The 70025-nt window shown below is 44.5% G+C and overlaps 2 protein-coding genes across 6 annotated transcripts; both read left to right on the top strand.

The window, feature by feature from the left end:
* The first annotated feature begins 12093 nt into the window (after positions 1-12093).
* LOC309382145 (sacsin-like) lies at positions 12094-48056 on the top strand. Of its 2 annotated transcripts, XM_081933656.1 has the most exons (8): positions 12094-12213; positions 13121-13150; positions 15759-15846; positions 21428-21539; positions 30127-30273; positions 31810-33265; positions 33919-34007; positions 37028-48056. In XM_081933656.1, the coding sequence occupies exons 2-8, from the start codon at positions 13128-13130 to the stop codon at positions 47788-47790; spliced, it is 12678 nt and encodes a 4225-aa protein (XP_081789782.1). In that variant the 5' UTR covers positions 12094-12213; positions 13121-13127; the 3' UTR covers positions 47791-48056. The 2 variants fall into 2 exon arrangements, with proteins under 2 accessions (XP_081789782.1, XP_081789781.1); XM_081933655.1 differs by lacking the exons at positions 12094-12213; positions 13121-13150 and having other exon boundaries at positions 15711-15846.
* A 7669-nt stretch (positions 48057-55725) lies between these two features.
* Positions 55726-60053, top strand: FIZ1 (FLT3 interacting zinc finger 1). Of its 4 annotated transcripts, XM_081932434.1 has the most exons (3): positions 55726-55888; positions 57256-57276; positions 58376-60053. In XM_081932434.1, the coding sequence occupies exon 3, from the start codon at positions 58391-58393 to the stop codon at positions 59849-59851; it is 1461 nt and encodes a 486-aa protein (XP_081788560.1). In that variant the 5' UTR covers positions 55726-55888; positions 57256-57276; positions 58376-58390; the 3' UTR covers positions 59852-60053. The 4 variants fall into 4 exon arrangements, with proteins under 4 accessions (XP_081788560.1, XP_081788559.1, XP_081788558.1 ...); XM_081932433.1 differs by lacking the exon at positions 57256-57276; XM_081932432.1 differs by lacking the exon at positions 55726-55888 and having other exon boundaries at positions 56456-57276.
* Positions 60054-70025: the final 9972 nt, after the last annotated feature.

The following is a 70025-nucleotide window of genomic DNA, read 5'->3' as shown; positions in this document are numbered from 1 at the left end:
AGGGAAGCTCCTGAAGCCTCTGGAGGGAGAAAAATGGCCTCAAAAGAAGGCCGAAGTCAGCTGGCCAGGGCAAGCATGCGTGCTGGCCAGCTGACAGGGCAAGCCTCACGTGCCCTGACAAATGGCTCCGTGTGCCACCTGTGGCATGCATGCCTTAGGTTCGCCATCACGGGACTAGCCAAACCCAAATCCTGCAGCGATTCGTCATATGTTTTAGTCTCCAGGCCTTTGATAATCTTAGATGCATTTCCCTAAACATTTTCCAAGGTCTCAACATCTTTTTTGTACTATGGTGACCAAAATTGGTTGCAGTATTCCGGGTGTGGTCTTATTAAGGTTTTATAAAGCGATACTAATACTTCACATGATCTTGTTCCTGAAATCAACACACTGGATTTTCTGGGCCAATAGTCAATAGAATAGGAATGGGAATGGGAATGGGAATTGGAATAGGGTAGGGTAAAGTAGAGTAGAGTAGAGTAGAGTAGAGTAGAGTAGAATAGAAAAAAAACAGAAAAATAGAATAGGGTAGGGTAGGGATAGGGATAGGAAAACGAAAGAATGGGAATAGAAATACAATTAGAATCAGAATTCTTTATTGGTCAAGTGTGATTGGACACACAAGTAATTTGTCTTCAGTGCATAAAATTGTACATGAAAGCTAATATAATATAACTAAAACATGATGGATGGGACAAGAATTTCGAATCTTATACTTAAGGTCATCCGCAATTGCTCTCTTAGATGGTAGATCTGTCTTGCACAGTACACCAATGGTTGTAACATTTCTGATCCTTACTCTGCAAGATACTAGTCCTGTGAGGCAGACATGATCTCCCTTTAACCTCATCTCGTTTTCTCCCATTTGTGTTGTTTCACAGGTATTCATCAACATAATGACCCTAATGGAGCCTGCCTATTATGGTTGTAAGTCATAATGGTCATAAAGCAGATTAACACATGATCGGACCCACCTTTACAACCTTTTCTGCCGTAGTTTTCAAATGATTGTGGTGGTTGTAAAGTGAACACTACAGCAGTTAAACAAACCAATTGAAGTAAATGTCAAAAACATAAAACTCAGTCGCACAATTGCAAGATGCTGCAAATGCCCATAATGAGGGATGCTTGCTAAGTACCCCAAAATAACAGTCATGTGACCACAAAGGAGCACCTGTTGGAACTTCAGAGACAGGTTACACGATAAGTAGCTTTGGGGAGAGGGGAAATCTGTCATAAGTCAAGGACTACCTATATTCTTCTTTCAATCATTTTCTTGCACTGTACTATCAGCAGCTCTTCCACATTCCCAACCAATTCTTGGCTCTATTCTGGCTCATACAGGTAGTCCTTGACTTACAACCACAATTGAGCTCAAAATTTATGTTGCTAAGCAAGGCAATTAATTGAGTTTTGCCCCACTTTGGGACATTTTTTGTCAGTTATTAAGCAAATCACTACAGTTGTTAAGTGAATCAGACATTAAGTAAACCCAGCTTCCCCCATTGACTTTGCTTGTTGGAAGCCAGCTGGGAAGGATTCATAGTGATCACATGACCCTAGGAAGCTGCCACTGTCCTAGATACATGTCAGTTGCCTTAATTTTGATCATGTGATCATGGGGATGCTAAAATGGTCTTAAGTGTGAAAACTGTTCAGAAGTCACTTTTTTTTCAGGGCTGTTGTAACTTTGAATAGTCACTAAATAAATGGTTACTAGTCATGGGCTACCAGTGTACAATGTACTGTTTGATGTTATGATGGGCCCTGAAAAAGCAACTTACAACCCAGATTCAAAGCTCCAGGCTCATCCAGGAGAGAGTAATGAAAAACAAAGCATGAAAGGTTCTTGGTCATATAGGGGGAAGTGAAATTTAAAAAAAACACCAATTAGTGAGAGACGACATTACGCACTAAGAAGTTATGAGCTTTAATTGGGAAGCGCTGCAAGGAGATCTAGTCCACAGGTGTCAAACCTGCCACATCAGATTGCTGTAGTGCGACGTTTTCCCCCTTTGCAGAACTGGGGTGTGCGTGGTGGCCTGCGTTTGCCTGTTTGACATCCCTGATCTAGTCACTTCACCATCATCCCCCCCCCCCACTGCATCTGACCCTATCTCTGAATAGACCAGCCATGGATGATGGTGAGAGATACTTATTTTCAGGTGGATATTTAGAGAACTCTTATGAGATTTTTCTTTCCCCCAATTTCCCATTCTTCTTCTTTCTTTCCTATGCCCTTTTCTGTTCTCTCCCTTCTATAGGCAAGCTAGAGGATAACAAGTTGCAACAATGGCCGAGTTGGTGTAAACCTTTTGAGGTTTTATAGTTAAAAAAGAAAAAAAAGCTTGATTGTGGAAAAGGTTTTGCTCAATGATGTTAAGCTGATTTTGGTTTCTATTTCCTAAGTGCGGTGCAAAGAAACAAAACTAAAGATTCTGAATCACTGAATCAGCAGAGGAAGTCACATGAGAAGTTGAGCAAGTGGTGGTTTTTTTTACTTTTTCTTACTGGAAGACATTTGGGAGAAGACTGTACTGAAATATAACGTTACAGTTAAAAGATACATATCGGTCGCGGGGAGGGGGGGATGCGAGGACAAAAGAAGATTAAAAGGTCGGTTGGGAGACCGTGGCTGTTGGCTACGCCCGGTCGTTTGTACCAACCCCCGCAACCTAGGTGGCCAGGTACTACAGAGCCCGGGCCTACGGCTGATGCTTTGCAATGCAAGGTCCGTAACCAACAAGGCCCCCCTCATTAATGAGCTGATCTCTGAGGGGGAGCTGGACCTTGCAGGGATAACGGAGACCTGGTTGGGCCACGAGGGTGGTTTACCCCTCGTGGAAATGTGTCCACCAGGTTTCCGCGCATTCCATCAGCCTCGGGCCCTGGGTAAGGGTGGTGGGGTGGCGGTAGTTATACGGGAAGGTCTAGAGCCGAGGGAGTTCACTGTTCCTCAGATATCCGGGTGTGAGTCCCTTGGTGTGAAATGGGGCCTAGGGAGGCAGTTGGGCTTGCTGATTGTATACTTGGCTCCTCGCTATACATCAGCGGCCCTGCCCGAGCTCCTCGAGCTGATCTCGGAGACGGCGGTTGAGATCCCCAGGCTTGTGGTTATGGGGGATTTCAACCTGCCGTCGACGGGAACAGCGTCTGAGGTGGCTCGGGAGTTCATGGCTTCCATGACAGCCATGGGCCTGACCCAGTTAATTCAGGGCCCCACACACGAAGGTGGCCACACATTGGACCTTGTTTTTGTATCTGAGCAGTGGATGAGTGATCTGGGTATAGGGGACTTTGTTGTTACACCCGTCATGGTCAGATCACTCATGTCTCCGGCTGGACTTCCCTGGCGCTACCCCCCACCGCGAGGAGGTGGGACCAGATGGTCCAAGCTGGTACCGCCCCAAGCACCTGATGGAGCCGGATAAGTTCCAGAGGGAGCTTGGGCCATTACCTGTAGCCCTGACCCGCGCTCGGTCGGAGGACCTAGCGGCCGCCTGGAATACGGCGGCAGCTGGGGCCTTGGACCGGGTTGCGCCTTTGCGACCTCTCCTGCGGCAGCGACCCACCCGGGCGTATACCGAGGAGCTGAGGGTGATGAAGCGCCAGAGGAGACGTCTAGAGAGCAGGTGGAGGTCCTCATGCTCCGAATCTGATCGAACACAGGTAAGAGCCTACTTACGGACCTACCTTGTGGCATTAAGGGCGGCCAAACGTAGATATTGCGCTGCTCTTATTGCGTCCGAGGATAACCGCCCTGCCGCCCTGTTTAGGGTGACCCGTTCCCTCTTGTCACAGAGGACGCAGGGGACACCCTTGCAGGGCAGAGCAGAGGAGTTTGGGGAATATCTGCAGGATAAAGTCGCTCAGATCTGGAGCGGATGGGCCCCCCTCAGTGGACCGGACGGGCCGCCAACAGCGAGTCTTGTGAGTCCATCCTGGGAGGAGTTTGATTCTGTTGCCCCCGAGGATTTGGATAGGTTGCGTGGACGGCTGCGACCCACCACATGTTTAATGGACCCGTGTCCCTCCTGGTTGGTACTGGCATCTTGGGAGGTGACCCGAGGCTGGCTTCTGGGCCTGGTGAATGCCTCATTGGGTGAGGGATCCTTACCAACCGCCTTGAAGGAGGCGGTGGTGAGGCCCTTACTTAAGAGGCCTTCACTCGACCCAATGGAGCTAGCTAACTATCGTCCAGTCTCCAACCTTCCGTTTCTAGCGAAGGTTGTTGAGAATGTGGTGGCGCAGCAGTTTCCACGACACCTTGACGAATCCGAGTATCTAGACTCACGCCAGTCCGGCTTCCGACCCGGGCACAGCACAGAGACAGCCTTGGTCGTGTTGGTTGATGATCTCTGGAGGGCCAGAGATAGAGGTTGTTCCTCTATCCTGGTCCTATTAGACCTCTCGGCGGCTTTTGATACCATCGACCATGGTATCCTATTGCGCCGGTTGGAGGGGATAGGAGTCAGAGGTACCGTTTTGCGGTGGTTCGGCTCCTACCTCTCCGACCGGAGGCAATGTGTGTTGACAGGGGGACAGAGGTCGACCCCGAGGCCACTCACTTGCGGAGTGCCACAGGGGTCGGTCCTCTCGCCTCTCCTGTTCAACACATATGTGAAGCCGCTGGGTGAGATCATCCGTGGTTTTGGAGTTGAGTATCACCTCTACATTGATGATACTCAGCTGTATATTTCAATCCCAAACCACCCCAATGAGGCTGTCGAAGTGATGTCCCGGTGCTTGGAAGCCGTCGGGGTCTGGATGGGGGACAACAGACTTAAACTCAACCCCTCCAAGACTGAATGGCTGTGGCTACCGGCACCTCGGTTCAGCCAGCTGATTCCATCGCTGGCCATAGGGGGCGAACAATTGCCCCCTGTGGAACGGGCGCGCAATTTGGGCGTCCTCCTTGATGCCCGGCTGTCAATGGATGACCATGTGGCAGCCGTGGCGAGGGGGGCGTTCCACCAGGTTCGCCTGGTGCGCCAATTGCGCCCCCTACTGGACCGGGATGCCCTACGCACGGTCACTCATGCGCTGGTGACGTCCCGCCTGGATTACTGCAACGCTCTCTACATGGGGCTGCCCTTGGGACGCGCCTGGAGACTGCAGTTAGTTCAGAACGCAGCCGCGCGGGCTGTGATGGGGAGTACGAGGTACTCCCACGTAACACCTCTCCTGCGCGAGCTGCACTGGCTGCCTGTGGTTTTTCAGGTGCGTTTCAAGGTGCTGATTACCATCTTTAAAGCGCTCCATGGCACGGGACCTAGTTACTTGCGGGATCGCATCCTCCCACATACATCCCTGCGGCCAATTCGCTCACACAGGGAGGGACTTCTCCTGGTGCCGTCCACCAGGCAATGCCAACGGGCGACACCAAGGAGTAGGGCCTTCTCTGTGATGGGCCCAACCCTCTGGAATGACCTCCCCCCCGACATTAGAACCACTTCTGACCTCCACTCCTTCCGGCAAAAATTGAAGACTCACCTGTTCCGATTAGCAGGCCTGGCATAATTACAACTGTCCCTCCTGGCAAATGTATTATTATCTGGTTATCATAGGGGTTTTTAATTTGTTGTGTCTGTTTTAGGGATTTAAAATTTGTATTTATATAGCTTTGTACAGTTCTTTTAATTGCATTTTAACCTCCTCCAAACTGTACATATTTAACTTTTTTATTGTATTTTCTGATATTTCTATGGACTGTACACCGCCCCGGGTCCCTTTCGGGAGAGGGGGCGGTCTAGAAGCACCAAATATAAATAAATATAAATAAATATGAATGAATCTATGTACGTATGTTTACACAGATTATCCTTGACTTGCAATAGTTCATTCAGTGACTGTTTGAAGTTGCAACAGCAGTAAAAAAAGTGACTAATGATTAAATCCATGACAAAAATTGCACAATAGGAAATCCAGGCCAGAATTTAGGAGGCCCAGGGGGGAAAAAAAGTAGGTAAGGCCACTTTATAACTAAATTTTATACCATTAAAAATTAAACAGGATTAAAATCTGTGGTTTATAATTTACCCAGTTGTGCCATGCCGTCTGTCCCACTCCTTTCGCCGGCATTAGCCTGCTGCACCAAGGGGGCACGTAAGAGGGAGGAAAAAAACCAGGAGGAGATACGCACGCAGCAACCTCGGTGCCTAAGCGGGCAAGTCCACAGCATGCATGCCCGCCTTCCCGCTCGTCCGAGACAGGGCATAAAAAGGGAAGGAAAGACAGGGAGGAGATGACTGGACCCAGCCCCATTTGGGGCGCCAGCTTGCACGCAAACAAGTACCCGGCGCAGGATGGGGAAAGGCTTTGTTGACAGGTCTGAAGCGCGGAGAATCAAGAGGTGCCACCCACATGCAGCCGCATAATAAATCGCACCAATTCCACCCAAACTTTTTTTTAAAATGTTGTCAAGACTCCTGTTTAGCTGGAGAGGGTTTCGTTCGCGATTCCGCGGCTGTTCTGCAGAGTGCAGAGACTGCAGTTTGTGTCCGGCAAATGACACTGCATGGCAGTGGGAAACTGCTGTGCAGCATTTACTTGCCATGTGCACAGCCGCGCAGCCGCGCACCTTAGAGGGAACATAGCAGGCATATATACATATATCTTTAAATAGCAATATTCTTGGTACAGTTCATGTTGTTCCTGGAATTTGAGTTGATTTCACATGGCAGGATTTGTAAGAAAACCAAGAGAAGTGGATTGGGAAAGAATTTGGAACACAAATTATAAACTAACACGATCAGCACCACTTAAAGAAAATATGTCCAAAATGTTTTATCGTTGGCATTTACCACCAACAAGATTGGTTAAAATGTACCCAAACATGAATCCGAACTGCTGGAAGTGTAAAAAAGTACAAGGGACTTTTTAATCACATATGGTGAACCTGCCCGGAAACTCAAAAATATTGTACCAAAATTTGGAAATGGGTGCAAGAAATTACAGGAGAACAGATAAAATACAAAAATGAAATATTTCTGCTGGGAATAATCAAAGGGAAATATACAAAGAAAATTAAGTAAATATTAACACATCTGCTAACCACAGCTAGAATAGCATTTGGCCAATGCGGGAAACAAAATAATACCCCCTCGGATGAATTAGTGATACAAAAAACTTTGGATTGTGCAGAGATGGACAAATTAACACTGAAATTAAAAGATAAAGAAGAGTCAGAATATTATGAAATTTGGAGCAATAGGTACAAATAGTTGCAAAAGAAGAATAAAATTAATTAAGCCAAAAAACAATATATATAAATATATATAGAACTATGTATAAATGTGTGTAAATATAGAAGCGAAATATTATATACATGTACAGGTATGATGATATAATAATGTTGATATAATGACTGTAAGGTGTTGTAGAAGGGAGATAATAATTGAAAAAAATCTGCTAAAAAAATCAATAAACTAAGGATTTGGAGGAGCCTATGTCGCTACAAAATGGTCACCCGATCTTGATGCACCGAGATCGCCACCAATACTTTTATCGCTGGGTGGTCCAATCGGACCTAAACCGTCCCATAAAAACGGTGAACAGGAAGACTACGTTCTGCTGATCACAGGGACATCAATCAGTCCCTGATTGATCCAGGAAAAGGTCTTTTAGAGGGCGTTAAGAGCTCAGCCCCTAGGCTGACGAAGTAGGGACGGCTCCAAAATGGAAGGAAACGAAAGAGAAAGTGTTTGCAGCTGGTGAGGAATTTTTATTCGTTTTAAAAGAGACTGCCTATAACAGTGATGGCGAACCTTTTTTGGCTTGCATGCCATAAGTGGGGGGAGCACAGGGGGGTCGTGTGCAGGCATGCTGCACCCATAATGCAATGCGCGACCCCCCAGCGCGCATGCACCCACTACAGGTGCGATCCCCCACATTTTTGCATGCTTTTATCGCTCTCCCCAGGCTCCAGAGGCTTTAAAGGAGATGGGGAGGGCAAAAACAGCTTCCCCTGCCCCCCGGGAAGCCCTCCAGAGGCTTCAGGGACCTTCAGGAGGCTTCCCTGAAGCCTCCGAAGCAGTCAAAACGACCCTCTGAGCAAACCGGAAGTGTGTTCATGAATTTCCGGTTTGCCCGTAGGGCCGTTTTTTTGCACTCTGGAGGCTTCAGGGAAGCTCATGAAGCCTCCGGAGGGCCTCCGGGGGGGCGAGGGGCTCTTTTTACTCTCCCCAGGCTCCTATAAAGCCTCTGGAGCCTGGGGAGGGTGAAAAATGGCTTTAAAAAAGGATGAACCCTGACAAATGGCTCCGCGTGCAACCTGTGGCCCGCGTGCCATAGGTTCGCCATCACTGGCCTATAAAAAACTTAAAGCTAATTTAAATCTAAGAATAAAAGAAATAAGTGGCAGAATTAAGCTTTGGATGGTTTTGGTCATGTGTGTTATCTTAATTTTTAAATGCTATTTTCATGGATGGAATTTATGCAAACCGTTTGAAATGAATGGATCAAGTTTTCTTCTTCTATAATTTTTACTATTATTTTCACAACCTATGGACTAAACTTCTCCTTATTCATCACTACATGTGTCTTTTACTCTTTCTTCTCTATTTCATGTAAGAATTTGACTTTTTTAAACTTGGAATATTAAAAGATACAAAAAAAAAAACAAAGAGAATTGCAACAATTGTAATAACAAAGGGAGAGAACACTGCTACTCGAAGACTGGAAACTTGTGTATTGAAAACAAAATACTTACTTTCACTACTGATTATCCTGCTCTGGAACTTTAAAGACTCAGAGTTTGTTTATAGAAAGTGATAAGAAGTAAAGGACCATTTGTTTATACAAATGTTCCTTTGAAGTATATCCTTAACCAGAGATCTCATGGTGAACCTAGATGTAACCTTGTAAAAATCTTCCAAGTCAGAGCAGCAGTGTTTTAACAGCTGGAAACAATGGCTTATTTCCAACAACAGAGAGAAACTGTCAGCTTGCAAGAGATGTTTGCAATACAGAAACTATTAAATACATTTGATTAAATGTTTGAAAAATTAGAGCACCTAACAGAAAAATATGATGAAAAGGATGGAGACGCTTATCAAATGGGAAAAATAGAGGGCAGAGTCTCAAGCAATAAAGAGAAAAATGACTACAAAGAAATCAAATCTGCTGACATCTATGGTGAATGGTTTCTGTCTGGAAATGGAAAAAGGGGAATATGGAAAGGGGAACTAGATAGATGGGAACCCTACCCTAGATGGCAAGACACAGAAGAAGAAGAAATAAAAGAACTTATGGACTTAAAGGGAGAAATTTTATTAGTAATACCATTGATAACAACACTGACAATTAAAGACAATCTGATTAAGGAAAAAGAAGAAGGGCATCGAAATTACATGAGAGAATCAATAAACAATGAGTTGCAAAGAAGAGTCCATACAAACTTGATTAAGGAGGGGATTAGAGAACTGATGTCACAAATGGCAGAAGACATGAGACTGTTTCGCTATTGAAAAGATACAGGCTGATAGATGAAAGTGTTTAATCTAAAATTAGTTGGACTTAGTAAAATTTAGTGACAATAGATATGGTTAAATAAACAAGCAAACATAATTTGCTTGTGGGAGTTTTAAAGCAACTTTCAGCAAGTTCTAGATCGGGGATTTCTAAACTTTTTGCCATCACATCTCCCTTTACTGTAATCGTAATGTATATACCTTCCCTACAAATCTACACAGCAAAATGGACGTCACAATAAAAACATGGAGTTCTTGGCGCTCTGTGAGCTTGGTTACTTTTTTGTAGATGAAGGTGTTACTTGGTTAGATATTGAAATATCTGCAACAAAACAACCATCCTCAGACAACTCCAAGGACCTCACAGTTCCACTCTGAGCTGCAGATACTCTAAAGAAAACAATACTATGAAACTTTGGAAAAGATGGATTGATGTAATTGAAAGTTTCTTCATACCTCCCCTGGACTCTCTGCATCTCTTAAAAAAGAGGTAGACCTCACTGTTTAGAAAACCCTGTTCTAAATGTTCGAATATCAAATTTCAATACAAGGTCCTCAACTTACAATCACAATTGAGACCAGAATTTCTGTTGCTAAGTGAGGAGATAGAATCGTGCCCAGTTTTACAATATTTTTCGCCATGGTTGTTAAATGAATCACTGCAGTTGTTAAATGAATTGTACAATCATGAAGTGAATGCTGCTTCCCCTTTGATTTCACTTGTTAGAAGCAGACTGGGAAGGTCACATATTGATGATCGCAAGACCCCCCAGGATGCTACAACCATCATAAATACATGCTGGCTGTCTAGCACCCACATTTTGATCATGTGACAGTGGGAAAGCTGCGATGGTTGTAAGTGCGAGGACTGGTTTTAAGTCACTTTTTTCAGTGCTCTTTTTAACTTTGAACGATTGCTAAATGGATAGTTGTAGTTCGAGGACTATTGGATTGGATTGGATTGGATTTATTGGATTTATATGCTGCCCTTCTCCCAAGGACTATTCTATCCTGTAGTTCCAAAGTGTGTGGGAAGACATTACTTTAACTTAGGACAAGAAGTGAAGAGTTCTGTCTAACCCTGCCCTCACTCCCTTCTAGAAGAGAGGAAGTTCTGATACAATTCCAAGAATCCCCTCCATTGGCCATGCTGCTGGAGCTGCTAGGACCGTAGTTCTGGAACCCTTCAATGTCCCATTCCTGCAATCCAATCAGCCTTATGAATCCTAGCAATAGCACTTAGACTTATATACCACTTCATAGTGTTTTACAAGCCCTCTAAGCAGTTTGCATATTGTCAGCATATTCCCATATCCACCTTTTTAAAAAAAACCAAACTTGAAAGGATGAGTCAGCCTTGAGCCAGCAATGTGATTCATGTTTTCTAAAAGCTTTACTTTAGCAAGCAGGGTGAATGCAATGTGTATTATCTCCCAGGGCCATTCCCAACCCAATGTCCATGGATCAAGGTGTTCCAGCGATAGACAAATCTGGCTTTTGGACCGGGAGGCCTTGCGCACAGTCACTCACGCGCTGGTGACGTCCCGCCTGGACTACTGTAACGCTCTCTACATGGGGCTCCCCTTGAGGTGCGCCCGGAGACTGCAGTTGGTCCAGAATGCAGCCGCGCGGGTTATTATGGGGAGATCGAGATTCTCCCATATAACACCTATCCTGCGCGAGCTGCACTGGCTTCCTGTGGCCTACCGGGTGCGCTTCAAGGTACTGGTTACCATCTTCAAAGCGCTCCATGGCACAGGGCCTAGTTACCTGCGGGATCGCGTCCTGCCCCATACATCCCTGCGACCCACTCGCTCACACAGGGAGGGGCTACTCCGGGTGCCGTCCTCTAGAGAGTGCCTGGGGACGGTGCCCAGGAGTAGGGCCTTCTCTGTGGTGGGCCCTACCCTTTGGAATGACCTCCCCCCAGACATCCGGACAACAACCGATCTTCGCTCCTTCCGTATGAAGCTGGAGACCTACCTGTTTTGTCAAGCCGGCCTGGCATAACGTTACTATCTTGCCACCCCAGGTCATTTTACAATGGGAAATTTTGTTTTTAATATTTTTGGGGTTTTAAACTTTGTAAGTATGCTTATTTATGGACTTATTTTTACCTCCTCTGCACGATTTTATGGTGCTATCTTGATTATTGCTCTGTACGTCGCCCCGAGTCCCTGTGGGGAGAGGGGGCGACTAATAAGTTCAATAAAATAATAATAAATAAATAAATAAACCTGAACACTTGTTATTTTATGACGCTTCTGTATGGGTGGTGTTTTCCCAGCAGAAATCCCGGTTCTGAATAGGATCGCACTTTGAGGCTTGCAATGCTTTACATATACCGGAACTTACTTACTTAGGAATAACTCCCACTAAACGTCTCTGAAGCTTACATTTTGAGTAAAGCAACTGTAGGTATGCTGAATGCTAAAGCAGCATTTCAGTCTCCCTCACTTTCCTCCTCAATAAAACAAAAGACTTCGACCCCTGATTTTACAGCTCTGGGCGGCCGTCTCACTCGTATTTCTGTTTCCATTCTCCGCCGCCGCCAGAAGAACTTTCGGTTTCCATTTCTCCAGTAGGAAAGGCTGAAAGTTATTTAATTGCGCGCAGACGTTTCCGCTGCCCGCACTCTGCTGACTGAGCGGAGAAGCGTCGGGGAGCCGCTTAGACCTTTTCGTCTTCAGAAGTGACGGAGCATCGCTGAATTAATCGCTTGAGGACCGGGAGTGGCGTGCAGGTAATGATGGGGAGCAGCAGCGTGCCTAAACAGTAAACACCAACAGAGTTGGAAGGGATCTTGGCGGTCATCTAGTCCAACTCCCTGCTCATGCAGGAGACCTGTACTAGGGATTTCCGACCGCCGACCTTTCTGATCAACAAACTCACAGGTTTTGGGGGAGAAGTAAAGAGAAAAGGGACTAGAACGGTTCAAGAGAGCGGGACAGGATCTGAGCCAGTGCATCTCCCGTGCATATTAGTTCCATCTCTGGATCGCGCGATAGTTTTAAGCATCGCTTCGGGCGGAAACTTGGCACAGATCTTTATAGGTCCTTTTAATTTTTACAAGGTAATAACTAAAAAAAAAAGGAAATTAGAAAAAAAATACTCCACATTAAATAGCCTTGCTACAGCGAGGCTAAAAGGATCTGTATGGAAGTAATTTTTATGCCTCCGTTCGAAGTTTTGGCAGCGTAGGGATCCCATTTGCCGGATTTGAAAAAATGCAATTTGTGTGAGGCAGGGATTGTCTTGGACAGGATCTACTGTAATGAATCAGACAGATTCTCGCCTGCTGAATCTGTGCCTAATCACGAATGACTTGATTCAAGGTGGGGTATCTAAGTTTGTTTTTAATCAATAAATGTCATGATGTTATTGATCAAAACATCATTAAATGTTTTGAAAGTCCAGCTTTGATTTGAGATAGAAATAGGAGATATATTCAATGTGGAAATGGATTTCTCCTCTCAAATCGTTTCCAGCTTTCCTAAAAATTGACTTGTTCCAGATTAGCCAGGTGGCGAAAGATCAGTTCTGTGGATTCAGTCTATAATTAATTTGCACTGTTCAAATTAATTGGTGTGATTATGTTATACATATGTTAGGTATTTCATTTTGTATATTTTCCTCTTTTGTTCCTGCAGGTTGAAGATGTCTCAAAAGGAGAGAAAAAAGTAAGGAAGTATATGTATGGTGTGTTTCTGTGTGTGTGTGTGTGTGTGTGTGTGTGAATTGTGAAAATGGAAATCCCACATACATGGGACCGGATGTAATGGTTGAAACATTGAACTACAGTAGAGCATATGCTTACATGTATGCACAGGTTGTGTTTGTGTATAGAGTTGTGTATCATTTTTCAAGAGAAACATGAATGTGACATTATATTCCCATATAGAAGATTTTGTGTGATGCACTTGGACCTCATTAGGAAGGCTAGGGGGAGGGAGATTCAGGTCCCAGCCTACCCTCAGCACAAGAACTAACCTGGGATAATGAAATAGTTGGACTAGGAGCAAGAAGAGAGAGCTGGGTTCTAATCTTCCCTCAGTTCATTAGGTAAATTTGGGGCAAGGTGTCTCTTAGCTCAGCCCAGAAAAAAATTAGGCGTTATGTGTGGATGAACCTCTTTGGTATAGTAGTTAAGGTACCAGGCTAGAAACTGGGTTACACTGAATTCTAGTCTTGCCTTACGCACAAAAGCCAGTTGGGAGACTTTGGGCCAGTTTCTCCCTCTCTGACATAGCAAGGAAAAGGCAAGGGCAGATCACTTCTGAAAAACCTTGCTAAGAGAACTGCTGCTGATATATATTTTATTAATGTTCCTAGCCTACTTTTCACTAACAGCAATTTTAGATGAGGCTTTGAACAGAGTTAATACCATTCTTCCTAGTGAATTTAAGAGAGCTATTTCAGATCTAGTGGTTAAGACACTAGGCAAGCAGGAGACTTTGAGTTCAAGTCCTGCCTTTGCCATGACTTTGGGTCAGTTTCTCCCTAAGCTCAACCCACCTCACTGGGTTGTTGTTGTGAGGAAAGTAGGAGAAGGGAGACGTGTTGGATATTTTTGACACCTCAAAATATTTGCAAAAATAATAAAGGTGGGTTACAAATAAATAAAATGTGGTAAAACAATTTTGGATCTCAGAGAGATACAGCACCTTTGTTGCTATTCCTTAAAGCAGCCTACATCTGTGAGCCTAAAAAATGGGATCTGTTGCTTTAAGGAACCCACTTGAGTTGATATTTAAAGTGAAAAACTTTTTTGTTCTGATTGTTTTAAAGAAGAGAACCAGAAGTATTCAAAGTACTTTCCTCCCCAGAATTTGTCCAGCTATAAGAGCTAATTTTATCTCCTTCCATCCAATTAAATATCATAATTTGGCAATATTTTAAGAGGGCCACTGGAAGTCACGCCAAAGGCTTGTGGGGGGATCAGACTGAGTTCTCCCACTGATCATAGTTCTATTTTATCAATTTATCCAATTTAGAGATGGGCCATCTCACTGTTCTAACCTTAGAATCACCTTGTGAGGATAGCCTGGAAGGAATGGTGATGAGTTAAATGTAGCCAGAATATGATTTGTGAATGGCTTAATGTGTTGCATGAATGCAACCAAATAAAACAGAGCTGACTATTAAATATTCGTGGTAAACCCTGCCTGCCATGCAATGAAGCAAATTGTTTATTGATGGAGCCAATAATTCAAAATTTAAATCTATGGTTATTCCTTGTCTGGTTTTAATCATGAATTATCTTCGCTTGCTCATATAATTTTATGGGGCATTGTATTTGCACAGGTAGTTTTCAACTTAACGACTACAATTGGGACCAGAATTTTTTATTACTGAGGAAGGCAGTTGTTAAATGAATCATACCCCCTTTTTTTGCCACAGCTCTTAATCGACCATGCCGTCATTAAGCAAATCTGCCTTCCCCCATTGACTTTGTTGGAAGCTGGTTGGTAAACAGCAAACAGCAATCCCGTGACACTGAGATGCTGCAACCTTTGTAAAAACATGTTTGTTGCAAGCACCTGAAATTTTATTTTGTGACCCTGGGAATCCTGCAACATTTGTGAGTGCAAGGATGGGTCATAAGTCCCTTTTTACACTACTGTTGTAACTTTGGAAGATTGCTACTAAATGAATGGCTGTATGTGAAGAACTACCTGTGTCGTTCTGTCTTCCCATACTTCTGCTTTTTTTTAAGGCAGGACCCCTCCCCTTCCTCCTCCTCCCCCAATACTTTATTTTAAAAAATGATTGAAAACCTGACATCCTCAAGATGTTACTAAACTGCAGGTCCCAGCATTTCCAGACAGAATCAACAGCAATAAAAGATTTTTAGAATTTATGTTGTTCCGTAATAACTGCTGCAGGGCCAAAAACTCCTATGCTGACTTGAGATAGATGGAGTAGCTACACATTGTATTTGAATAGGCATTGATAGAAGTTGGCTCATACCAGGGGTGAAATTCAGCAGGTTCTGGAGAACCTGTAGCAGAAATTCTGAGTAGTTTGGAGAATTGGCAAATACCACCACAGACTGTCCCCAGAGTGAGGAGAGAATGGAGATTTTGCAGTATCCTTCCCCTGGAGTGGGGAGTTTGCAGAATACTTCTGCTGGAGTGGGGAGGGAATGGGAATTTTGCAGTATCCTTCCACTGCCATGCCCACCAAGCCACGCCCACAGAACTGGTAATAAAAAAAGTTGACTTTCACCTCTGGCTCATACGCCATGGACCTTCCAAAGGCTGTATCTGAAGTTTGTGTCTCTTTCAGGAAGGGCTTTCGGCAGAAACCACCACCTATCCTCAAGTATTTGCAGGGTATCCTTCGCAAATACCCAGATGGAGGGCAGATATTAAAGGTGGGTTTGTGAGAATTAAGCACTGGATATTTTTGTCTTTGGAAATATTGACAGAGAAGTAGACTCCAGCTGTTTTGTTTCTCCATTCATTGATTCATTCATTCCATCACATTTATATAACTTATCATCTCGTAAATGTAACTCAATGTATCTGCGAACTATTTTCGGTTTGTTTTGGTTAATTAGATGGTTAAATGCACCTATATGCATATAAAGATAAGTGCAATATTCCATTTTTTTTAAACAATTTTTTTTATTATTTTTACAAAAAATTCCAGGAAAGGGGATAATGGGTGAAGTTACAAATTTTGACAGCTACATTATGCAGGAAATGGCACTCCCCCCAATTCTCATAACTTTCACTTATTAATACATTAGATCAGAGGTTCCCAATCTTTTTCGGTTTGCGGCTCCCATAACACTTCGGATTTTTTCCGCGGCTCCCTTAATAGGTACATCCGATTTTTTTAAATTTTTGACTTTTTAAGGATTTGGAAATCTACTTTTTAGTTCGTTAAGGTTAGGTTAATTGAAAAATAAATTAAACACGAGCTTTAAATTCACAATTTATTGAACATCGTTTAATGATTTAAAATTATTAATGGGATGGATGGGCTTGTTGTTCGCTGCACAACTTCTCAAATCTTGGATCAGAAAAATAGCTTTTGAAAAGTGACTTAACCACCACACTAGCCCAGTGGTGGGCAACCTTTTTTTTTCAACTGAGCCAAATCTCGCCAAAACCACGATTGAAATTTATTTGGAGAGCCGCTCTTGCTTAGCAACCAAAATTTTGGGCTCAATTGTGGTCATATGTTGTTTTTCTTTCTTTCTTTCATCTCTCTCTCCCACTTTCTTTCTTTTTTTCTTTTTCTTTCTCTCTCTCTCTCTGGCTCTTTGTCTCTCTCTCCCTCCCTCCCTCTCTGTCTCCCTCTGTCATTTTCTCTGGGTGTCTATCTGTCTCTCTCTCTCTCTCTGTATCTCTGTCTCTCTCTCCTCCTTCCCCCATCTCTGTCACTCTGTGTGTGTGGGTGTGTCTGTCTCTCACTCATTCACTTAATCACTCACTCTCTGTGTGTCTCTCTGTCTATCTTTCTCTCCCTCCCTCCCCCTCTCTGTCTCTCTCTCTCTCTCTGTGTGTGTGTGTGTGTGTCTCCCTCTGTCTCTCTCCCCTCCCTTCCTCTCTCTCTGTCACTCTGTGTATGTGGGTGTGTCTGTCTCTCACTCATTCACTTAATCACTCACTCTGTGTGTGTCTCTCTCTCTGTCTGTCTATCTTTCTCTCCCTCCCTCCCCCTCTGTGTGTGTGTGTGTGTGTGTCTGTCAGTCTCTCTGATTCCCTCCCTCACTCCCTCTCTCTGTTCCTCTCTCTGTCTGTCTGTCTCACTCACACACACACACACTGTGGTCACCACAGTGTGTGTGTGTGTGTGTGAGTGAGACAGACAGACAGAGAGAGGAACAGAGAGAGGGAGTGAGAGAGGGAATCAGAGAGAGACTGACAGAGACGAATCAGAGACGTACGTTTAGCTACCTGGCAGCGGCGTTTTGCCTTGGGGGGCTCCTCAGAACTTCCCAAGACTTCGGAGGGAAGTTTACAGCCCTCCCTCGGAACGCTTCGGAGGGAAGCTTCTGCCAAGGCGAGTGGCAACAAGTCTCCCAGGCTTTAATTTGCCGAGCTGTGCGTACGCGCCTGTTTTCCACGGCGTGGAGCAGCGGCGAGATTCTGCGCGGCGAGCGATGATTCCAGGGGCCATCCGGGAAGATGAGGAACGCGAGGGGGACCCTGCCCCCCCACTGATGCCCCCCGGAATCATCGCTCGCCGCCCAGAATCTCGCCGCTGCTCCACACCGTGGAAAACAGGCGCGCGCGTACAGCTCGGCAAATTTCAGCCTGGGAGACTTGTCATGCCCGGGCTTTTGCAGAAGCTTCCCTCCAAAGCCCGAGAGGAGGGAGGGAAGCGGGTGCCCGGCTTCGCGGCGCCCTTATGATGATAGCGCGGCTCCCCCAGGGAGCCGCGGCACACACTTTGGGAATCACTGCATTAGATAATTACTACTTAGCAATATTTTGACAGCATATTTTTATCTTATATCTTCAAGTAATTTCAATCTATTTTATATCAAACAGAAAAAATTCCCTGTATTAGCAATTACATTATTTTTCTAATGCAATATTCCATTTTGATGCAAGGAACATGATTCCTAATTTTAGAATATTGCACAATTTATTTGTCAATAAAGAATTGTTGGAAGAAATGTCCTTCTGGGTTCGGCTCGAAGTGGGGAAAATGTCACTGGAGACATGGAGGCTGCTTGGAAAGATGGTTTTAATGGTGGACAGGACCACATGGCTTGAGTCATGAACAGAAAAGGTGATCACATGCTTCAATGTTGGTGGAGAAGAAGAGAAGGGAAAAAAGGGGCAGCTGAGATGCTGAGTCCCTGGTTTTATGCCCTCTCTGGCCTTTGATCTTGATCTTGTATTCTGATTGGTTGTCAGACTCCCATGGGGCCATGCAGGGGCAACTCTACGCTGCGTTTTGAATCCAGGTTTGGTTGAGTTCTCAGATGCCATGTGGGAAGTTGGGTAAAGGGCCAATATTATCATGCCTTAAGCCCATCCCCCTGGAGCTGAAGGGAGAACTCTTTATTATGTAAAGTGGACTAGCTTGGCCTTCTTAATGGCCCATTGACAAAGTGGGTGGAGGCAGGAAGCTACAGGGAGCTATTCTCTCTTTATAAAACATGTTTCTTCCTTTTCACATCCAAAGAAATATTCTGCCTTTTCAATATTTCCTAGGATATTTCATTTTTCTGGGAGAGGGCTGGGTTTTAACTTCCCACAGAACAATTTTGTTTTCCACATGAAAGAAAAGTAAGGAAAATTTTTGTTTATATGTATAATTTATTTAACAATATTGCTGAAAAATTCAAGCTATGGTAAGCCTCTCTGGGTAATTTGAGACACTGCTAAGTAAATATAATTATCATTGTTAATCTATGTATTATTTCAACTTACTTTATAAAATTGGAAAGTATTGAAGAAATGACTAGAATTAAAGTACACATGAAGGAGGGGCATAATTATACATTCAGTTTACAATGGGAATTTTTGGATTTTAAAACTGTTATGTTTTCCCTGCTAAGGCTGGGAAACCTTGGCCTACATGCGGCTGCAGTTCCCACCCGCATGTAGGCCAACAGGTTATGGAAGTCATGATGTTTTGGGGATGGAAACCATTGAGGTTAGGTATATTTTCGTATACCTATACAATACAATACAATAGTAGAGTTGGAAGGGACCTTGGAGGTCTTCTAGTCCAACCCCCTGCCTAGGCAGGAAACCCTATACCGTTTCAGCAAATAGCTATCCAACATCTTCTTAAAGACTTCCAGTGTTGGGGCATTCACAACTTCTGGAGGCAAGCTGTTCCACTGATTAATTGTTCTAACTGTCAGGAAATTTCTCCTCAGTTCTAAGTTGCTTCTCTCCTTGATTAGTTTCCACCCATTGCTTCTTGTTCTACCCTCTTCATTTAGTCATATAATAATGAACAGGTAGATCCCGCCTACTGACTTCCTCATTCCTTAGAAGTGGAAAATAACTTTACAACCAGTGACAACTTTTACAATCTTGCAGCAGTTTCATTTACATGATTGCCTTTATAGAAGGATGCATTATGCTGTGCCTTACCTGGTTTTCTTTCTCCTCCTTGGGGATTGGAGAGGAAGGGATTACAAGAGAATAAGCAGACACATGAAGAGTATATGGAGCTATTTGTGTAGCCCTGAGTACACAGGTTCTGATCAGTTCTGGAGAATTGGTAATGGAAATTTTGAGTAGTTCGGAGAACTGGTAAATACCACCTCTGATTAGCCATAGCCACATCTATTCTCTGCCTCCCTCGTCCCCTCTAATTAGGAGGAAATGGGGATTTTGCAGTAAACTCCCCCTGGAGTGGGGAAGGAATGGAGATTTTACAGTATCATTCCCCTGCCACGCCCACCAAGCCACGCCACAGAACTGGTAGTAAAAAAAATTTAAATCCCACCACTGCCTGAGTGCCATCATATTGCTTTGAGTGCATATTCACTATTGTGTACTTGTTTACTCTCTTCTAATCCCTTCCTATCCCATGAATGTAAATACAAATATTAATTCTCTGGTTGCTACTCATCCCAGCATCAGGTGAGCATTCCAAAGACCAGGGAGTGAGGAAAGGGAAAGTATAGTGTCATAAAAATATCCCAATAATGAGGACACAGACAAACCACAAGCAATGAATCTTACTTTATGATTAGAGGTTTATTTCATGAGCAATTTGAAACATAGCCTGGGGTGGTACTTATAAATGTTAGCAACCAGATTCTCTGCCCGGTTGCTGTGTGGGCGTAGCCTACTCAGCCTCCTGCACCCACCACAGGCTCCGGAAGCTTTTCTTGAGCTTCCAGGAGGGTGAAAATGGCATCTCCTGTGCTCTGGAGGCTGGAAACATGCCCATTTTCGGACTTCCGGTACTTACAGTAGGCCCATTTTTTGCCCTCCCCAAGCTCCGGAAGCTTTCCTTGAGTGTCCAGGAGGGTGAAAATGGCCTCTCCTGGGTTCTGGAGGCCCGTTTTTTGCCCCCTCAGAGCCTCCATGCGGGCCCTGCACTTACCTTGCATGATGAATGGGCTGCATGGAGACTCCTAGGAGGGGATGGGTAGGCGGGGCCATCCTGTCCTTGCAACATCCGGTTCCTCCGAACCGGCGCGAACTGGCTAAATTCCACAGCCGATCATAGCAGTACTTACATCAATAACCTATTGCAATGAGGTCCACTGACATAACTGAGTCCAGCAAGGATTAGCTACGGCCAGTGGCCCTCAACTCATCCCAAGACATTCTTTTTATACTTTTCTGCACACTTTTCACAACTTACTTCCTTGTTCTGTCTTACTGACAGACAGTCCCCACATACACCCATGTACATTTCAAACCTCTATCCATCGGTGACTTTCAGTTCCCTATTTCTCACGGTTTCAACGTTCTGATTCCAGGTATATCTCAAAACTACATACTTGGCAAAATCACATTTCAAAGCAACAGCTCATCAAGATTACAAATAGTTCTGATACTCTTTGAAATCTTTTAATTTAAAACTTTGGTTCATGTAGTTTTTTAGGGCCTACTATCCTTCTAAAACCTATATAATCAAACCCCAGTTTTCCTCTTCTCACAATAGTATAGTCACATGACCTAGTGATGACTTCTCTTAACCGCAAAGCTGCTGGTCCCAATTATATTTACTAAATAAAGACTATCTGTACACAAATAAATACACTTACATTTCACCTGCACGTTTAGTATCTTGTGTTTATCACAGTGGGGAATCCTTATAGATTATAATCGGAGAAGATGGAGAGATGAAGGCTAAAACCTTGGAAATGCCCTTTGGGAGAGAGTCAGGCAGGGATAAGTAGCATTTCATCTCAGATGAGTTTTATAGGATGGCGTATTCGTAAAGGCACAACTTAATATTTACCGGCTTTGGTTTCTACCTGAATCTGTTCTCTGCTTCTCTGCTTCTTCTCAAAGGAGCTGATCCAGAATGCAGACGATGCCAATGCTGAAGAGGTGATTTTACTCTACGATGAACGGAGTTTTGGAACACAAAGCCTTTTCTCTGATGGACTGGCAAGCACCCAAGGTATTGAGCAGACCATATGGAGAGGACTAAAAGCTGTTCACCTTAACCCTGAAATAATTCCAGCTGTCAATTGGGGTGGTGGGCGGGCTGTGTGTGTCCTGATGCTGGAGATCTATATTATGTGGTTTGGGATGCAAACTCCCTTCCACAAAGACCTGTGATCCATATTTAACTGATAGAAGGAGGATATATTACAGAACAAGGAGATTGTACAGGTAGTCCTCAACCTACGACCTTAATTGAGCCCAAAGTTTATGTCACTGAGACATTTGTTAAGTGAGTTTTGTCCCATTTTAGAACATTTCTTGCCACGGTTGTTGAGTGAATCATTGCAGTTTTTACGTTAATAATCCAGTTCAGCGAATCTGGCGTCCCCACTGACTTCGCTTGACAGAAGGTCACAAAAGGGGATTTTATGATTATCTGGAGACTGTCATAAATATGAGTCAGTTGCCAAGTGGCCAAATCTTGGGTCACAAGGATGCTGCAATGGTCAGAGTTGTGAAAAATGGTAATCAGTCACTTTTTTCAGTGATCTGACTTTGAACAGTCACTAAATGAACTGTTATTAAGGGATTTAAGGAATGGTTTTCCATTTCTTTCAGATGTACATTAGACAGCAGGGCCCGTTGCCCCATTTAATTTGATGCTAATCAATTAAGTTTTAAAAGCCTTATATTTTAGAGATAGGCCTCGATGTATGACCACAACTGAGCCTGAAAATTTTGTTGCTAAGCGAGACATTAAATAGTTTTGCCCCATTTTACCCCCTTTCTTGTCACATATGTTAAGCAAATCACTGCCGTTGTTAAGTTAATAAGATGGTTTTGAAGTGAATCTGACTTCCCCAATGACTTTGCTTGTCAGAAAATCACAAAAGTAGATAATATGACTCCGTGACACTGTGACCGTCATACATATGAACCACTTGCCAAGCGTCTGAATTTTGACCATGAGACCATGGGGGATGCTGCAACGATTATAGGTGAAAAATGGTTATGAGTCTCTTTTTTCAATGCTGTTCTAATTTTGAATAGTTACATGTAAGAAAATGAAATTCAGTGGTGAAAAAAGTAAGCTTCTACATTTAGGCAAGGAAAACGAAATGCACAGGTACAATATAGGTGATACCTTGCTCAATAGTAGTAACTGTGAAAGGGATCTTGGAGTCCTAGTGGACAACCATTTAAATACGAGCCTTCAGTGTGCAGCAGCTGCCAAAAAAGCCAACACAGTTCTAGGCTGCATCAACAGAGGGATAGAATCAAGATCACGTAAAGTGTTAATACCACTTTACAATGCCTTGGTAAGGCCACACTTGGAATACTGCATTCAGTTCTGGTCACCATGATGTAGAGAAGATGTGAAGACTCTAGAGAGAGTGCAGAGAAGAGCAACAAAGATGATTAGAGGACTCGAGAATAAAATATGAAGAATGGTTTGCTGGAACTGGGTATGTGTAGTCTGATGGAGTAGGGGAGAGATGATAGCAGTGTTCCAATATCTCAAGGGTTGCCACAAAGAAGAGGGGGTCAAGCTATTCTCCAAAGCACCTGAGGGTAGAACAAGAAGCCATGGGTAGAAACTAATCAAGGGGAGAAACAACTTAAAACTGAGGAGAAATTTCCTGTGTTATGCCTGACTGCCTCTATTTTCTTGCCACTTGTATGATTCATGCACATGGTATGGCACTCACTATTAAATGCTTGGTTTTGCTTGGCAGCAGGAGTGATAATCTTACCCGCACAAACATCTATGTTATATGCACTGATAACTCTATGAATTTTAGATTGCTGGGGACAAAAATGTTCTGTATCAATTAATTCTCTGTCCCTGCTGTTCAGTTTAAATGTTTATCCAGAAAATCTGTGAATTTAATGCCAAGTAACTCAGTCCCTTTCTTGGATGGGTGCAAACCATCTCTTTTGTACAGTTTTTCATTGGACCAGCTGCAGACATTATGACTAATAAAACCAAAACCTTCCCTTTTACACCACTCCTTTAGCCACACATTAAACTCTGCTATGGCATCTCCATAGAGTGGAATGGCCGAATTGGGCACCTATATGAAAGGTTATAAGTCAAGGACTATCTGTATGAGTTCTTACAAGAGAATGCTGAAAATAAGCTGAATTTGGGGGGTTATTTCTAGCAGGTTCCTCATGGACATAAGATTTGATTTGAACTGCCAGACTAAAGGCAGCCAGCAGTCAGCAGAAATAGCCTGCAGTACTGCATTCCAACCACTGCACCATCATAGCTCTTAAGATCAAACCATACATTCAGCTTGTAAAATTGAGATAGCATTTTACCAACATTTGTTTACCAATGGCTGTTTTCTTTTAGCTGGCTGATAGGCATTTATTATTGCTTTGTGCCCCTCCACTTGCGGCCTTGGTGACAATCAAGATGTTTCCATGTTGCTTTGGGCAGACAAAGAAGTGTTTTTTTCCTTTTCCAAAGGCTGAAACATTAATTCTGTGATTTGCATCGGAGCATCTCAAGGGAGTTTGGGGCTTAGGTTATTTTTTCCATTAGCCGAACTCCTTCCTCACCATCTCCTCTTAAGGCAGCTTCTTAAGTAGCCTTGCCAGTAAATCTTTTTAGAACACAGCCTCGTGGCAGCAAGGAAAGAGCCTTTGCCCAGTGCAGGAGCTGGCAGAAAACAATACCTCATGTAAAGTGATGATGACATTTCCAACCCGTATTCTGCCTACGCAGTGAAGTCAAATAGGGCTTTTCTCCTCAAACGCAGAAAGGGGGAGGGAGGGGAGCAGTGGTGGGTTCCGGATCCCGTTGCAAGCGGTATGCTGCAGTGGGGCCAGGTGTCCACCACATGAACGTACGCAACACGCGCATGAGTAGTTACTGCTTACGTTGCCTCCGCGACACTCCAGCTGCTTGGCGGAGCATCATGCAGGCGCCGTACGCTCCATGCACGGAAGCCCCAAACAGCTCAAATACCGGTAAGAAGAGCGGGCGGGTGGGCCCTCCGGAACGGTACCTGGTGCTCCCAGCAGGCACCAGTAGGCACATACTGGAGCTTACCGCCTGCAACCCACCACTGGAGGGGAGTTACAGATAGTCCTTGACCTATGACCATAATTGAGCCCAAAATTTCTATTGCTAAGTGAAACATTTGTTAGGTGAGTTTGTCCTGTTTTTACGACCTCTCTTGCCCCAGTTGTTAAGTGAACCACTGCAGTTATTCAATTAGTCAAACTGTTGTTAAGTGAACCTGGCTTCCCCATTAACGTTGCTTGTCACAAGGTCTCAAAAGGGGATCATGTGACGCCGGGACACTGCAACCGTCATAAATATGAGTCAATTGCCAAGTGTCTGAATTTTGATCCCATGACCGTGGGGAATGCTACAACGGTCGCAAGAATGAAAACTGGCCATAAGCTACTTTTTTCAGGGCTGTTGTAACTTTGAGCAGTCACTAAATGAATAGTTGTAAATCAGGGATTATTTGTACCTCATTTAGTGTCAGTTCCACAGAAGACTGGATCTTCTGTTAGTTTTCTGATTCCAGAAAGTTGGTGAGACTAGAGATCTACCAGAATGGAATCATTTTTGGCTTACTTCTCATGCCGCTTATGGTCAGTTTCCCATTCCCGCAATGCCATAGCTCCCTGGGATCAGTGAAATGGCCACAAAAGAGGCATTCTTCCTTCTGGGGAGGAAAAAAAGGAGAAGCAAAGAGGGCCTGGTGCCAGTTCTTTCAGCACCAAAAAGACCACCTCCCCACCTCCAGTATAGAGATTGATGTAATGGAATGAATGGGTGACCTTGGGGAAGAGAAGGAGAGAGGATGCCTAGGAAACCATCAGATGAGGGACAGGAGCCTCCAGTGGCTTAAGGGTTGCAGAAAGAAACTGAGGAAGGGTCTGACTTAATGGATCAAGCAGTTAAAAACGGCAGACAGGAAGATTGTGCTTTGAGATTTCCAAGAGTCTGTTAGTGTGGCCTTACACTTAGCGTATTTTTCAGAGTATAAGATGCACCGGAGTATAAGACACAGCAAGGTTTTGAAGAGGCATTTTTTTTAAAGTAGGTAGGTAGATAGAGGGATAGACAGGGAGAGAAAGGGAGAGAAATACAACAGGTAGGGAGAGAGAGAGAGAATAGGTAGGTAGGTAGATAAAGGGATATATCTACCTACCTATATGATAGATAGATAGATGATAGATGATAGATAGATAGATAGATAGATAGATAGATAGATAGATAGATGATAGATAGATGATAGATAGATAGATAGATAGATAGATGATAGATAGATAGATAGATAGATAGATAGATAGATAGATGATAGATAGATAGATAGATAGATAGATGATAGATAGATAGATAGATAGATAGATAGAACGAAATACAGTTGGTAAGTAGGAGAGAGTGTGTGTAGGTAGGTAGGTAGAGGGATAGAGAGAAATACAATAGATAGGTAGGGGGGGAGAGAGTAGTTAGGTAGGTAGGTAGATAAAGATAGAAAGAGAGACAGAAATAGAGATAGAGAGAGAGTGTGTGTGTAGGTAGGTAGGTAGAGGGATAGAGAGAGAAAGAGAGAAAGAGAGAAAGAGAGAGTGATACAGTAAATATGTAGGGAGAAAGAGTAAGTAGGTTGGTAGGTAGATTAAGGGATAGAGAGAGAGAAATAGAGAAAGAGAGAGAAATACAGTAGATAGGTAAGGAGAGAGAGAGTAGGTAGGTTGGTAGGTAGATAAAGGGAGAGAGAGAGAGAGAGAGAGAGAGAAATAGAGAAATACAGTAGGTAGATAGGGGGAGAGAGAGTGGGTAGGTAGGTAGAGGGATAGAGAGCGAAATGGAGGGGGAGAGAGAAATACAATAGATAGGTAGGGAGAAAGAGTAGTTAGGTAGATATGTAGTTAGATAAAGGGATATATATAGAGAGAAATAGAGAAAGATAGAAATGCAGTAGGTAGGTAAGGAGAGAAAGAGTGTGTGTAGGTAGGTAGGTAGGTAGGTAGGTAGGTAGGTAGGTAGGTAGGTAGAGGGCTAGAGAGAGAAAGAGAGAGAGAGAAATACTGTAGATAGGTAGGTGTTTCTGCTGGCACAGCACTTGATCAATGTAATTCTCATCAATCAGTTAAAGAGCTTTCCAAAAAGGGAAAAAAAGTTTTTCCCAAACCTCCCAAAAATGGCCCATTTACCACGAAAATGGGCCAGGTTTTTCCCCCAAAAAAGGCATGAATAGCCTTGGGGGGGCTTGCAGAGTGCTCCTGGAGGGGGGGCAAAACGAGCAAAAATGGCCCCTTTTTTCGCAAAAATGGGCCCGTTTTTTGTCAAACAAATTACATGCATAGCCTTATGGAGGCTTTTAGAGTGCTGTTGGGGGCTGCGGGGGCCAAAAGTGGCCTATTTGCGCTCATTTCTGCCCTCCCCAGCCCCCAGGAGCTCTCTGAAAGCCTCCATAAGGCTATGTACGGTCATTTTGGTGAAGGGGCGGGGCTTCGGGAGGCAAAAAATGCTGTATTTGATTTATAAGACACACCCAGATTTTCAGCCTCTTTTTTGAGGAAAAAAGGTGCATCTTATACTCCGAAAAATACGGTAGTCCATCTAGTCCTGATCCCTGTCTGGTTTTACCTGGGAAGCCCTGGCAGGAGCTGAAGAGCTTCTGCTTCCTTTCCAGCAGATTGCAGGTCTGCAGTAGATAGCCCCGCAAAAATTGCTGCCCACAGCTTTAGCAGCAGGACTGAAGAACTAATGGTATATGAGAATGACCTTGGGAGCCGGAAAGAAGAGATGTTGCCTGGGGAATGGTCAGATAAGACAGCGTATGGTCCATTGCTGGGTAATGGGTGGAGAAAGAAACTCAGAAAGGCATCTCCCCTAAGGCTGCAAGGGAGACAGCAGAAGACTTGCACTTTCGAACTACCAAGACTCTGTTAATGTAGCCTTACAATAAAGTACAATTAGCTCATCTGGGCATGTTTCCTATCTGGCCCACTTGGGAAGGCTGGCAAGAATGGCGTTTTTGGAGACTAACTGTAACTCTGAGTTAATTAGTTGGGTCTACAAATCCAGTTTTGAGGCAAATATTTCCTCAAAAATAAGACACATCCCGAAAATAAGCTTCATTCTTTTACAGCTATGACCAATATAAGCCGTACTCCCAAAATTAAGCCCCGTTTAAGACCCCGCCCACTCCATTGCACCTGGTGGCATGAAATGGGGTGAGACGTACAGGTAAAAATCAAGCTTGGGTGGGGATAGAAGGGTGCCCCACACCCACTTACCTTAGGATAGTTGCAGCCAGGCCTCCCACACCACGACACCTGCCTTGCTTTGCTGACCCATTTCTTCTACGGCCATTTGCCCCCACTTGCGCGCATTGCCTCTGGCCTTCATTGTCAGAGGCCTTCAGGAAAGGCCTCTGCAGCCAAGAAATGAGCTCCAGATTGACGCACTGCGCTCCTGGCCCCCTTTTCACCATCAGGCCTTTCAGAAGCTGTTCTGTAGGGAGAACGAGGCAGACAGGAACTGAGGCAAGGCAGGTTGAAGCTAACACAACCTTTATTTACACAGTGACAAACAGCTCAGAAGTACGGCAAATCTCAGATAGGCAAACAGCAAGCAAATGACAGCTGACAGTTCTTTTATAGTCGAGCTGTCAGGCAATAGTCCAATCAGGTGGCTGGATTCTCCCGCCGGCTGGCTGGTGCGTCTTGGCCAATCAGGAGAGGCCAATGCAAGTCTATGGCAGGAGAAGTTAGCAGGCAAGTCTATGGCAGGAGAGCTTAATACACAACAGAAGCCACACAGGCTCCTCCAGGGTAGGGCTGTTGATGTCGCCGCCATGAGGTGACACAGTGAAAGTCATTGTCCGAAAATAAGACTTAATGTCCCTTGTAGACCGGGTCTTATTTTGGGGGAAACAGGCTAGTCTTCATTTAATGTCCACTCATTCAGCAACTGTTCAAACTTAAATGCTGAACGAGTGGTATTTAATGACCGGGAAAGATTGCAAGCCTTGAGAAAAGGGGGAATGTGAAAAAGAAAATCAAAATAACCATGCCTTGATGTTTATTATAAGATAGGGCAGAGAGAAGCTTGCATAAACTTTCAAGAGTTAAACTCAAGTTTACTTTACTACAATTATTTATTCCTAAAATCCCAGCCCTGTTGTTTTTTTATTCTCCTGCCTGAAGGCCTGACTGGATGCTACTGGGCTACAGAATTGGGTCCTTTCATTATCTCAATTATGAGTGGGAATTTATAGACGGGATGATGGACGGATGGATGGATGGATGGATGGATGGATGGATGGATAGGATAGGATAGGATTTAAACTTCTAGGCTGCCGTTGTCTCCTAGAAGCAACTCCGGGTGGCTTGCAATCATAGAAATGATAAAACATGAAAACAATAAATATTTATACTCAAATTAATTCAAATTAATTTAAAATTAATAAGATGGGGAGGAAGGGAGCAAGATGTGTATGGGGAAGAGGTGGAGTTATCTTAGTTCATTAACTATCCCCAGAATCACTCTCCCCCCCCCCCATTGGGACCCCAAGCCAGTTGGCAGAGCCAGGTCTTCAGGCCCTTCAGAAAGCTGAAAGAGTGGGGTAGATTTCACCTTGGGGGCATAGTATTCCATAGAAGCCATGGCAGAAAAGACTCTTATTCTGGACCCCATTGGCTGGAATTCCTTAACCAACAGGATCTGCAGCATGTTACTGCAGTTGGGGTGGGTGGGTGGGCAAATCCCATTGGGGTGAACACAGTTCCTCAGATAGCCTGGACCCATTCCATGCAGGCTTTACAGGTAAGAATCAACACCTTGAATTGGACCTGGAAGTAAATTGGCAACCAGTGCAGCATAAGGAACAGTGGTATCACATGGGCCACTTTAGGGACCTCATATAGTATCTGCTATGCCAGCTATAGCTTTCAAATACTCCTCGAGGGTAGCCCCATGTAGAACACATTTCAATAGTCAATGTTTAGTTGGCAGCTAGGAACCACAACTTTTGCAAAATGATTGAACATAGCATAGCCTGGGAGCATGGGTGTGTGAAGCAGTAGCAAAAGCACTTGGACTTATATACTGTGCTTTACAGTCCTCTCTAAGCGGTTTACAGATTCAACCATCTGGGTGCTCATTTTACTCATCTCGGAAGGATGGAAGGCTGAGTCAACCTTGAGCCTGGTGACAATTGAATTATTGGAGTGCAGCCAGCCGGCAGGCAGCAGAAGTTGCCTGCAGTGCTGCATTCTAACCACTGTGCCACCACAGCTCTTAAGAAGGAGTTTTGTTACCCCAGGAGCTGATGTAATTTGGGGTGGGGGGTGGTGGAGCCTTGACTGAATGTCAGTTTATGTTCTGTGATTGGTTGGAGGGAACATTGACTGGCCTATTGGAATCCCCTGCAGACGTGAAGCATTCAGAGGTTGGCGGAAATGAAGAGGAGTGCATGGGGTAGAGGGGCCGGAAAATGGCAAAAGTGGGCTGGGAAAATGACTTTTGGAGGTGGAATGCTACAAAAAATGAAGTCCCTTTTATGACCCTGCAATCTCTTACAAAGGAGTATGTTTAAGTTCACGTTTCTCTCTCTTAGGACCTGCACTTCTGGCTTACAATAATGGCATTTTCACTGAGGATGACTGGGAGGGGATCAAAAGTCCTGGCATCAGTCATAAGGAAGATGATCCGTCTACTGTTGGTAGATTCGGCTTAGGCTTCAATTCTGTCTACCATATTACTGGTGAGTAGCTCTGCATGGCTTGATTTAGGACAGAGCAAATTTCAAAATCAACAGACATTTTTGAAAATAATTCCTTGTGCATAGTTTGACCGCCACTGCCGAAATTCTGAAGTGTTTTGACAAAATGGAGTTCTGTGCTTGCTTTGTGCATATGAAATCCAGCAAGACACATTCCCAGTATTTTAGACAAGGGAGGAAGAGTTGTTTTTTGTCAAAAGTATCCTCTAATGTTTAGCTTCGCACATTGCCTTAACCATAGGTTAAAACCAAACAAATCACACTGTGCTGCCTGATTTATCAATTATGGCTTATCATTTATTGATTTGTGCAAATTCAGCCAATTGTAGCTTACTGTGAATGTAATACGTCTGTTTTAGCACAATACGGTTTGTATAGGGAACTACCGTATTTTTGGACTATAAGACGCACCAGAATATAAGATGCACCATGATTTTGAAGAGGTAAAATTTTTTTTGCACTTTGCAGGCATCCCAAACCCTCTGCACGCCTCATTTTTTGCAAAAAAAGGGGGGGCATGCAGATCTTTAGGAGGCTTGTAAAGTGCTCCTGGGGGCTGGGGGACGGGGAAGGAACGAGCAAAAAAACGGGCCATTTCTCGCAAAAAAATAAGGGTGTGCAGAGGCTTTGGCAGGCTTGTAGAGTGCTCCTGGGGGTTGCGGGGGGGGGGGCAAAAATGGCCCGTTTTTTTGCTCTTTTAAGCAATGTTCTGTCTAATTTTTTATCAGTGTGTGCGGAAAAGTATAGTATTTGAGCGGCACATTTTCATGCCTGAGCACCTGAATTTTTTTTAGCCATAATTGCCATCAGAGCAGATGTTGGGGAGGGGGGCAAGGAGGAAAAGGGTCGCCTCCCTCTCCCTCAGACCCCCAGGAAGGAAAGAAGGGAAGGAAGGGGGAGGGAAAGGAAAGGAAATGGGAAAGAAGGAAAGGAAAAGAGAAAGGAAAGGAAAAGAAAAGGAGAAGGGAAAGGAAAAAGGAAAGGAAATGGGAAAGAAGGAAAGGAAAAAGGAAAGGAAATGGGAAAGATGAAAGGAAGGAAAAGGAAAAGAGAAAGGAAAGGAAAAAGGAAAGGAAATGGAAAAGAAGGAAAGGAAAAAGGAAAGGATGAAGAAGGAAGGGAAGAGAAAAGAAAAAAGGGAAAAGGAAATAAGGAAAGGAAATGGAAAGGAAAGGAAAAACCCTGCTGGATGCATTTGCTCTTTGTTTGGTAACAATCCAATGATGATTGACCTTTGCCATTCCCAACCATTTTCAATTTCGTTTTACACAATTTTGTCCCACCGCAATCACTTGACGGTTCTTGGAGTACATTGCCTGGTTATCTGGTCTACAACATCAATATTTCCTCATGGTCCAAGTATTAATTGGGTACAACATTGTTAAAGGTCTAAGATAAAGTCAGGCAGCTGCTTCTACTGACTAATAGGGACTGAAATAAGAAAGAAGGAAAGCAATTGAAGTAGGAGTGTTCCTCTCGTGCTTGTGAAGTTAAATTTCTTTCCTTCTCATCCTTCAGATTTTCCATCAATTCTCTCTGGTGAGTTTTTGGGAGTGCTGGACACACAGCAAACAGCATTAGAGGAAGGAGGTCAGCTGTGGAGTATAGAGGAATGGGATGAGGCATCTGATCAATTCCAGCCATTCTGGGCAACACTGGAATCCCTTGGGAAACCTTGGCCAGCAGTCAAGGGCTACTTCCCTGGCACTCTCTTTCGCTTTCCTATTCGGCAGAGCCCTTCCAAGATCTCAGACAACATCTACAGTCCACAACGGGTGCAGGAACTGCTGCACTCGTTCTTAAATGATGCCCCAATTAGCTTGCTGTTTCTCAGGAACATCCAGAAACTGACCCTGGGCATAGTTGGGTCCGACGGTGCCATCTGTGAACTGCTAAAGGCTGATGTCTCAACTCGTCCATATTGTGAGTCAAATGCTATTCAAGATACGCCAAAACCAACCAAGGCATCTCTGAACCATGGTAGCAATAGAAGTATCTCGGAAATACTTGCCGATTATAGTCCTAGCGCCACATTGGAGACCAGTAGCTGCATCAAAACACTTGCTTTGCAAGGTACTGGGGTTGCTAAAGCCGCCAGCTGTGAGTGGCTCATATTGTCAGCAGAAGCAAACAAAGATGCCCTCCCAGGAATGTGGGACCTGGCTGAGAAGGTGAAATCCAGACCAGCCTTATCCTTGGCCTACTGTTTGCAAGACAGATGCACTGGGCGCCTTAGCTGTGTCTTGCCTCTCCCAGCCACTGAGGAAAATGTCACTGGATTGCCGCTGCACATCAGTGCTCCTTTTCAACTCACTGATGACAGGAGGCATGTGCAGTGGTCTGAGGAGGGGTCCAAGGCGCGGGGGGCTGAGGGTCGCTGGAACCACGTACTGATGGAGGAGATACTGCCTGTTGCTTATTGCCAAATGGTTGTGCTGGCCACTTCCTGTCCGGGTGACCCATATGGTGCATGGCCAGACCCAACTCATAGCCAACAACTCCGGTACAAGCCTTTAGTAACTGAAATATGCCAGAGGTTAAGGAACATGAAACTCTTGGTGAGGGTTGGAGAGGGGGAGCCTCGTTTGCTCTCTCCTTCTGAAGCCATCTTCTTGCCAAAGGCCGTCTTGGATAAGCCTATAGGTATGGTCCTGGAGAAGGCCCTCCTTTTGGCAGGATCACCGCTGGCAGCTGCCCCTCCTCATGTGCGTCAAGCCTTGGTATTGGGTGCAAAAGATGGAACAGTAGTGGAGGAGGCCACACCCACGTTTGTGGCAGGAGCTTTGAAACATGCTACCAAAATCTGGAATTGTCTCACCGAGTCTGAGAAAAGCTTGTTGCTGGAATATTTGGTTGAAGGTGGATGTTACCTGGAACTGAAGGATCTGCCCCTACTTCCAACAGCCAGTGGGCACTGCACTTCCTTTGGAGATGCTGGAGAGATTGTATTTGTTGAGAATCCTGACTTTCCCAGGTGAGCATCCTCCCTCCCTCCATTCCACCCACCCTCAATAGTCTAATGTTGCCTTCAACTTTCTTCCTCCTTCAGCACACCGTACCTCCTGATTTGATTATCTGAATCAAGTCAGACTTGAAAACTTGTCAAGATAGAAATTCAAAATGCTTTAACTATGAAGGGAAGAAGAACTTTACTGATTTGTTCCAGAGTAGCCGAAGCTCAGTTTCAAAAGAGGCATTTAAAAATGTCACACTCTAAATCTTTCAGTGAACATACTTTCCTAAAATACCTTGTGTTGCAAGCTAAGAAAATTAAATGGAAAACGGTCACTTTTTAACTTGTAAGTATATTGCTAGGCCCCAGACAGAATAGGCAGCATACCTAAAAAGTAAGAATGGTAGCTGGCTTGTAGAAAATTGAAAACGCACTTGTTTGTTTAGAAAAAGATGGAAGATGACATCCAGGGAAACAGACATCATCCAGGGTGCTGGCAGCTAGTGTCAAGGATTAATAATACCTTGTTGATTTGGTAAACAAACCAAATTGCTTTCATATTTGATGGGCCTTTGTAGTATTTACAACATTAAAATAATTAGAGTAAGACCCATTTTCTTGACCTTCTGAGTAGTTTGTAGTTTATTTATAGGAATTTTCTCTTGATTTTGCAGAATCCTTTTGCCTTGTTTGGCCAATCAATTTCTTCCCAAAGATCTAAATCCTGTGTTGCTGAACCATTTAGAAGCAATTGCCAAAAAAGGTAAGTTGTTATCTTTCCCATATGTGAGCCCCTCAGAGACGGGAGTGTAATGGTCTGTGAGAATAACTTTGAGGAGCAGAAAGAAGAGCTACAACTAAAACAATACTAGCATTGTCTTGGTTTGTGGCTCTCATTCATGTTCGTCGAGGTAATTGTTACATCCCATTAGAGTGGTTGGGTACAGTCTTATCCAGTTGACAGCAGCTCCCACCATCTCAGTGGGATATTGGTTGCAGAAGATGGAGTTAATTGAATATACCTGAAGGACAATATGAAGCATGCCCATGTAGACACAGCAGCCAGCTGCCCTCTGGGGTCAGACCGACTGAAAGATACCATCCCCTAGAACAGGGGTCTCCAACCTTGGCAACTTTAAGACTTGTGGACTTCAACTCCCAGAATTCCTCAGCCAGCAAAGGAATTATGGGAATTGAAGTCCCCAAATCTTAAAGTTCCCAAGGTTGGCGACCCCTGCCCTAGAACACAGGTGTCAAACTCGATCGTGTCCTGTGGAACTGAATGCAGTATTCCAAGGCTACACTTGGAATACTGTATTCAGTTTTGGTCGCCACGATGTAAAAAAGATATGGAGACTCTAGAAAGAGTGCAGAGAAGAGCAACAAAGATGATTAGGGGACTGGAGGCTAAAACATATGAAGAACGGTTGCAGGAACTGGGTATGTTTAGCTTAGGAGAAAGAAGGACTAGGGGAGACATGATAGCATTGTTCCAATATCTCAGGGGTTGCCACAAAGAAGAGGGAGTCAAGCTATTCTCCAAGGCACCTGAGGGTAGAACAAGAAGCAATGAGTGGAAACTAGTAAAGGAGAGAAGCTTAGAAGTAAGGAGAAATTTCCTGACAGTTAGAACAATTAATCAGTGGAACAGCTTGCCTCCAGAAGTTGTGAATGCTCCAACACTGGAAGTTTTTAAGAAGATGTTGGACAACCATTTGTCTGAAATGGTGTTGGGTTTCCCGCCTAGGCAGAGAGTTGGACTAGAAGATCTCCAAGGTCCTTACCAACTCTGCCATTTTATTCTATTCTATTCTATTCTATTCTAAATATCGTGACATATCACAAAGTTTTTTTGCCTTTGTGGAGCCGGGGTGGGCATGGCCTGAGCATGATGCATCCAGCCTACGGTTGGCCAGTTTGACAGGCCTGCCCTAGAAGAATGACAGTGAGCCTTTCCACATTGCAATTGGTGCTCAGTGTAGGATACACCTGACTTACTGGTGCACATAGAAGTAGGAAATCATTCTTCTTGCTGTTTTTTGTGGTTGTGTAAGGCAGAGGATTTGTCTTCCTGGGATTCAGGATTTTCTTCCGATAGAAAACAAAGAGCAAATGAAACTTCATCCTGAAGGAAGTGAAAGACTCTGGCAATTATAGAGTGAACTAGGTGCTTTGACCTCTGGCCACAAACTGCCTTCAGAGGTCCTTTAAGTATGTGAGACTGTCAGATCCATTTTGGACCAGGCATAGAGTGCATGTAATAGTGCTACTCACATTCCAACAGTACATCCACATCCTCCTGTTAGAATCTTCCTCCTCCTCCTATCATCAATCATCATTTTAGCCACTGCAGGATGAAGACCTCTTCCGCATGTTTCCAACCAATGCAATCCTGAGCTTTCTTTTGCCAAAGCAAGTATTTGCCTGCAATACTTGCTGATGTCTTAGCACCCTCTGTGATCGGACAGGTCCTCTCGCTGCAGTGACTAGTTCCAGGGGTGGGCTTAATTTTTTTTAGCAAGGGGTTCTCTGCCTGGTTGCTGGGTGGGCGTGGCCATGGTGGACGTCCCCTACTCGGCCTCTTGCACCAATGGGGGTGGGGCGTTTTTGCCCTCCCCGGGCTCCGGAGGCTTTTCTCGAGCCTCTGGGAGTCTGAAAACGTCCTCCCCAGGCTCTGGAGGCTGGAAACGGGCTCATTTCCAGCCTTCCTGAACTTCCAGTAGGCTCGTTTTTCACCCTCCCCGAGCCTCTGCACACACCCTGCACATACCTGCATCCAAAATGGGTCATGTGGGGCCTCCTGGGAGGTGTGCGTGTGGCAGGGCCAGCCAGGAGTGGGATTTGGGAGTTCTGTGAACTGCACAGAATCTTAGCTAGAGTTTCCCCCCAAACTCCCAGCAGCCCACCCCTGGGTAGTTTGCCCTAGAGCCTACAGGGAATGAAGGCCGTTTTTGAGGTTGTATTGGCATGTGGAAGGAATAGTTGTTCCAATGCGGGTTGGAAGATGTGATTGGTACTACTCTGGTACATCCATCATGGCCTTGTTTGCCTTGGGAGATCCTTCTGGATATATACATGTCCGATGACGTAGCCCACGCCTTTTATGATCAGGGCCTTGATGTGTCAAAGGACATCAAGTGTGGGTAAATGAAATTGTGGGCTTGTTAGAATCATCAGCTGCAATTAGCTGGAAAAATAGTGGGGTACCTATAGAAGCTAATATTTGTAGCTCAGGGTTGAACTGTAGGTTCTTAGTGCCAAGGGGTCCTTGGGGCACTGAAGATGTTACCTACTTGGGTATGAAATGTCTGGGGGAAAACAATCATGTCAAGAGACCTCCAAGGACCCCACAATAGTGTGATCTCAGACCATTCACAGACCCCTGCGGTAGAGCCTTTATCACAGGCCAAGCTCCAGCTGAGATATCGCAAAGGTGCTTTTTCAAAAGGCAATGGGACTTTGTTTTCTCCTTGAAGAAGATGTTTCACTTCAAGCTTCATCAGTTCTGATTGAATTGGAGGGGGGGAGGAAAGAAAGATTAATTCTGAAGTGAGAACTAACCAGAATTCACTTCAGAACGAATCCTTCCATCTTCCCCACCACCCAGTCAGAACTGATGAAACTTCTTGAAGGAGCGGGAACGTTTCTTCCTCCAGCTGTCTTTTGAAAAAGCACCTTTGAGACAACCATGGCCCTGGATGACTGAGAATCTCCATAGACATTCCTCCGAGAGAGATGCACAAACATTGGTATTTGATCCTTGTGTCTTTCCTGTCTCTCTAGGGCTATTCAAAAATCTGGTCTACTTGAATCGAGCAGTCATTGAGAAGAATCTTCCTAGAGCTCTCCCAAGAGATTGGGTGAGCAGCAAGTCTGTTCCTGTTATTTGGAGGCCCGGTGCGCACCCTGACGAACCTCCCCTTGAGTGGCTTTCTGCTTTCTGGACTTTCCTGACACACCGTGCTTCTTCCCTGGAGCCCTTCAAGGGATGCCCAATCATACCACTGACTCCTCTGTCCAGTTCTCTCGGTAGCATTCAGTTGGCTCGGCTTTTGCCTCAACCCACCCTCATATTCCAGAAGCATAATGGGCAGTGCTTGCCAGATGCGGTGGCTAGTATTTTGGAAGTGTTGGGCTGCACTGTGATCCAGAAATGGGACTCCAATTGGTCCCACCACCAGCTGGAAGAATATGTTCTAGAACCCACACCTAGCAATGTATTACAAGCCTTTGTCCATCTGGGGTTAGCAGATGTAAAAAACCACCTGTCATGTTTGTCGGCCTGCCAAATTGAAAGTTTGAGCGCTTTTTTCTCTACCGCTGCCTTATTCTCTCAAAAAGATATCGGAGTCCTCACTAACTTGCCACTGTTCTTCAAGATGCCTTCTCTTCTTCCTCCTTCCAAGCAAGGCTTGGTATCAGCCCAAGATTATTTGGCTTTAGAAAAGACTTTGGTTCCACCAGTGCCTACCCATCTCTTGACCCCAGAGCCTGTGCTGTTGTGTCGCAACGAAGCTGAACGAAGCTTGCTTTTCAAAATCCGTGGAAAGCTCCTGGGGACGCCGGATCTGTGCCTGCTGTGTGTCCGAGCAATGAAGAAGGGGTCCTATGCCAATCGGGCTGAGGATGCCAAGCAATTCATGTTGTGGTTACTGCACAATGGAGACACACTCTTTCGCCAGAGCCAAGAATTACAAGCTTTGTGCTGCAATCTTCCATTTGTGGATTGCGGATCAACAGAATTGCTCCCTCCCTGTCATCTCTATGACCCAGAGAACCACACTTTGCTGGCTTTATTAAGACCCAGCCGCTTTCCCAAAGGGCCCTTTCAGGAGCAAGCAGTGCTGCGAATCCTTCGTATGCTGGGTCTGAAATCGGATCTCAGTGCTGTCTCTCCAGCAGATGCAATAACCGCTGCACAGGAAGTGAATGTAAGTGAAACGGCAACTGCCAAGGCCAAATCCCAGGCCCTTGTCCGGGTTTGCAACGAGAGTCCTCTACTGTCGTGCTTATCTCCTGAGATGCTAAAGCAGCTGAGGTCCCTGCCTTGGGTCCCTGCCATCAATTCCTCTAAATGTGGGCCAGCTGGAGTCTTCCTAGCACCTGAATCAATCCGCTCAGAGAGGTATGCAGCTCTTGTAGGACAGGTCATGGGACTGACAAATGCTTTTTTGCCCCATGCTGCACAAAAATTGGGCCTGGAATGTTCACCGCCTCCAGAGAAGGTGATGGAAAACTTAGCGGATTTGGTACAAGCCTATTGCTCTACAGAGACTCCCCGGATAACTGAATGGTTGTGTAACATCTATCAACACATGCAACAGGATCTCTTTAATTTCCAGCATCCGCCCTCATACCCTTCAGTGTGGAATGGGAACGGTTTCTCGTGGCCAGCAGATGTGGTACTGTCCTTTCCTAACGATTTGGACTTTGTGCTTCTGATGCCACGAGTTCCTCCTGATTTCCAAAAATACAGGCTGCTTTTTGCAAAATGGGGTGTCCAGCAGTCACCCAACGAGGAAGATGTACACCGGGCTCTTCGTAAGTTGGCAGAACAAATCAATGCCAGACCAAAAGGGGGTACGCAGGCTGAATTATTCCTCTTCATCGCTGCCTTGGACTGGCTTCGCAATCAAAGTTACCATGGGGGAGAAGAAATGCTTATACCTGTGCAAATCGTAGGCTTGGTTGGTTTTGCTCTTCGCCCTGCCAGTTCAGCACTGTATTGTGACATGGATCGTGCCCACCTTGCTGATTTGGAAGGAGACCTACCCTTTTTGGTGCATGAAGCTGTTTCTTCTGCCACAGCTGCTTTCTTTGGAGTGGAGATGCTGAGTACCAAGTTGTCAGGCTTAGAACTGTTTGAGGCTTGGGGTCCTTCAGAGCCCATCACTCGCCGGATCCATAACATCCTTCGGGAGTACAACCAGGATGCTGATGTGTTTCAGGAACTGCTGCAGAATGCCGAAGATGCTGGGGCTCAGACCTGCCGCTTCTTAATAGACCTCCGGCAACATGACACTACTAAAGGACTTCTGGATCCTGGCATGGCTGCCTGCCAAGGCCCAGCCCTTTGGGCCCAGAACGATGCACTGTTTACTGAGGCAGATTTCTCCAACATTACCCAACTAGGTGCTGCCACCAAGGAGCACCAGGAGGACAAGATCGGCCGCTTTGGCCTAGGTTTCTGCACTGTCTACCACATGACTGATGTGCCTTTCCTTCTCAGTGGTCACACCGTCCTCATCTTTGATCCCAATATCACCCATCTCCAAAAACATATCTCTGGTTCAGCCCAACCGGGCATCCGTTTGAATTTAACCTCCACAGTCGCCGCTTCGTTTCCAGAGCAATTTGGGCCCTTCAGAGGGATCTTTGGATGTCGAATTGGGGAGAAATACCAAGGCACTCTGATGCGTTTGCCTTTCCGCACCGAACAGGAGGCCAAAGAATCTCAGATCTGCTCTGAGCCATTTGGACACAGGCGGATTAAAGGACTAGAAACTGGCTTCCAGGAGATGTCCCAGTACCTGCTGATTTTCCTACACAATGTGCAGGAGGTATCACTCTCCTGCCTTGCACATGGTTCCAATTCTCCAGAAGCTGTCCAGCCACTGGCGATAGTAAACAGAGAAGTACTGAATGAGATGAGCTTTCCCCTTATACGATTGAGAACAACATGGCAGTCAGCTGTGGACACGCACCATTTTCTGCTCCATTCATGTTCAGCTAATGGACAAGCCAAGGAACTATTCAGAAAGGGAAGGCAAAAGGATACCCATTTTTTATCGCCTTCTGCTAGTGTAGCATTGCCAATACGGCCTAGTACCACCATTGGACGATGGCTCCCAGATATAAGTGGTTTTAAAGGCCGTGTCTTTTGCTTCTTACCTCTTCCCATTGAATCAGGTCTCTCGCTGCATCTCACAGCCCCCTTCGCCGTGCTTAGCAGTCGCAAAGGACTCTGGGACACTACAGAAAAGGGCCAGTGGAACATAGCACTGCTACGAGATTCGGTGGTAGCTGCATTGATTGGGGCACTAACTCAGCTCCGAAACATGTACAAACAAGAACTGCTGGAAGACTATAAGTATTATGATTTTTGGCCTGATGTACACAGCATAAAGTATCCTTTCACTGAAGCAGCCATAGCCTTCTATCAAGCACTAATTGATGGAGTAAATGGGGAGCAGCCAGCTCTCTTCTCTGATGGACAAAATTGGTGCCCACTTAATCATGCTTGCATTTTGGATGACGATATCATTCGCGAGACGCAACTGAGTTCTATAGCAGTCAGAGCCTTCTCGTTACTCTTACCAGAACCACAGATTGCAGTTTCTCTTCCGGAGAAAGTTAAATCAAGCTTCAAAATCTACACCTCGGGAAACAGCTTAATGCTAAACACTTATAATTGGGCACGGTTCCTTCATGAGCTTGTTTTACCCAATCTTGCTAAGCTTGCAGTGCCTGATCGTAATACCCTGATTCTTCGTGCCCTAGATATGAATGATGCCAGGGTGAATGAGCGCCTGAAGTCCCTGCCTTGCATCCCTACTACTCCAAATGAAACGCTGAAAACCATTAAAGAACTTGTACACCCGGGGGGCCTTGTGGCACCTCTCTACAGTCCTGCTGATGGCTGCTTTCCTATGGGTGAAGAGTTTCTCAAGCCGGAGAGGCTGTTGCGCTTGGAACAACTTGGCATGACCAAAGATTGGGTGTCAATGGAGGAACTGATCAGCCGAGCCCGAACTGTGGAAGCTTTGTGGCATCAGAAGCCTGACAAAGCATGCCGGAGAATCTGCTGCATCTTGGAACTCCTTGATGGCCATCTCAAGGAAAGTTATGGAAATACTACCCAGGTTTTGTTTAGAGATATTCCCTTTTTGCCGGCAGTGTTTCCTGGGTATATGTATAAAATCTGCTGTCCCAATGAGATTTACCACCACAAGCAGCACTCCTTGGTACATCTGATTGAACCAATCCTGGACAAGGAAGCTCTTGGGGAAAGCGCCAAGCTCTCTAAGGAGATAATGGAATTCCTAGGAGTGAAATGCAAACCACCTGTAGGTACAGTGCTAAAGCAACTGGAGACGGCGTCATTTTGTTCCAATGCTCTCTCTAAGAAAAAGCTGGCTAAGATGGTACAAAATTGTTATGCTTTTCTGAATGATGTAGTCCAGAGCAATCAAAGTAGGGTAGAGGTGGCACAAAAGGCACAGATGTTTCCCTTTGTCCTGGTCGGTGCTAGCTTTGTGCCGGTGTGTAAAGTGGCTCACAATCTGACTTTTGACGCTATGCCATACCTCTTCAAATTGCCTGAGGAGTACCAGCAACAAAAGAATCTGTGGGAGTGTATCGGTCTGCGTGACATATTTACCTTGGATGATTATGCTTCTGTCCTGGAAACCCTGGCCAAGGATGCAGCTGGAGAGCCTCTTTCTGTAGAGCAACTAACAATTGCACTTAGTTTGATCACTACAGGGATTGCTGGAGTTTTGCCGGAAAACCAACCACTGGATTCTTACTTGTCCCAGAAAATGTTTTTCCCAGACCAGGACAAAGTCCTACGACAATTGCCTAAGCTGCTTTTTGATGATACTCCATGGCTCCCACGTAAGAGTGGAACACCGTTCTGCCATCAAAGGATTCCACGAGAAATTGCTGTGCGCTGCGGCATGTCGACCTCAAAGCACCGTGCTTTGGAGAGGTGCCGGATCCAGATGCCTTCTCTTTGGAGCACAGATTTTGGAGCTAAGGAAGACCTGTGTATCCGCTTGTCTAACCTCCTCCGGGAGTATTCCTCTTCACAGGATGTGCTGAAGGAGCTGCTGCAGAACGCTGACGATTCTGGCGCGAGCTTCATCCATTTCCTTTGGGATCGCCGCCAGCATCCAACAGAGCGTGTCTTCAGCGATGAGTGGAAGTCCCTTCAAGGCCCAGCCCTCTGCATCTATAACAACCGGACCTTCCAAATGAGCGATATTGAGGGGATCCAGCGCTTAGGCTGTGGTGGCAAAGGAGGAAGGCAGGATGCTGTAGGAAAATACGGACTGGGATTCAACACTGTTTACCATTTGACAGACTGCCCTGCGTTTGTCACAGGGGATAGAACACTATGTGTCTTTGACCCCACATTACGTTACCTCAAAGAATCCGATGAGGTCTCACCTGGTGCACAGTACAACCTCACAGAAGATTTCAGAGATACCTTTTTGGATGTTTATGAAACCTTTTTGCCTGACGTGTTTAAGTTGAAACAGGGCACACTTTTTCGGTTGCCTCTGCGTACTCCTGCAGGGGCGGCCACCTCTCGAATTTGCACGAATTCGGTGTCTGAGACATATATGGAGAATATGCTGGAGGCTCTTAAAGAAGATGCAGAATGCCTCATGATGTTCCTCAATCACATCCGCACTGTGATTTTCTCTGTAATGGAGGAGAAAGACACGAGTCCCAAAGAGTTGTTGCGGGTTGAAACCGAAGGAGGGGAGCCTGGCAGGCTGGAGTACCAGAAACATCTGCAACAGGCAGCTGCAGCAGGAGGCCTGGAGATGAGCAAACCAGTCACCGTCTTCTACAAAATGAAGATCAGCACTAATCTCTCGGGTGATCCCAGCACCTGGTGGGTTGGAAGGCAAATTGGCATGGACAGCACAGAGACCATAGAGAGCATGCTCCTGCCCTATGGTGGTGTGGCTGCTTGTCTTAATAGAGAAACATGTGGGAGGGCTTTCTGCACCTTGCCTCTGCCAGGAGGGACAGGCCTTCCCATCCATGTCAATGGGAACTTTGCTGTTGATTCTGCTCGGCGTGACTTGCGGAAGGACCTCAGTGAAGGGGATGTCAGTTCAACCTGGAATAAGTTACTCATGCAGTTTCTGCTGGCCCCTTTATATGGCCAGTTACTTAAAAACCTGTGCCAGACACTGGGGAGGGAGCCATTGGAATTCTACACACTGAAGTCTTGTCGTGATCGTCTTGCTTTGAAGTATTTGCAATATTTCCCAATTGTGACCAAGGATGTAGCCCCTGTTTGGCAGCACCTAGTGATCCATCTGTATAAACTGATTCACAAAGACCAGCTTCCATTGTTGCCAGTCTATCAGAAAAATGTTAATTACAAAAATGGACAAAGAAGTGAAATGATAAGTGTGTGTTGGAGTGCACCCAAAGCAGAGGATTCCAATAGAGACCCCTATTTCCTGAAGAATAGAATAGAGGATAAAAATCTTGAGCGCACTCTACAGGAGCTGGGTATGAGCTTGGTCCCTGCCTTTAAAGAGTTGCAAGGGATACATAAGCAATTTGTCATGGCAGAAATTGATGTACTGACTCTCAATTCTCCTTCCCTCTGTCATTTTTTGAAAAGTCTGCTCAACTTCTTTCCATGCCCTCTAAATCAGTTGAATCGTGTCAACTGCTCTGCTCTCCTAACCTTTTCTCTAAGTGAATTGGGTTCTGGTGATGTGAGTTGCGTGGAAGGACTTCCATTACTGGTGACCAATGACAATGTGCTGAGATGTTTCAGCCAACAAAAACCTGTTTATGAGAATATCGGTGCTTCTGAGCTTTTCCAGCATCGGCAGCACTGCTTTTCTACCTTTGTAAATTACGATCTAAAACAGCTTCTATTAGAAATGGGGTTCCTGAAGAAATTTACTCTAGATGAATCTGTGGCTTACATCCAGGAGATGCTGACACTGGATATCTGGGGCAATGATCGCAAAAGCCAGAGGAGCTGGTTAGGGGAAGTGTGGAAGTTCTTTGAAAATCAAATCTGTGTCAAAGAGAAGGAAAAAATGAACCAGTTATTTGCAAATTTCATTGCCCTCTTCAGAGGGTGCACTCTGCTCCCTCTCCATGGTTCCAGTGAGTTGATTCCTCTTGAATCCCTTGGTACATTGATGCCTAATAACTCAAGCTCAGTTTGTGAAATTCTTCATAAGCTGGGCTTTGCCAAAATAGATGACTCCCTGCTGCCTCCAGAGTTGACTGCATACTGCATCAATCCAGAGCTGCTAAAGATTGAAGACCCTATGGTAGTACTAGAGCAATTGTCTACCCACAGTAGCTTGTACTGGGATAAACTCAAACCCTTTGATTTTTATTTACTCTTGGACTTCCTCTGTAAGGATCTTAAAAAGGTAAATAATCGAGGATCATTAGCAAAACTGAAAGCTTTGCCTGTATTTGAGACATGTCAAGGAAAACATGTATCATTAGTTTCATTTGAAAAAGTGTATCGCCTGGTATCCCAAAATCCAAAGCTCTGTGAGAACTTTATGGAACTTTATGAAATGGATGCAAGGACTGTTTTACTGAAGGACACCTATCACAATCAAAAGGTGAGCAAGTGCTTGGATATTGAAGAAATGAATGATTTGCAACAGTTTATGCAGATTTTGCCTAAGGTACCCAGTCTTCCTGAAGCCCAAGTACTGGAAGCCTTGAAGTTGCTGTTCTGCATCAAATCACAGTATGATGAAGAGTACAAGACTCAGAAAGCAGCTGTGGTGTCAACATTCAAGTCTTTTGCCTTCATTCGGGATGAGGGGAATGTGCTGCGTCTTGTATCATACTTCTATCGGGATGATGACATTTTTAAAGAGTTGGGATTGGGAGCTCGATTTGTACCACAGCAATTCTATGACTCAATGCGTCCAATCAAAATGTGGGACGTGAAGAGGTTTTTATTGGACCTGGGCTTGCAGGAGGTGATTTCTGAGGAAGATTTTTTGAAATGTGCTGCCCAGGTTGAACAAGAGGCATTCAGCGGCGATGCCACTTCTAAAAATGTCAGAAAAAAAAGTAAAGCACTATTGGAATACCTCTTTTCTAGAAAAGAAGATGAGCTATCTAATTCCTTCCTGGCAAAATTGTCCAAGATCCGATTCCTTCTGCCACGTGTCATCAATGATAAACTGTGTAGGCTTCATTCGCCATACGCTCCTTACAAAGCTCCAGTGGCACCCCACGGTTCTTTGTACTGCCCAGGAAGGGTTGAACTCTTTTGGACATCAGCAGTTACTTTCTCTTTTGATTACTATGTAAACAAAGAAGAGAAGAATGTTTTCCAAAAACTCGGAGTGATATGCAAATTACCTACCGAAGTGGTGTTGAAAAATTTGAGCAATGTATGTCAAGCGACCTGTGATACCCCAGAAAAAAAGGAAACCCGGGCAGAAGTTCTAACATTAATGTACAGATTCCTCTCAGATGAGAAAGAAATAGATGTGACTTCCCTTAGAGGACTTCCTGTGATACTGACAAATGATGATGAAGTAGTTGAGGCAGAATATGTGGTGGTCTACCTGCAGCACTCAGCTGACTTTCGGCCATACCTCTACGAACTGCCGTGCAAGTTAGGGTCGTATATAGATGTCTTTGAGAAGTTTGGAGTGCAAACTGAGGCAACCATCTATCATTATGCCAGTGTTCTGGCCAGGATCCATGAAGAGACTACGGAACGGATGACACTGCAACCCAATCTTTCTAAAGCAGTACTTAGGGCTACTCAGTTCCTCTTCCAGCTCCTGGAAGAAGCAAAAGAGCTAATAGATTTCTCAAAGCTTCAAGAACTTTATCTCCCTTGCATTGATGGGAAGTTATATCCATCAAACACTTTAGTATTTAGCTTCTACCAATCTGGCCAAGAACCCCTTGCTTTGACAAACAAACTTCACTTTCTGATCGATCTCTCTGAATGTTCCATATCAGCGGACAAGTATAAGCAGTGGAAACTTCTGTGCTTCCTACCTAAAAACCTTCGCCCCAAGTATTTCAGTAACATTGTTGGAGAACAACTAGAAGAGTCTTCTCTGAAACTGTGCATCTATCAGGAACATTGTGAGTTTCAGAACAGTCTCAAAGAACTTCTGGTTTCTCTTGAATTCCAGAATGCGTTGATTGCACTACTGAAATGGCAGAGTACAACAGAGATAGAAGGGATGAATGATGGACTCTTCTCTCCAGATCAGCTAGAAGTGGTGTGCTGTGAAAGGCTCTCCACTGTAATGGTCCACAACTTGCAAGTTATAGAGGGAACTCAAAGTGTCAAGACAGTGTATGTTGCAAGATTGCCAGATGACATGACACAGATTTACCTTACTCACCAGGAAAACATGAGTCTGCAAGAGGGAGTACATATTTTCTCAGTTCTAAGTCAAGAAGTTAATATGCTTTTGGGAAAAATACTTCATCAGAATGCTACAGGGATTCTCATGGAGATTTTAGTTTGCAAGGAACCTAAAGATATCACTGCAGTCCTAGAGAAGCACAGAGTGCCCCTGTATCAGCAGGCAAACCTAAATGCTTATGACCTTCCCCCTCCAGGAGAAGACATCCCTGAGGAATGGTATGACAGCCTGGATATGAGCATTCTGCATACCTTTGTAAAGGGAGATTATGTGGGCTACATGGATCCTTCCCAATCCAAAGAGCATTACCTGTATGCTGTTGTCCTTGAAGTACTTGAGTCGCGGAAAAATGGTGCTGGTCAAATACCCATATACCGCATTGATTTGGGAGGAGGTCGGCAAGAAGAAGTGACTGCGAATGACTTGTACCACTTCAAGAGAGATAAGCCAGTCTCCGGTTCAAATAAAATGGTTATGCTGCCCCTAGGTTCCACTGATGCTGCCCATTTGGTAAGGCCAGATATGAATGAGTATTGGCACCAACGGCCACTGAACGAGGTCAAGAAAGAGATAGATGAGTGCCTAGCTCAAGTTTGGAGACTTTCAGAAGAGGAGAAGAAGAAAGCCCTTAGAAGATTATATCTGCGTTATCACCCAGATAAAAATCTCGGTCAAGAAGATTCTGCTAACGAACTCTTCAAGTACCTTAAAGAAAAGATCAAGGAGATGGAGAAGGGAATGTGGTCAAATGGCTCCGGTGGAGGATCCAAAAGTAGAAATTCCCATCGTAGAAACTTCTCAGACTGCTGGAGTCAATGGGATGAGCAAGCTCATCAACATCAACAGAAGCACTATGAATTTACTAACCAAAGGTCGTCTGGAAGAGGAGGAGGTGGTGGAGGAGGAGGAGGAAGGAGAGGGGGAGGATGCAGCAATTACAATTTCTGGTCATACTATCACCAGAGTGGACCAAACTCTTCAAGATCACAGCCAAAGCACTCTTTCCTAGAGGCAAAGCGTTGGCTCCGGCAAGCAGAATGTGATCTGCAGGTAGCAGGCAGCATTGCTGGAAATGGCAGCACTGAATGGCTGCTTTATATGGTTTTCCGGGCTATGGAGAAGACACTGACAGCAGTTGAGTACAACCAGGGAGGCAGCTTCGAGAGGAATCTCTCTCTTGCAAAGCTGGCTGACAAGGCAGCATCTTATGGATGTGAGCTGGCTAAGGTCCCTGAGAAGATAGAGATGCTCAGGGAGCATGGCGTGGATGACAAGCTAACACAGTATCCCAAATATCACACTTTACCCACCATTCCTCATGAGGCCTTTTCTGCCTGCAAAGAGCAGGATGTGCTACTGTCAGCTTGGGAGATCTTAAACACGGTAAAGAGTTGGCTTGACCTCTAAATAAACCTGGAAATATTAAAATATTAAAAGCTGGGAAAAGACCAATGTGTATGTAATGCAGCAGTGCCTGTAAAGAAAATTTGCAGATAGTTGCTATAAAATGAGAAAGATTGTTCTTTAGAGGGGAAAAAATAGCCTCAGAGAACCTGGGTTTTTTTTGTAGTTGGTAAAATAATGTGTCTATGAAAATAGTATGCATATTCTTTCATGCTGAAATTATTTGTCTTTTAAAAAATTTCTTTAATAAACTTCGTTTTTTTAAATAAGTAATGAATTGTATATTTATGGAGGGGAGCAAAGGGAATTATTACAGCCATAGGTTCCTTGATAGAGATTTCATTTCCTCTTTATCTCTATTTGATTCTTCTATAACTGTGATGGCAAATCTATGGCAAGTGTGCCATAAGTGGCACGCAGAGCCTTATTTGCTGGCACGACAGCCCTTGGCTCCGGTGTGCATGCCAACCAGATGGTTTTTGGCCTTTCGGAGGGCCGAGGGAGACCATTTTGGCCCTCCCCAGGCTCCAGGAAACCCTCGGAGCCTGGGGAGGGTGACACCCTCCCCCGCAGGGGAGTAAGCTGCACAGGTTGGGGATGCGCCTGCACAATTGGGTGGGCACACGCATGTGTGCAATAGCCTGCATACACACAGTTTTCGTACACCTTTAGAAAAAGGTTAGCCATCAATGTTCTATAAGGTCAACCCCCAGTTGACCCCAGTACCCAATAACTAGAAGTAATAGGCAGTGTTTTTCCCCCAATGGATGCGCTTACAGAAATTGTCATGACTAAGTGAGAATGTGGCATCAAGTGGGTGTTGATTCTTCATGTCAAAATAATTTCTTCACATGATCTGTCCCTCATCTGGTCCTTCAGGTTTTCCAGTGGTGCACCACTGGTTGCTGCTGATCGTTCAATGGTTGTTGAGGACTATCTATATCGAAATGTCTTACATTTTGGTTCTCTATTTACAGGGATGTGTGTACGTATTTTTTAATATACATTCAGAAAGGTAGTCTGTAGTTTATTGCACATCTTGATTTGGCTACGTGTAGAATTTGCATTTCAGGATCAGACTCACATACTCTTTCACAACCATTTTGGATCAACTGACAGTGAAAAACTGTAATCCTGTTTGGCCCATCTGGAGATTTATTATAGTTTTTCAATTGGGAGTTTGAGATGTGATTGAAAACACAGAATCCAGTCTTCTGATTTCTAGTGAAGATAGCAATTAATACTATAATTTTTAGCAGTACAAGTGATTTTATTTAGTGCACAGTTAACTAGTGCAGTATAATTAAGATTGGTCTTAAGCAATCCTAGATTGGACTATTACCAATTCCACATTGTCAAAATAAATCAGGCTATTCAGTGAAAGGTACAACAAATGGATTACAGCCGTCCAAGTTACCTTGAGGTAAGATGGGCAGCCTATAAATTTTATAAAAAAATAAATAATAAACACCTGCAGGGCTGTATATTGGAGCTGTTATCCTGCACTGGCACTAAACAATAGAAGCCGCCTGAGTTTTAGCCTAGGTGCACACCTGGAGCAAGTGTTTTTGATATCCCTGTCCAGCTATCATTATTTCACATTGCCAAGAATTGAATGGTTGTTGAGCAGCCTTCCCTCACCACAAGTGTCATTGTCTGCTAACTGGTGCAACAGAAACTGAATTTTTTTAGGGTACTCTGTTCATGCTGTTGACACAACGTCCTTTAATAGGTGGTGTTGAGGGCAGCAACAGCTTCAAGGTTGCATATCGCACTACCTTGCATGATGTAGGGGTTGTATTTCCTAGCCATATTGTTGTGAGGTCCCAAGGCTTCTACTTGCTCTGGGAAAATATTTGTTCCTAAACTCAAATGTTCTGAATATCCAACAAGGTCAAATCATGCTCCAGCTAATAATGATGTTGGGCTATGTGGACATAATGGTGGCCAGTAACTGTTGCCTTCCTGTTTCATCTACCATCAGATTGGCCAGTATCTAGGGAAATTAGTTTGTGAGTTAAATGTCCCATAAATCCACACAACATTTAAGTAACTGGTGGGCAAGTGGACTTTGAAAGACCCCTGCCCACCAGCCTCAAAGGAACTTCAACAATGCCACTGGCTTGAGAAATTCTAAGCTCATATTAAATGGTTTCAGGCATCCACACAACCTCAGCAAATATATTGGGTTTTTCATGAAGTTGCCAATTCATAAAATGCTTTTAATCTGCCCTACATCTAATCTGCATTTAACATTTTTTACCCTATCTGCCTCACCCAAAGTCATCCCAATTAGAATCTTACTCAGCCTACCTTATGTATCTTAGGAAGTGAGCTGCAGCTCATGAAATCCTATTTATTTATTTATTTATTTGATATATATCCTACCTTTATTATTTTTACATTCACTCATAAATGAGGAAGGCCTGTTTGTTAGACATCAGAATAACAGCAGATGGCAAGTTCCACGTTTAATGAAACAAAAGAGGAGGAGGATAAAGCTTGCTTATTTTGTCCTTGTATGGTTCCCATTGTGTAAATGATCAGTCAACCCAAAATTTTCCTAAACAGGTAGTCCTCAACTTACAACAGTCCATTTATTGGCCATTCAAAGTTACAACAGCACTGAAAAAAAGTGACTTATGAACATTTTCACCTCGTGACATTTGTAGCATCCCCATGGTCAGATAATCAAAATGCTTGGTAACCAGTTCATATTTATGACAGTTGATGTGTCCAGGGATCATGTGATCAGCTTTTATGATCTTCTGACAAAGTCAATGGGGAAGCCAGATCCACTTAATAATGTTATTAACCACTGCAATGATTCATTTAACAACTGTGGCAAGAAAACTTGTAAAATGGGGCAAAACTCACTTAACAAATGTTTCACTTAGCAACATAAATTTTGGACTCAATTGTTGTTGAAAGTCCATCACATTGGCATCCATTAGTCTCTCACAAGACTATGGTGCCGTGCTCTGGAAAGAGGTAAAGCTGGAGTGTCCTCTCCAGGGCACGAGGCCTGGGTAAATTAATATGGAGGATAGACTGTTACCCAAATAGCAGATCCCCCCCTCTCCACGTTGCTGAAATAGTCCAATGGAATGACAGAGCTGATACGGTTGGTTCCAGCTGCGTCGCAGGAGTTACCAGAAGGTGGTTGTACACAGTCACGAACTGCTTCCGGGGCTCCAGCTCCGGATTTTGCCTGGAGGTTGATTCCTGAAGCCTTTTCCAGTAGTGGATATAGCCACAAGGCAGTGGAGGTTTGTAATCAGAGTTGATTATACAACAAAGTCCATACACACCTAAAAAAGGGAGAAAGGGAACATTTCAGGAAGGGATTCTGTAATCTTATCTTTGCCCCCTAAATGAAGAGGTTGGAGTGCCAGATGAAGGGAGGGGTTCTGAAGCAAGTTATAAAACTAACCTCATCTTGCCACCCCTGGCAACTGTCTCAATACAATACAATACAATACAATACAATACAATAGCAGAGTTGGAAGGGGCCTTGGAGGTCTTCTAGTCCAACTCCCTGCCTGGGCAGGAAACCCTGTACCATTTCAGACAAATGGCTATCCAACATCTTCTTAAAGACTTCCAGTGTTGGGGCATTCACAACTTCTGGAGGCAAGCTGTTCCACTGATTAATTGTTCTAACTATCAGGAAGTTTCTCCTCAGTTCTAAGTTGCTTCTCTCCTTGATTAGTTTCCACCCATTGGTTTTTGTTCTACACTCAAGTGCTTTGGAGAATAAGTTGACCCCCTCTTCTTTGTGGCAATCCCTGAGATATTGGAACATTGCTATCATGTCTCCCCTAGTCTTTCTTTCTATTAAACTAGTCATACCCAGTTCCTGCAACTTTCTTCATATGTTTTAGCCTCCAGTCCCCTAATCATCTTTGTTGCTCTTCTCTGCACTCTTTCTAGAGTCTCCACATCTTTTCTACATCGTGGTGACCAAAACTGAATGCAGTATTCCAAGTGTGGCCTTACCAAGGCATTATAAAGTGGTATTAACACTTCACATGATCTTGATTCTATCCCTCTGTTGATGCAGCCTAGAACTGTGTTGGCTTTTTTGGCAGCTGCTGCACACTGATGGCTCACATTTAAATGGTTGTCCACTAGAACTCCAAGATCCCTCTCACAATTACTACTGTTGAGCAAGGTACCTCCTATACTGTACCTATGCATTTCGTTTTTGTTGCCTAAATGTAGAACCTTACTCTTTTCACCATCTCAATGCACATCAACATGGACCATATGTACAGTATACTGGGGGAAAAAATAAAGGACAAATATGAAAAAGGATAAAGGGATTAAAAAAGGTTAAGTGTTTATAATTTCGATTTACAAAGGCTGCTTCCCTTCCCCACCGTCTCTTTAGCGAGAGGGTTGGCAGGTGGGGGGGAGGAGAAGTGAGAGGCGTGGAGTGAGACATGGCATCTTTTGTCGTCTCTTCTCTCCCCCTCACCGGGCATGGCAAGCTTCCTCTGCAGCTTCCAAGCTGGGGCAGAGAGGAGGCAAAAGGCTCACCTCTGGGAATGAATCAGACGCTTCACTGGGGAAACTGCCCCACACCAACCCAGGCTTCCTAAATCTCTCACTCCCCAGATTGTCCCCCTCGCAAAGAAAGCCCAACCCAACGCAGGGCGTTGACACATCAGAGCAGTGCCGGCCAGCCGCTCGGCCAGCGCAAAGAACAGGGAGGGGAGGCGATGGGGGTGACAGGACATGCAGTCCCATGCTTGCTGCCTCCTGCATCCCCAAAATAATAAGACAACCCCCCCTGGCGATAATAAGACCAAGGCCATATTTCGTGGGTCAAAATAAAATAAGACCCTGTCTTATTTTTGGGGAAACACGGTAGGGAGAGAGTGAGTGTGTAGATAGGTAGAGTGATAGAGAGTGAAAGAGAGAGAGAAATGCAGTAAGTAGGTAGAGGGAGAGAGAGAGAGAAATAGAGAGAGAAATACAGTAGATAGGTAGGGAGAAAGAGAGAGTAGTTAAGTAGGTATGTAGGTAGATAAAGGGAGAGAGAGAGAGAAATAGAAATATAGAAAGAAATACAGTAGGGAGGGAGGGAGAGAGAGTGTGTGTGTATAGGTATGTATGTAGGTAGGTAGAGGGATAGAGAGAGAAAGAGACACAAAGGTTTTTTCCCTTGCGGTCTGCATCGGGCTCTTGATCACAGCAGCACTATGGGCAGCCCTTTTGGGTCTGGGGGGTAGTCATCCCAACAACCTTGGTTTCGAGGGTCGGTGCATCACTCTAGCTGATCAGCAACAGATTCTTCAAGTGTAGTAAAGGGGGGATCGTTGTCTTCATTGTTCTTCCTGTGAGTGTCACACAGATCGGTCAATCGATTATTGAACCTTCTTGACAGTTTTCTGATGACAATGTTCTGTATGCTGGCATGTCAATCCCTTAGTTTTGGGGTCCTCTTGAGTGTCCCGTAACTCCGAGAGGAGGGTAGAAAACTTCCATAACTCCTTAGGATCATTCGGACTGATATTGGGGTACTCGACGACCTGTTTCAAGAGTGAGGACTCCATGAGCGTGGACGAACCAAACTGTCGATCGAGTACTTTCCAAGCTTGTTCACAGGCTTTGACTGGATCATTCAGATAAGTGTGGTAGATTCCTGTAACTATTTGTGCAGACTTTCGGCCTAGCCAAGCCATCCTATGTATGATCTCGTTGTCAGGTTCTATCTTCTCAGCATGGATAGCACGTTGGAAGATCTACCTCCACACCCGATATTCTCAGCCTGGTGTGTCAGAGAACTTCACTACCCCTCTAGATGCCAAGTTTGCCTTCCTCTGACAAAGTTGCCATTCTGCCCTGGGGTTATATGCTGGGGGAGATGGTAAGGTGCAAAAGTTGTAGGTGCAGGCGCAGTTCATATTTTGGCCACTAGGGTGCAGTGCAAGGCTTTGGAGATGCAGGCGCAATTCATGTGTCGGCCACTAGGGTACGTTGCAAGGCTTTGGAGATACAGGTGTAGTTCACTTGTCAGCCGCTAGGGTGCATTGCAAAACTTTGTAGGTGTAGGCGCAGTTCACATGTCAGCCAGTAGGGTGCGTTGCAAAACTTTGCAGATGCAAGGCGCAGTTCACATGTCAGCCACTGGGGTGTGTTGCAAGGCTTTGGAGATACAGGTGTAGTTCACTTGTCAGCCGCTAGGGTGCATTGCAAAACTTTGTAGGTGCAGGCACAGTTCACATGTCAGCCAGTAGAGTGCGTTGCAAAACCTTGCAGATGCAAGGCACAGTTCACATGTCAGCCACTGGGGTGTGTTGCAAGTGTTGGCCTGAAATGCTGGATTCCAGTTTGTAGAGGAGCCAACAGAGGGCGCTGTTTGTGACTAATGTTTGGAGTGATTAGTAATGGCGTTTTTCCTTGTTGAGGGTTGCAAGTTAACTCTCCAGTTTTGGAATGCCTAAGGGTCTTTACCCGGACTCCGAACCCATCTTGGACCTTGCTAGCTTGGTACCTCCGAAAGGGGTTGTGCCTTTTCCCAATAATTCATAAACAATAGTAACAAATCAACAAGGTCATAACTGCAGGCTTTTCAGCTGGACTGAATCTGACTTGTGGCCATTCAACTGCCAGATGGCTTTGCATACACAAAGTAAGTTGAAGCTGGGATTGTTGAGGCCTCTTTATTGCCCCTTGTTGCCAGGACAACTCACCAGTAAAGTTCAAAGGACTTGGGAGGTTGGATCTGGGCTAGCTGACCTCTTACTTATTCAAATTCCGTTTCCATGGAGACCTTTCCATGAGGCTTTACAACCACTTAAGGAGTAAGGTTTGGAATTTGCTTTGATTCACTGCACCAGGTTTCTTTCTTTGTTAGGCTGCTGTTTGCCTCCAAGCCACATGCGTTTGGCCTTAACAACAGCAGATCAGACTGGATAGGTTGGGAAGGGGGGTGGGTTGCTTTATCATGCGATTCCTGGGTCCCCTCCCCTGGAGCTCAATTAGATGGAAACAAAGTCGACCTTGCAGGATCTGCTTTCTCAGTATACCAGAGGAGAAACAAGAGTCCAGCCTGTAATCATTCTTCCACAAACAAAAACAGACTTTTCAGAGCAGATTGAGCCAGCTTGGTTGTAGAGGGTGCTTTTCTCATGCAGCTCTTGGCCCCCTTTTAGCACAATTTCTTAAACACAACAAAGTCCTTCATCTCAGGAGAATTAATCAGCCTTTGTCACTGAAAGGGGGGGGTTCTCTTTGCTGCAAGAGGGGGTGGGGGGAATCCAGGCAGCCGTTGTCAGTTAAAATGCAAATAGAGTTTGGGATTCAACTTCAAAGTCCTTTTACGCGAGGGGAGCTCAACATAACACCATCTTTTTACTCGAGGGGAGCGAAAACATCAACATTTATTTACTGTTCTGCCTCGGGCGTTGTAGGCTTGCTGGCACACGCAGTTAGCTCCATGCTTAGGAATCTCATTCAGATCAAGTTTATTATCAGGCATTCTTAATAGCAAAACTTACAGTTCAGTGTTAAGATACTTCTGACTTTCCATAATCTGTCCCATCACGTGGTGTAAAAAGATGATTTCACACCCGTATTGAGCAGAGATACAGACACTTACTATTCCGGTTCACAAAGGCATTTAAACTGACCGGCTATAAACTTTGCAGACGGGCAGAATGCCCCAGTGGCCAATCAGAAGCACAGATGTGACACATATTATGGAACTACATTTCCCATAAGACAGTCTCTGCCTACATTACCCATGAGGTAGTTTCTTAAAGGAGACAGTTCTTAATTCCTACACTAGCTATATACAAAAATGGCACCCTAGCGAAGACTCGGTTCACCTGCCCACAAGGAACATGCCGCTTCTGCTCCTCCTTGCCCACAGAAAAGATGGGGGAGGAGCGGGGGAGGAGCATCCTGCTAACTTCCATCGAGGTTGGATTGGCGGGTGGGGTGGGAGAGAGCGACTGTCGCCAGAGGTCAATGCTTCCTCGCGGCGAACCCCTTAATCAGTTTCGGGTGGGGGGGTTGAGGGCAGATGCTTCCTGTCGCCGTCCGTCGAAGGATCTGCCCTTCACTAAAATGTCGGCGCCGATAAGAAGTTGTGAGTACTGTAGACGTTGGGAGGAGGAAAGGGGGGGGGAACTGAGAGGAGAAATACTCCCCCTGCCTCTAGTTAGCCCATGGAGCAACAAGGGGGGAGGGGCGCCTGGGTTGCCATGGGGGGAGGGAGTTAGAGAGAGTTTGCAGAGTCAGAGTTCGGATCCTGGGTTCCCCAAAAGTGCCTGTGCAGAGAGGCAAAGCTAGGATCCCTGCAAGCGACTTCTGGCCCTCAAAGCGCTGTAGGGAACAGCAAAGGGATCGTGGTCTAAAAACTACGTGCTAATAGAAAGGATCCTTCGATTCCTCCCCTCCCCCTCCGCCCCAAATTCTGTCGGGAGTCTAGACCAGTGTTTCCCAACCTTGGCAACTTGAAGATGTCTGGACTTCAACTCCCAGAATTCCCCAGCCAGCTGGGGAATTCTGGGAGTTGAAGTCCAGACATCTTCAAGTTGCCAAGGTTGGGAAACACTGGTCTAGGCAAAAGTTGGACTTCAACCGGCTGGGAAAACCAAAGCTGGCCGCGAACGGCAGCCCAGGAGATCTGGGCGGGGGAGGTGTTTATGAGGGACAGGGAAGGGTGCAAAAAACACTTTTTGGCGTCTTCAGCACAAAGGAAGGACTTGAAGGTTCTTTTCGCTTGAGGTCAAGAAGAGAAAAGGGGTGGATTCCTTCAGATAAGAGGTGTGGGTGGTCACGATCCCAGAATTTGGTTTGCAGTCTTCCTCCTGCTCTTTTCCCCATAACAACAACCTTGTGAGGTGGGTTGGACTGAGAAAGGAAGGGACTGGCTGGAAGTCACCCAGCCAGTTTTTCATGCTGCTTCTGGTTTCTAGGCCATTGTTGCTTTAAAGTATTCAACTTTGGGTTTCCCACCCCCTCCCAGTGGGTTAATGATAGAAAAAGCATTCACCAGTGTTTGTCAACCTTGGCGAGCTTGAAGATGTGTGGACTTCAAATCCCAGATATCGGCTGGGGAATTTTGGGAGTTGAAGTCCACACATCTTCAAGTTACCAAGGTTAAGAGCATAAGCATAAGCAGCAAAGGTGAAGTGCAGAAGTTACATAGGGAGGCTGGTGCTTTGAATTCTCACCCCCGCCCCCCCCAAAAAGAATAAATGGTCTGATTTTGTTCTTTTCTTAAATATTTTTTGTACTCCTTGGAAAAGTAGGTTGCCACCTCAACAGGCTGCTCAAGAAAGAGTGATTTGTTTAGGCAAAATCAGTATTTCATGTGTGTATTTATTTAGGCATTGTTTAAATTTTTGTCCCTTTTCAATTATTTCCCCCCCCCTTCGATGTACATAACTGTGGAAGACAGCAAAGATCTCACTTCATAAATTATTCTCTTTCTTCTTGTGCATCTGTTAGAAGACTGTGGTTGGTGTAAAGGTGAATATCCTGAATAGGAAACTTCAAGCCTCAACTTTTGAAAGAAAAAATGCTGTTAGAATCTCCTGGTATAGGATGAAAAAAATTTGGTTGAATAGCATGAGAACTTCTGGACACTTTCAGGGCAGGGATTTGCTTCGTGCTTAAACCTTGTAAGCACAAAATAAAGTCTGTGTGATTTTGTAAGTGCCCCCAAAACCTAGAACTCTTAATTCCATTCAAGAAAATGAGGAATTGAAACCTGTTAACTTTTCTCCAACATCAAAATTTTGACTTTCTACAGTGTCCTATTATACCAAGATTTTCGTGGATCAATTCATCTATCATAGCCAGGAACAAATAAACTCTGGAGATTTCCTACATTTATATTTAATATTATATGCTACTTTAGGAAATCTGATGGCATTAACAAGAATTGAGATTTTTTTTTTAAAAAACGTTGACTATTTTCCATTGTTTGGAAGTAAAAGCATTAACTTCCGCCTTACCTTAATTAAATGATTGCAACAAGAGAAGGGACTCTCAAATTAATCCAATTCCATATGTAGAGCTTCCTACCATATTTTCTTAAGCTTTTCAATGAGCTATCCAGATTTTTTAAATTACTTTTTAACAGTCATTTATTGGTCCAGATGATGGGTTTACAGGTAGTCCTCAACTTAAGACCAATTGCTTTAACAATTGTTTGAAGTTATGAAAACTTTAGAAAGGATGATATCAGTCCGGAAAGCACCACTAGCCATCATAAAATCCCCCCTTCCCCAGTCACATGGCAACATTTCCAGTGCTTGGAAGCTGGTTCACATTGGCTGCAATGTCCTAAAGTCATGCGACTGTGATTTGCAACAGTTTCTGGCAAAGCAATCCCCACATTTGGGAGTATGGATTTACTTAACAACCACTACAAAATGGTTAAAAAAATAAGGTTCGGTTCCATGGATGTGACCGGAATGACTTACAACCGAAATTCCATTCCCAATTGCGATCATAAGTCGAGGGTTACCTGTACATTGGGAGAAGGGAGCTGTCCTTATTGGGGATTTGAACTCAACTGTTTGTGAACTCCTTCAGCTCTGGCTCTCTTCTTACTGCTCTCTAGAACTACATTGGATAGATGGAGAGCCATGTTGAAGCATGGCCAGAGGGCCAGCATTCCCAAGAGGCTGCAGGAGGAGTTCGGACGGCCCCTGGAACTGAGGAAGAATGTGCTGTTCTCTACTCGGATGCCGAGGACGACCCCTCACTCTTGACGGTCAATGGAGCAGGCCCCCGAGCCCCCTTCCATTGCTCCGAATGTGACAAGAGCTTCCGCTACCGTTCGGACCTGCGCCGCCATTTTGTTCGACACACCGAACTGAAGCCTTTCCAGTGCCCTCACTGTGTCAAGAGCTTCAAGCATTCTTTCAACTTGGTGAACCACATCCGGAGTCACACCGGGGAGCGCCCTTACCGCTGTACCATGTGTCCCAAAGGCTTCCGGGACTCCACAGGACTTCTTCACCACCAGGTGGTCCACACTGGAGAGAAGCCGTACTGCTGCCATATCTGTGAGCTTCGTTTCTCCTCCCGCAGCAGTTTGGGACGCCACCTCAAGCGCCAGCACCTGGCGTCTCCTGCCACCGCAGCCCCTCAAGCACCTACTCCGCGCTGCCTGGCCTGCGGCAAAGAGCAGAGTCCCTTGGGGCACCTTTGCGCTGCTGGCCGAGGCCGGGCTGCCCCTTTTGGTTGTGGGGCCTGCGGGCGGCACTTCCAGCTAGCCTCTGAACTTCGCCGTCATTGGCTGGCTCATACTGACATCAAACCCTTTAAATGTCCAGATTGCGAGAGAGACTTCAATGCTGCGTCCCTCTTGGAACGCCATAAACTCACTCATGCCAAGGACAGGCCCCCACCATGCCAGATTTGCTCCGAGAAAGCTCAGAAGAGGGATGGGAGGATGCTGGAACTGAAGGGCATGAAGGAACAGCCAAAAGGAGGTGAGCAGGAGGAGGAGGAGGAGGAGACACAGCGGCACAGCAGAGGCTGCCCATCCTGCCACTCTCCTGATACTCGTCCTCCGGACACATTGTACCAATGCGAGTGTGGGACCTTTTTTGCCAACAGCAGCACCCTTGCAGCTCATCTGACTGCCCATGGAGGCGAGCCCTCTTTCACCTGTGGCATCTGTGGCCAGCCCTTTGTGAACTTGCAGGCCCTGGAGGAGCACCAGCTGAGCCACGCTGTGTCCACAGCACCAGTGCCGGGCCCGGGCAGCGAACTAGAACGTCACCTGTTGCCCCAGCTGGATCTCCGGACATTCCCGAATCAGCCCGGCAAGAAACTCTACAAGTGCAGCGAATGTGAGAAATTCTTCCGCAGTCCTCGAGATCTGGACCGTCACGTCTTGGTGCACACCGGTGAGAAACCCTACCAGTGCACTGAATGCGGCAAGTTCTTCCGGCATGAATGTTACCTGAAAAGGCACCGTCTGTTGCACAGTGGCGAACGTCCTTTCAAGTGCACTGTCTGCCACAAGGGGTTCATCACCCTGAGCAACCTCTCCCGCCATCTCAAGCTGCACCGAGGGATTGACTAGGAGGGCTGTCCTGAACTCCTAAGAGCAACCCTCCTTCCCCAGCACTACCTCCATCCCACAGTGGCAGCCACAGATGTTCCCGTTTTGGAGGTAGACTTCTGCCTGATGTTTTCGAACTTCTGCCTGCCCTCACCCTCCTCCCTAGTTCAGTACTTTAGGGCAAGGACTTGAAATGAAAGGATAAAAATTATTATTATTATTATTATTGTTATTATTATTTACCAATGTTCCACTACTGTTAATAGAATACATTGCACATGCTTGGCAAATTATAAGGTGTGTCAGGGAGAGAAGAATATCTCCCTGTTTATTGCCCTGATCAGTTCCAGAAAGTTTTTGATTTCAGAACAGGAATATTCAGAGCCACGCGAAGAAGGTATAACAGGAAAAAAAAACCTTGGTTTAAGTGTCTAACGCCTGAAGGTACTTATGTCTGGGTGAGCTTAATAGTGCTGAAATGACTTTGGCCAATAATCCTGGAGAAAGACCTTTGGGGCAGAGCCATTCTCTCTCTCCAAAGAATGAGGAAACTTTGTTGGATATTTAAAGAGGCAGACTACTTCTTCACCCATCAGTATTTCCCAATCACTTTAGTACTGGGATCTTGTACTAAAAGGCAGCACAATTGGCCAAAAGGATAAATGTGCACAAATCTAACATGCATCATTCTTTAGTCTGTGTAGTTTTCTCTCCTTTTTCTTTTGCCATTCTGTCCTTGATAGGACTACAGTTAGATGTACTTTCTGTTCCTCAAGGTAGAGAAATCTTATGTCCCTCATAATAACCATTATTTCCAAGGTTAAATAGGAGTAACATGTTTATGTCATAAGTGTATGCATTGTAATTTATTGAGAATCCCCAACAAGGTTCAACTTGATTTAGAGAAGCCCATTAGTACAGGATTTGAGAACTTTTACTTCACAGTATATATGCTACCAAAGGGATATTAGAAAAGGGGTATTAAGTATTGAAAAATAATTCACACCATTGATGTAAAAATAATAATCACAAAACTTAACAGCCTATCTCTTTCCCCCTCTGCTCCAAATATCAGCCTTTTATATTTATTTTATCTTTCATCTTTTTCCTACAGTCCCACCAGCATTTCTATCACACACTATCCAAATTCTCTTCACATCAACAATTTTATGAGGGACTCTGGTGCAGCTTGAGGAGGGTGAATTTTGTTTCCCATTTTTAATCTTATGATATGACATGCTTTCTCCTTGTTTCAACTTATCAGCCAGAAGAATGCTCATTTAGGACACTTCTATTCCTTTCTGAAAACTGTGTAAAGGCCAAATAGGTGCCTTTGCTTTGGCATGAAATTTCAGGGCAAAGAAACTTAGTATTTAATAGAAGGCAACGTTTTACAAAATAATTTAAAGAGTATTTGTCATTTTAATGGTAATATTGAGGAGCTGGTATATTTCTCCTTCATGGTTGGCTGTAGGAACGGTGAAATTCTGAGTTGGCCTAAGATTCTGTATAATTTCAAAATGATATTTAAAACTGCTAATTTTGTTAGGTGCCTAGTAGCATCTCAAAGATTTGAAATGGCCTGGGAACAAGGAAATCTCACATTTACATGTTAATAATTAAATACGCAATGGAGAACAAGCTAAAAAGCAAGGCATATTATCTAAATCAGGGATGTTTAGCCTTGGCAATTTTAAGATGTGTGGACTGGTTGGGAATTCTGGGAGTTGAAGTCCACATACCTTAAACTTACCAAGATTTGGACACCTCTGCTTTAAACAAGAAATTAGAACATAGAGAAGAGTTGTATGTTCTTGAAGCTTACAACCCTAACACTGGGTTGGTTTTGCTCCATACATTTTTGCCTGTCTGCTGTCATCCATAAGACTTCCTGGCTGGGCAGACTCATTTCTCCATTCCCTACAAATTCTGGATTCTGATCAGTGGTGGGTTACAGATCCCGTTGGAACCGGTACAGTTGTAACTGGTACAGTTGCAACGGGCCCAGCGTCCTCCACATGAACATGCGCAGCGCGAGTGCGCATGCACGCAGTGCGTGCATGCATCTTACCCTCCAGCAATGACTCCGCGAGCCTCCACGACGCTCCAGCTGCTCAGGAGTGTTGCGCAGTCGCTGTATGCGCTGTGCACGGAAGCGCCAAAAAGTTTAAAGACATGTAAGGATGGTGGGCGGGCGGGCCCTCCGGAGCACCGTACCGGAACGGTACCCTGTGCTCCGGGGAGGCTCCGTTATACTAGTACCAGGGCATACTGCCTGCAACCCACCACTGATTCTGATGGAGTAGCCCTTACCCTTCCCAATATGGAATTATTTGCTGACCAACAGCTGAATCTTCCCCTGGTTTTCTTTTCTTTTTTTCCTCATTTTTTAAGTCCTTGATAGGTCATTGAACATCTGATAAACTTACGTTTCTGACCAAATTCCAGTTCCTTATCTTCTGTGGAATGTAAGCCTTATATCTGGGCATTTTTATATTATGTTTTATTGAAACAAAATAAGTGCACATGTAGGTATTTGCTTATGTTTTGGAAACAAAACCTGTCCATTTCTTCTGGCCAAGGGACCTACTTTACCTGTCCTCTGCTTGAAAGCTTATCTACTTCAATGTTGGTCTCAAGATAATTAACCACAAGAGAGGGGGGGGGAGGGGAAATCCATCAGTAGTACCTGGGCAGTGAAGTAAGCCATCACCTAGGTTAGCTGGTTGAAGTATTTTCCAATATGGCTGGCCAGTATTGTATTTCTGTTAATTTACCATTATATTAAACCTGAATCATATACATATGGATTAGCATTTGCAGTTTTTAATGTAACTATCTTTTTCCCCCCTTGATGTTTGTCATTCCAGGCATAAGGTTCAAGTGACAGCATGCTTATACACAACAGTGAGCTTACCTTGTGTCTGAATTATCTGTGGGATTAACCTAAACGCTAGCCATGGGATAGAATGGGGGTCTCCAACCTTGGTAACTTTAAGACTTGTGGACTTCAACTCCCAGAATTTCTCAGCCAGTGCTGGCTGGCTGGCTGAGGAATTCTGAGAGTTGAAGTCCACAAGTCTTAAAGTTGCCAAGGTTGGAGACCCCTGGGCTAGAATCCTCCCTTGAACAGAGTCATGGTAAAGGCACCAAGCTAGAAACCAGGAGACTGTGAATTGTAGTCCCACATCAGGCACAAAGCCAGCAGGGTGACCTTGGGCCGGCCACACACTTGCAACTCGAGTGAGAAGGAGGCAAGGCCAAGCCACTTCCACAATTCTTGGTAAGAGTACGGTTAGGACTAGTAGTCCAGACAGTTGCCAGGAATGAGCAATGATGTAGAGGCACCTAACAATCCAGTTTGACAGAGCAGCCGAGATTGTTAACTCTCTCAAGATCTGGACCAGTGTTTCTCAAACTTGAGAATCTTAAGAAATGTGAATTTAATGGTGGATGGGGAATTCTGGGAGTTGGAGTCCACATGTCTTAAAGTTATCAAGGTTGAGAAACACTGGTCTGGACTGTCCCCCTCTCTCCCCCCTATAAGACTCTCTGGATATGTTGTGACAAGGAGGAAGTAATACAACACAGCCCCCTTTGGACAGATGCATGTGTCAACTGCTGGCTCAGGAATTCTGGGAGTTGAAGTCCAGAGGTTGTAGAGTTGCTATAATTTGCCACCCTTAGTCTAGAGGAGCGATACCTTTGTCTCCTTTATTGGCATATAAAAGGGAGGGGCAGGGGCCAAAGGTTCACAAAATGCACTAGAGGTCATCCTCAACCTACAACCATACGTTTAGTCACCACTCGAAGTATAACGTCAGTGACCCATGACTGTTTTTCACACTTACAACCGTTGCAGCATCCCCATGGTCGTGTGGTTAAAAAACCGGATGCTTGGCAACGGGTTCATATTTATGACTGTTGCAGTGTCCCAGGATTACGTGATCCCCTTTTGCGACCTTCTGACTAGTGGAGTCTGTGTGGAGACCAGACTCATTTAGCCCTGTTACTGGCTTAATCACTGGCTGCAGTGATTCACTCAACAACAATGGCAGGCAAGGTTGTAAAATAGGGGGAAACTCACTTCACAAACATCTTGCTCAGCAACAGAAATTTTGGTCGTAAGTCAAGGCGTACCTGTACTTGTCCGTGCAATGTGTGGCTATGGACAAGCATAGTTGAATGTTTATCAACTAAAAGCAAATGGGCAGCTCTTCTAAGCTACAATGGCTCTGAAAAACAGCTCACAACTGGTCCTCGCACTTACAATCAACACAGCATTCCCCCTGGATACATGATCGAAATTCAGGCACTTGGCAACTGGCACGTACTTACAATTGCAGTGTCGCTGGGTCATGTGATCACTATTTGTAACTTTCCCAGCTGGCTTCCAACAAGCAAAGTCAATGGGGAAGCTGGATTCTCTTACTGATGGCATGAGTAACAACTGCTGTGACTTGCTTAACAACTGTGGCAAAAGAAGGTCATATCATTGGGTATAGCATAGCCTTTATTGTCCTTGTACATCACGTATACAGCAAAATTGGTTTTAGCCTCACTGGTGCAACCCATGACAAAAAATACAAACAACATAAATAGCATAAAGAATAATCCCTATGCAAGTAAATTGGGGGGGGGGGACTGGTGCAACTCACTTAAGAACCACCTTAGTTAGCAACATAAATTCTGGTCCCGATTGTGCTCATAAGTCGAGGATTACCTGTATCAGAATTCCAGGCCTGAAAGTTCATTGCTGAGAATTTTAATTCCAGTATATCGTATTTCCCAGGTTGGGAAAGATTTGCCAAACATCCACAATTGGAAGTAACTGAAGCATTTAGCAATTTTGGAATAAATGTCTCTTTGGAACATTTTCACTGGAAAATAGCAGCTTTCAGATCTGCAGCAGTGCTTATGATTGGTAAAAGTTGCTGTCTTCGTTGACCAGAAGTTCTCCAGCTGGACAGACGTGGGGGGGAGTGTGGGCTCTCAAGAGTCTCACATGAACCCTGTCTGACAAACCATCTCCAAGATCTTTTTTAGATCAGAATCCCCCTGGAGGGGGGGGCAAAGAAGAAGGGGCAGCATCTCATCAGACCCAGGGGGATGCAACAGGTCCCTCGCAGGTCAGAGATTTGCCCTCTAAATCAGAGTAGGGGCAGCATCATGGCAACATGCTGCACAAGAAGCTGACTTCCAGCCAAAACAAATGAACAGGAGTGCGAGGAAGAAATGAAAGACCGATAAGAAAATTCATCTAACCCACAGTCATAAATCAAACTTGCAAAAGGCAAAGAATCTTGAGAGCATAGATAATATTGATGGTCAGACTGGGATTTTTTCAAAAAGAAAGAAAAGGAAAATGGAGGGTTGAAACATTACCCCCCCCCCAAGCCTTTTGCTTGAAACAATTCAGACAGAAAGGGAGAAAGCAGAGAAGTGACAAACCCACTCAAATACTAACTCTAAATATGGCTTCCGACTTGAAAAGATTGTGTTTTTAAAGGAGTCTAGGAGCGTGAAGATTTATTTCGCCCCAGTGTCTTTTAACTAACATATCTTGAGCAATTACAATTAATGAGAGATGGAATGCAACAAGGGAGAAACATCAAGAAAAAAGCACTATCTCTTCATTGAGAACTGATAACCTAATCTTGCCTGTGTGGGAAATTCTAATTAACCAACAGCCGTAAATCATAACTTGGAAAAGCAGAGGGTGAAGAAAAAACATAACCAAGTTTTGGCTGTATGCAAGCTTGTTCCAATTAATATATTATGAGCAGCTATAACCAACGAGAGGTGAGGAGTGGCAAGGAAAGGAAATAATAACAGAGTCAAGAACTGGGAAATACGAAGGGTTTTCCCCCCTTTTTTTTCTGCAAAAGATTAAGATGGCTCCAGCTTCTCTTCCGGTTTCACAGTAGTTGAATTAATTAAATTTAAGATGGATCAGAATCTCGAAAAAAGATTTGTATAACTAACTGTAATTATGGAACTGGACATTAAGGAAGAACAAAAGACCAAGATGGCTTCCGTCGCTCTCCCCACAGCAGCTGAAGTAGATCAATTTAAGGTGGATCAGAACTCTGAAATAAGAACTGTATAGCTAACTGTAACTTTGGAACTGGACATCATGGAAAGCTGGGAATTTGAAGAGCTATGTGAAATTATAAAAAAATATGCATGTCATTAAAATCAAGCCTAAATAGAATTCTGAACCCAGAGAAGCAGGTATTTAAAGAAGGCAAAGAAGAAGGGAAGCAAGATAATGAAGGGGTAGAAATGGAGGGAAATAAAAAGCAGACAAAAAACTCCATTGGGCTTGGCAGTGGTATAGAGAAAATGGTAAAATTTGTAAAAGGGGCATGTGTCCCAACAAAAGGGAATAAAAGCAGGCAAAATATATTTTGGAGGTTGTCAGTGGTGTAAGGGAAATTTAAGTAGGAGATTACGCCCCAACAAAGAGAAATATAAAAGATCTTTGTGATAGTGGCATGGGGAAAATTGAAAAGGGTGGACATGTCAAAACAAAGAAAAGGGAGAAGGCAGGAACAGAGAAGTGGAACAAAAGACTTACTAGGAAAAAATCAGATAACTAGAAATTGTTATATGGAAAAATATAAAGCTAAGATAAGGGGTTTATTCTGAAATATGACAATAAAATGAAGTTGCTAACTGGTTGAATATGATAATGGAAAGATAATTAAATAAAGGTTAAAATATATGGAATATGGACAAATATGAAACTGATATTGTAAAGCAGAGGTTTGTGATTCATTTTTATTCATGATGTTAAACTGTTGCTATTTGATTGAATATGACAATTGAAGGACAATTAAGCATGGGTTAAAATATATGAAACATGGACATAGAACCTGGGAAAACATAGAACTTTTAAGTTGATGAACAAAGTGAGATGTTTACCACTTATTATTTTATATAGTGGATTAAGGGAATTGTAATGAACATTGAACAGTAAGGGTTGCCATTTATAGACAATTAAAGGTAATCTAATCCAAGATATGGAAAAATGGAGAGGGAACATGAAATATACTTACAATGGGAAACTATTGAGATTTAAAGACAGAATCACAAATTGGGGACATGTAAGGATGTATAATTATATAAATATAATGATGAGAATAGCTGGGAATTGTAACCAGGTCTACATCTCCGCTAAAATTAGGGGTGGGGTGGGGGCGTTTAAAAGAACAATGACTATATATGTATACTTTTTTATTCTATTCTTTTTTAAAAAGGAGGAAGATACATGTTAAAATTAAATATGTATATTGAAAAGGAATTATAAATACCATCAACATAAAATGGAGCTTGCGCAGAAGCTGAAATACACCAAGTAAATGAGATGAAGAGTGTGAAGTAGAGGAGAGAGAGGGAAGAAGAGAGGGATAGGAGAGAGGGCAGGGGGGGAAGAGGAAGAGAGAAAGAAGGAGTGGAAAGGGGAGAGAAGAGAAGGAGAGAGGAAGGGGAAGGAGAGAAGAGAAGGATGACAGAGGGAAGAAAGTAGGGAGTGGGGAGGAGAGAGGGAAAAGAAAGTGATGGATAAGGTACAAATATGGTGTATGGAGAGCAGAAGAGCCAATAATTGTTTTTGGGAGTTGATGGTAAGATGAATTGATGTAAACATTTAATAATACAATATGATGTTGGATATGTAAAAGTATACATGTGATTATATGTTATGAAAATGAAAAAAATAAAAACCTTTATATACAAAAAAAAGGTGCTGTCTTGCTGGTACAGTAAGGAGGAGAATTTGCCAACAATATCAAAAATTGAATTCAGGACTATCTGCCCAACAAATGTGTAGTTCCATTACTCTGTTTTCTCTCTGGAATTGACAATGTGAACAAAAGTAAAGAAATAATGCAAGGGCTACTAAAAGGCTATTGAAGAGGCAATGGGGGGGGGGGGGGGTGGAACCAAGATAGTGGCTGACTGCAACAGCACAATTACATCCCTGTTCCTTTTTTACATGACATGGATGCATGGCTTTGATAGTGCAGTTGTGGCCTCCATCTTGCTTTCATGACTTCCTGCATTGACCCTACATGTTAGGATTTTAGGAAGTCCATCTAGATCAGTGATGATTAACCTTTTTGGTGCCAAATGCCCAGTGCGCCCCCCCTCCCCGCGAATGCATGTTTGTGCCTCCATCCCCAAAATGCAAAGCGAGCACCCCCCACGCATGTGCCCACGTTTCCTATGCATTCCTCCCCCAATGCATGAGCTCCGCCCATTTTGGCTTCCAGCAGGAAGCTTTTCAACCCCAAAATGGGGCACCAGGGGGACCCTCACGATCTCCGCAGTTTCTCCCAGCGTGCCCAGGTGTTCTCCTCCATTCCTGCCTTCCCAATCTGAGCAGTTTCTCCCCAGCATGCCCAGGCTTCCTCCTCCATTCCTGCCTCCCGTGCCTTCCCTGATCTGCAGAGATCGGTGAAGGCCCCATGCATGCGTGGCACAGACCTGAATACCAGCTGGCCGGTGGAGGCACACGCATGTGCGGTGGAGCTGGGCTCGACGACGGCTGGCGTGCCACAGGTGGCCACCACGGATCTAAGTTTTGAAGGAAAAAATAAGACTGATTTTCAATCATCGTTTTAGCTGCTTCAGGCAATACAACTCTGTTTGTACATGCAACAAAATAATACGAGTGGGTTCCTACAGTCCACAAAGCTAAAATGTGATCAACTTTTTTGTGACCTAATGAATGGCTAGTCTTTTTTACCCAATAAATCACGATTAAGCTAACTTTGGCTTGGTGTGTTCTGAAGGTTGCATTGATGTGGTTTGAAGCCCCCTCCCCCCCCAAGCAACAGTAACTATGGCAGCCACCAAACCTCACCTTGGTTACAAGCATAATCTCTCAGGAAGTTTGCACCATATACGCATTAGAAAATGCAAGCAACTGAAAGAGACAGAAGAAAGAATCTCCATTGTTGTTACCATTTCCTATCCCTCATGGTGCTCTTATTACGAAGGGGTTCTTCTAGCATGCTAAGTCGTTGCGCACTTTGGTTTGCACCATTTGCTGTGTAAACTCAATTACTTGTCAGCGTTCCAAATAACATCCACAATTAAATCAGAGTTCAAGACATAACTTTCATCAAAGTTCCAATTTAATAAGACAGACATGTTGGTACATCTGTGGAAACCCGAATCTGAAAGCTTCCTGAGTCTCCACCCAGCTGAAAGTTCATGATCTTGTCCGCATACCCACAAGTCCATCACATGGTCCAATCTTCCTCTGCTACGCGGGCATTTCCACCCATCTAGTTCCGGTTAGGTGCAGAGGTGGGGAGACAAAGAATGACCTTGAGCTTCTAGAAAGGAATGCTTTATTTTAACAACACATTCTACTCTATCCCCCCTCCCAATTCCCCACTAATGAAACAGCATAGTAAAGAAAGAGAGAGTGTGACAGGCCAAAGATCCTAAAAGGAATATGACTGCAGGCCTGACATTACTATAGTTTGTAAATCATTATTTCGGGCTTCGTATGCATAAAGCTGAACCATTTGTGGCTTAATCAGTATACTGCAACTCGGTAAAACCAACCCGTACTCAAAGTCATCCTTTTAATTTGACTCTCCCAAAACTTCCTCTTCATGGATTACTGCCTTGTCGTGACATAGCTTGCATAGCTCAATGAAGCTATGAGCTATGCCTTGCAGGTCCACACAAGATGGACAGGTCATAGTAGAGAGCCCTGACAAAACGTGATCCACTGGAGATAGAAATAGCAACACACTCCAGTATCTTTGCCATGAAAACCCCATGGACAGTACCAAAGGGGAAAAAGATATGACCCTGGAAGATGAGGTCAGAAGTTATCCAATATGCTACTTGGGAAGAACAGAGGGCTAGGATTGAAAGCAAAAGATGGGGATGACAGAGAGGTGGCTGGATGGAGTCACTGAAGCAGTCAGCGTGAGCTTAAATCAGGGGTCCCCAAACTTGGCAACTTTAAGACTTGTGGATTTCAACCCCCAACTTCAGTTCTGGGAGTTGAAGTCCACAAGTCTCAAGTTTGAAAACTTCTGGCTTAAATGGACTCCAGGGAATGGTAGAGGACAGGAAGTTCTGGAGGAACGTTGTCTATTGGGTCACGATGTTGCAACTAACAACAACAAATACTTTTAATTTGATTCTCCCAAAACTAAATCTCTAT

Source organism: Natrix helvetica (genome assembly GCF_964273705.1).
Source record: "Natrix helvetica genome assembly, chromosome: Z".
NCBI classification, from domain to species: Eukaryota; Metazoa; Chordata; class Lepidosauria; order Squamata; family Natricidae; genus Natrix; species Natrix helvetica.
Note: the sequence above shows the minus strand (reverse complement) of the source record. Positions and strands in the feature narration are given on the sequence as shown.

What these genes read in the sequence shown, in the direction of transcription:
- LOC309382145 (XM_081933655.1), top strand. Translation starts at nt 15,715, where the DNA reads ATGGACCTTCCAAAGGCTGTATCTGAAGTTTGTGTCTCTTTCAGGAAG. An exon ending in ATGGAGGGCAGATATTAAAG is followed by an intron (nt 15,847 to 21,427) that starts GTGGGTTTGTGA and finishes TTCTTCTCAAAG; the next exon opens with GAGCTGATCCAGAATGCAGA. An exon ending in TTCTGTCTACCATATTACTG is followed by an intron (nt 30,274 to 31,809) that starts GTGAGTAGCTCT and finishes CTCATCCTTCAG; the next exon opens with ATTTTCCATCAATTCTCTCT.
- FIZ1 (XM_081932433.1), top strand. Translation starts at nt 58,391, where the DNA reads ATGGAGAGCCATGTTGAAGCATGGCCAGAGGGCCAGCATTCCCAAGAG.